The sequence below is a fragment of the Fundulus heteroclitus genome, chromosome 16 (genome assembly GCF_011125445.2).
Source record: "Fundulus heteroclitus isolate FHET01 chromosome 16, MU-UCD_Fhet_4.1, whole genome shotgun sequence".
Lineage (NCBI taxonomy): Eukaryota > Metazoa > Chordata > Actinopteri > Cyprinodontiformes > Fundulidae > Fundulus > Fundulus heteroclitus.
In genome coordinates this window covers 36,436,356-36,508,444 of record NC_046376.1, presented here as the reverse complement: position 1 = coordinate 36,508,444, position 72,089 = coordinate 36,436,356, and the positions used below count along the sequence as shown (strand labels likewise).

At 38.4% G+C, this 72,089-nt stretch overlaps 4 protein-coding genes across 7 annotated transcripts in view; all 4 read left to right on the top strand.

The window, feature by feature from the left end:
• The first annotated feature begins 7 nt into the window (after window positions 1–7).
• Window positions 8–7,120, top strand: pyya (peptide YYa). The gene is made up of 4 exons (XM_012881986.3): window positions 8–154; window positions 2,614–2,801; window positions 6,553–6,633; window positions 6,719–7,120. Exons 2-4 carry the CDS (start codon window positions 2,614–2,616, stop codon window positions 6,741–6,743), a joined length of 294 nt encoding a protein of 97 aa, XP_012737440.2. The 5' UTR covers window positions 8–154; the 3' UTR covers window positions 6,744–7,120.
• An 8,107-nt stretch (window positions 7,121–15,227) lies between these two features.
• On the top strand, window positions 15,228–45,637 carry mpp2a (membrane protein, palmitoylated 2a (MAGUK p55 subfamily member 2)). The gene is made up of 14 exons (XM_012881999.3): window positions 15,228–15,462; window positions 26,328–26,376; window positions 26,615–26,715; window positions 26,816–26,971; window positions 27,135–27,305; window positions 31,993–32,100; window positions 34,309–34,428; window positions 34,573–34,704; window positions 36,016–36,118; window positions 39,278–39,346; window positions 39,472–39,633; window positions 39,844–40,046; window positions 41,958–42,086; window positions 42,178–45,637. Exons 2-14 carry the CDS (start codon window positions 26,346–26,348, stop codon window positions 42,352–42,354), a joined length of 1,662 nt encoding a protein of 553 aa, XP_012737453.2. The 5' UTR covers window positions 15,228–15,462; window positions 26,328–26,345; the 3' UTR covers window positions 42,355–45,637.
• Window positions 45,638–46,278: 641 nt separating this feature from the next.
• Window positions 46,279–63,193, top strand: LOC105939645 (all-trans-retinol 13,14-reductase). The gene is made up of 13 exons (XM_036148597.1): window positions 46,279–46,694; window positions 49,132–49,314; window positions 51,107–51,245; window positions 51,526–51,628; window positions 52,471–52,666; window positions 52,755–52,952; window positions 55,686–55,805; window positions 55,961–56,099; window positions 59,811–59,920; window positions 60,087–60,253; window positions 60,952–61,111; window positions 62,761–62,908; window positions 63,011–63,193. Coding segments are annotated over exons 1-13 (1,830 nt in total). The 5' UTR covers window positions 46,279–46,528; the 3' UTR covers window positions 63,012–63,193.
• A 3,916-nt stretch (window positions 63,194–67,109) lies between these two features.
• Window positions 67,110–72,089, top strand: part of LOC105939732 (SWI/SNF-related matrix-associated actin-dependent regulator of chromatin subfamily E member 1) — a 12,373-nt gene continuing 7,393 nt past the window's right edge. For 2 of the 4 annotated variants that reach the window (XM_021308148.2, XM_021308141.2), the window contains exons 1-4: window positions 67,110–67,220; window positions 67,751–67,808; window positions 70,720–70,763; window positions 71,382–71,480. In XM_021308148.2, the coding sequence (XP_021163823.2) occupies window positions 67,802–67,808; window positions 70,720–70,763; window positions 71,382–71,480 (150 nt within the window). In that variant the 5' untranslated portion in view covers window positions 67,110–67,220; window positions 67,751–67,801. The remainder of the gene's footprint in view (window positions 67,221–67,750; window positions 67,809–70,719; window positions 70,764–71,381; window positions 71,481–72,089) is intronic. The other 2 variants (XM_021308157.2, XM_021308153.2) reach the window with 1 other exon arrangement.

The following is a 72,089-nucleotide window of genomic DNA, read 5'->3' as shown; positions in this document are numbered from 1 at the left end:
CACTTCAGCTGCGGGTTGGAACCAAGGTGCATCGACCTGCAGAGTAAAACCTCACCTCACCGGAGAGGAGAGCAAACGTGGACTGCAGAATCTCGAACCTCTGCTGCTGTTCGAACCCACCTGTGGCTCCATCTACGCCGTTCACCTCCTTAAAGTAAGTTTCCACAGAGCTCAACCTTCTCACATAAATTAAACCAGTCACAAATTTAGCTAAATGTGTAACTGCAGTAATGTAGACCAAAATTCACAATTGTTTATTTTATTTTATTTTATTTTATTTTATTTTATTTTATTTTATTTTATTTTATTTTATTTTATTTTATTTTATTTTATTTATCTTTGCGCACTGAATAAAAGGTGCTCTGAAACTGGGACACAGACTTGAAAGCGTTAAAACGGCAGAAATGTTCAGCGGACAATCAGATGAATCTGACTTTGCAGAAGCTCTCCGATAGATGTGTCAGACCAGGAGGTGCCAGGAGTCGCTTCAGCACCACAAAAAGTTCCGTGAATTTATTTCAGGTCCAAGCGTCATTTCTATAATATGTTTTTGCTCTTTTCCCGACGTAGAGAAAACGTGAATCCACAGAGAGACACAGAGACGCGCCGGGCCTCAGCCCAGTTTTAACTCTGAATTATCAGAAGTAACGTAGGTCCACAGTGTGCTACAGAATCATTCTGTTAAAACTATTTACTGCCCAGAGAAAAGATATTCTTACGCTTTGGAATTGAAATAAGAAAAGATCTTTATTATGGCCTATGTTTTAAAACGGAACCAGCACGTTTCACCTCTGTTTTAATAATATTTTTTATAATAATTTAATAATTTTAATAATAATAATAATAATAATAATAATAATAATAATAATAATAATAATAATAATAATAATAATAATAATAATAATAATGATGATGATGATGATGATGATGATGATGATGATGATGATGATGATGATAATAATAATAATAATAATAATAATAATAATAATAATAATGTTGTTTCCCCATTTCACATCCATTTAAACCATACTGTCAGTGTTTGTTTATTTGGAGTTAAGGAATTATGAATTGTAATTGTCAAATAAATGCGGAAATCTCATATAAAATTCAGATTTGCTGCATATTATTTTGTTTAGAACTTTATATTTCCCCTATTTTCAATTTGTTTTGGTTCTGATGTTATTGGGACGGGTTACTCTTGAATTGTGACAGATTACGATTGCTGAAGAAACCGAACACTTCCATGCAAAGTCTGGCAAGTGAGCAGTACTTATTCTGGTCATAACAGCAAATGTCCTTACTGTAAACTAGGAAAAGAATGTAGAACATGAACTTTGTGTGTTGGCTGCTAAAAGTGGGGACGGAACACAGACTAGTTGAAAAGCTCCATTTCGCACTGAAAAGTTGAGTACAAAATATTGTCATTCTTATTGTTCTGGTTAGTGGTTATTATTAAAACAGATGTTTTTATTATATAGTCATAAAGCAGATTTGAGGCAATATGGGGGTGCAGAGAAAATTGCTACTCTAACAGTATTTATTTTTGTAATGTGCCTTGAGACGATATGCATTGTGAATTGGCTCTATAAATGAAGTAAGCTTAACTTTCCAGTTGTGATCTGGAAACAGCAGAGCTTTCTATTAAACTTAATAGTCAGGAGGATGTATAGAATTTAATAACAGGTATGCAGTGGTAAGATGGCTCAAGGCTTTTAGTGATAGTATTTTCAAGTCGTAACAAAATCAAACAGGAAATATAAGTTGTGTGTGTGTGACTCCCTTTTCTATCCAGCATTCGACTGCAGATTCTGCATTATAAACAAAAGTATTAAAAAGAATAAACAATGAGTACAGAAACAGAACTTTTATCATTTCAAATAGTTTCTAATAAAAACAAAACAAAGCAACAATTGGTATAACCAGTTATTAACAGAAGTAAAGTATTTGGCATATGGGTTTATAGTTATCATGTACAAGTATAAATTATATGGACTATGAACAATTGTCTGACTATAAACTGTTTCTGAAGAATAAGTGCAGATGGAAGGAAGCATTCCTGTAGCATTTATACAAGTACAAGTCATTTACCATTAATACAGCCGAACTGAGAGAATCTCTTGCAGAGAGTTCCACTGTTGCTGCAAAGTGTCCAGAACAAGGCGGGATGAATCACCATCACACTATTCATAATGCTGTTCTAGTTCAGTTTGATGTTTACATAAACACCTTAGCACATGGATGTCTCAGCACCATCTAAAAAATAGTAATTATAATTATTGTGAAAAAAGTTGTTGACAGATGTTTTTTTTAAATTAGTAGCTGTTTCATAGCTCACAATCTCTGATAACGTCCACATAAAGTGAATCTATTAGGTCTCCAATTTTCTTTTTTTCCTTTTCTTTTGTATGTCCTGTCCTGACTGCTTGGGTCTGGTTGCTCTGCAGTGTCAACAAAAGTCACACACAAAAAGATTTATGTTCCCCTTTTTTTACTTAATTAATTTTAATTTCAGTTTATAAATCATGGACTACAGCAGTGACAAGAAGCTAGTTCAATGTGTTTCTTCTCTGTTTCTTCTCTTATTTGCATATCTTTACATCTTACCTGCCACAGATGGCTGTGATGCTGAAACCGTGGACAATGCTGGTGGCCACTGTGCTGTGTGTGCTGGTCTGTCTGGGAGCACTGGCAGACGCCTATCCTCCAAAGCCAGAGAACCCCGGTGAGGATGCACCACCTGAAGAACTGGCCAAGTACTACACCGCCCTGAGGCACTATATCAACCTGATCACCAGGCAGAGGTTTGTATCCATACTATATCAGTAGAGCCCAGCTGTTTAGGGTAGTTGTGTGAAATTCGTTTAAGTTTTATGAATGATTCAAGAAAAAAGATAAATATTTTCAAATAAAAAAAGATAAGTTTACAGAACTACTAAATTACGAGATCTACTTCTTGGGACAGTGTAATATTTTCTTTTCAACTGATTTTAATATGGCAGTGCAGAAATCCACCTTGACTGACATTACCATTTTTTTCAATCCTTAATTTTACCACTAAATGGTTTCCACAGTTTTGGATGCAGAAAAATTCCCTCACGAAGTTAAACAACTTTGAAAAAGCATTAAGATGGAAGCGTTGGCCTTCACTTTTCCACTTCAGATATATTTGCTTTTGATTTAGTCAGCAACCACATTCACACTCCTGCCCACAGCTTCGACACTGTGGGATTCTTCCCAGCCCCACAAATTAGATTACCACCCTTAACCTCTAGGTCTTCCAATCAACTGCAGCAGAACAATAAAAGTTATAAAGATGGACCCAGAGAGGATCCCAAATTTAGTTAGCAGGGTCCAAGTCCAGGCCTGATGTTCTCAGGTATAACCTCGGCTGCATGCGACTCCGGGTGTGGGGCTTTTTTATTTAAAGTAGTCTGGCTCATGGGCCATCTGTTCTCATTCATGAAAGTTAAATAGCTTATTGGTATTTGAAGGGGGGAAAGAATGCAGTAAAAAACACATTTGTTTTTTTTTTACGCCATCCCGGAGACTTGTTTATGAAAACGAATTGTGACCAATAAAATAAGTTACTGTTCCCATACTTCTGCTTCCTGTACAACCACTGAATTTAAAGAGTGTAGCTTTAAATATTGGAAACTGTGTAAGAGTGAAGTTACTGGTGAATTTGCTGGAAATTAGCTACAGCTCCCTTTGATGTTATGGACTTCTAGAAATTCTGTGTTTCAGGAGAAGTAATGAAAAACCCTGGTGACGGTGACCACTTACAATCTTAGGGTTGAACAAAACCAAATCATATAAAAGGGTTTCAAAAGTTTTATTGTGCTGTTGTTGTTATTCAGAGTAACTTTCAAAATTAGAGTGACAGATGGATCAATAATATCACAGCTGATTGAAATTTGCCCTCTGCCATGTTAGATTTTTAAGAAAAAGAAATATGTCCCTGACACTGACTTATTGTGGCATTTGCCCCTTTCTGGCTGGGGTTGTAATGGACACTATGGATTTATAGGGCCGGCGAGTGAATAACCCCACCTCAGACACCCACCTAGTCATTATCATTTCAACTGATTGAAGGCACTAAAATCTGAGCTCTACCAGTTTGCAACAGAGTTGTTACTGTGTTGTTACAGAGACAGGCTCACTCGATGTTAAGCATTAACACATTAAAGGAGGTGTTTTAAAATGAAATTAGAAGAAACACAGAACTGTACAACGCTATTGAAAAGTTCTTTAATTTATGTTCCAAACAGAATCGGCTAAAATCCACATCGGTATCTCAATATTTTAGAAACACTGGAGAATTAAATATCCTATATATAGAGTGGCTCTCTAAATAAAATTTATACTAAAAATAATGGACTGTGTGGGCAAGGTTTTTGGGATGTGAAATACGCTTCCTTAAAAGAGGTGCTCAAGATTTATGATCAAAAATCCCCATTCTACAACACCTTTAGGTAAGTGTGTTTGAACATGAAGTTTGAAGACCTCAGTTTTCAACCCAATTCTACTAAAGATGAAAGCAGAAATGAAACAGTCATGCAGACAGAAAATATTGGGTGGACCAACTTTGGAGATTTATGGGCGATGACTGGCCATTATGAGATGTGGGAAACATCTTAGTGTGAGATGGTACCAGCTGGGATTACACATGTGTATTGCTTGCTTGATTGCTTCCCTACAAGGGAACACCTACACACTCAAACACACATGCACCGACAGGCTGAGAGGAAGAAGTGGAGCGTAAGATTGGGTGCTGTGGTCATGGGGTGCGTTGATGGGAAAACAGGAATTGCAGCTCACTCTGCTGGGGTTGTGTTGTTTGACTCTATAGAAAAACACCCGCAGACCATTATGTGGAAAACCACATTTACATCTGCATCTCCTGATGCCTCATTTTTATCAAGCAAATTATTATACTAAGCCAGACTTGGGAATGATTTCTACACATTATATATACACAAATATGCTCTAAACCAGGCATGTCCAAAGTGCTGCCCGGGCAATTTGTGGCCTCTGTACTGATTTTGGGTGCCCCCCCCAACTGCATTTCAAGAAAGATTTGGTCCATCAGCAAAGGTGGCTAATGCAGATGGAAGGTTTTAGTTCTTAATTAGAGCAAATTAACACAAAGTTAATATTTTACAATTGAAAATGTTAAGTACGACACAAAGTATTCATCTTTTAATAAACACACTTTGGACATTCTGTTTAATTTCATAGTAACATCTATCCAATAACATTTGATTACTCAAATGCGGACTTGATGCATTGAAATTTTCATTCCGTTATTAAAACTGGCTAATTACAGCAAGTGTTTTCAAAGAACAACTGACCCAAATACTGTTGTTATATTGCGAGACCAAAAACCATTCAGCTTTTTATTGTAAAGAGTCAAATTATTCAAAAATAATTTGCAAACTGGATGACCATTTCTGTGATAGACTGGCGACCTGTCCAGGGTGTACTCCGCCTCTCGCCCATTGACAGCTAGAGATAGACACCAGAACCCCTCGCGACCCCACAAGGGATGGACGTGTTAGAAAATGCATGGATAGATGGATGACCATCTTTTAATACAACAAATGTGCAAAACCCTTGTTTTTACTAAAAAATCTAAGTAATTTATTTAAAATGATTATATTTTGTAGAACAGGTAACAAAAATAGTCACATTTTTTGGTTTAAAAAAATTTGTTATTTTTTTTTTCCCCTCGAGTTCCTTTGACTTGACAAGTTTGGCCCATGTGCCAAAAAGTTTGGACACCCCTGCTCAACACATGGTGTAGCCTACCTTTGCATGCTAAGTTTCAGCCAAAAGGTGTGGCCACTTCATGCACACCTTGTTACCTACACAAACACAGGTGTTGCGAAACCAAAACAGCGCCTTGTCTTTGGTTAAACTTGTAATTGATAGTCAATAAAGTGAGAAAGAAAAGCTTCTCCAGGTACCCAGTGTTCTTTACCTGTTTCTTTGCATATTTATAATCTTAAAACGAGTAAAACTATAATAGCATTGTTAAATCAGAGCATACATTTTGAATGTACAATAATTTTAGATATTAATTTCCTTCAAAAACTGTACTAATTTATTGTTTTTATTTATTATCTAAAATTGTCATATTTAGTAGAGCAGGTAAAAGATCAACATATTTTGTTGGTTAAAAAAAAATTGTGTTGACTTTTTGCCCCCCCCCCCCCCCCCCGAGTTGCTTTCACTTGACAATTTTGGCCTATGTCCTGAAAAGTTTGGACACCTCTTCTGTAAACTAAATGTGACATTAAAAACTTGCTGGAACAGTAACTGACGGATTAGCAGGAATGCTTGATGGTCACACAACAGATTGAAAACGCAGAGGCAGAGATGTATGTTTCATAAATGCATATTTAAATTAATGTGAGCATCCTACAGGCAGGTTGACTGCATCAATAATGATTATTTCATATAAGAGTTATCATAAAATTAAAAGCACTAAATTTGCAAGAAAACTGAGCTTTAAATGGATTTAAATTCAGATTTAATTCTTCCTCTCCACAGATACGGGAAGCGCTCAGCTCAGGAGGACGTTGTTGCAGAGCTGCTGTTTGGAGGCGACAGCAACAGAGATCAGCGGTCAAGGTGAAGCCCCTCCTATAAGCAGGGATCATGTTATAATGTGAAGAAACAGACCCTAACAGTCTACTCTCTGTCTGCCTCTCAACAGATATGATGACTCCTTTATGTGGTGACTCAACCACCCTACTACCTCCTCATTGTGCTTTCCTCCTGGGGACTTCCCAGAACGCACCTAGAGGAGCCATCAGGTGCCTCTCACCCCCTCTAAAGCCAACAGAATGACCATCACTGACTGGAGCACATACTCTCTCCGTCTCTTTTATCATGTCCATCGCCTCTTTTATCCCAACAGTGCTGTGTCATAAATCAACATTCAAATTAAAATATGTAAGATCCAGCGCAGCCAATGGAAAGGTGAAGTGTGTCTTTGTGTGTATGATCTCTGTTCTTCTCTTCATCGCTGTGTTGTAAACACATTCTGTTTTGCTGTTGCCACTGCCAAGAGTAAAAACCGAGGATGTGAATAAAATCATTTTCTGTCTGATTAACATTTGGTTATGACTTCCTTTTTGCGTGTTTAACGTTTGAAACAAGCAGTGTTTGTTTTATAGGAAGCTGTAGAGCTACATTTTGTAGTTGATCAAAATCAACATTATCTTTAAAAAGTTTGCATGACATCATGCCAGTTAGTAATTAATCACATAATGTCATACAAGCAGTGGTGCTCCCGCCATTGGCATAACTTTTATCAAAAGATAAAAAGAAGAGAAAAAAGGACAATAATTGTCAGTCTGGTTGGGCAGGCAAACATCTACTCAAATACAGACGGGGAGGGAATGATGGGAAAATCAGGAAGAAATAACCCCTGGCTTTGCTAGACAAAGCTGCACAGGGGCTCTAGATTTGAATGTAAATAAAGCCTGGATTCAAATTTCCATTTTTTTCCATTTTTTACAGTGGAAATGGTGAATTTACGTTTTTTTTATTTTATTTTTTAAATATTGACCAGTTTTGAGTCTGATGCTGCCAACACATTGAACTAAAACTTGGACAGGTGTATGTTTACCGCTGTGTTACATCACCTTTCCTTTTAACACTCAATAAGACTTTGGGAACTGTGGACACTAATTGTTGAAAATATGAATGCGGAATTCGTTCCTATTCTTTCCTGATGTAAAACTTCAAATCCTCAACAGTCTGGACTCTCCGTTGTCATATTTTCCACTACATAATGCGGCACACATTTTCATTGGAAGACAGGTCTGACCTGCAGGTAGGCCTGTCTAGTACCTGCCCCCTCGTAATACGAAGCCTCGACGTGAAATAAGCAGGGATGTCCCACAAAAAGACTTTTGGATGACAGCATATGTTGCTCCAAAACCTGTTTGTACCACTCAGCATTAATGGTGTCTTCACAGATATGCAATTTACCCACGCCATAGGCACTAACAACGCCCCCCCCCACCCCATCCCATCAGATGCTGACTGTTGACCTTTGCACTGATGACAATCTGTAAAGTTCTTTACCTCTTTGACCTCTTTGAGGACAAAACATATGTTATTTTCCGAAAACAAGTTGAAATTTGGACTTGGCAGAACACAGCACACTTTTCCATTTTGCATCGGTGACCCCTCAGATGAGCTCAAGCCTTGACCCTAACCATAAGCCAGCAATGTTTCTGGGTGTTGTTGATATTGCTTTGCATGGTAGAGTTTTAACTTGTTGATGTAGCAACAAACCGTGTTAACAGTGATCTGTGTGGACAATGGTTTTCTGAAGTGTTCCTCAGTTCCTGTGGTAATACCCTTTACAGAATGATGTCGGTTTTTAAAGCAGGACTTTCTGTGTGGTTTTCTGCCTTGCCACTTAAGTACAGAGATTTCTCCAGATTCCGAATCTTTGATGATATTATGGACTGTAGATGATGAAATCCCTAAATTCTTTGCAACTGTGCATTGATAAATGTTGTTCTTAATCTGTTTGACAACTTGCTCATCCAGTTGTTTACAAAGTGAAGAACCCCACCCCATATTTTCTTGTGAACGACTGAGCCTTTTGGGAATGCTCCTTTTATGCCCAGTCATCACACTTGCCTCTTTCCAATGAACTACTTCATCTCTGCGATGTTCCAAACAGGGTTTTTTGAGCATTCCTCAACGTTTTTTAGCTTACAATACACAACCTTTCTCTTGAGGCCTTAATGCAATTGTTTTTTGTTTTTTTTGTTCAATTATCTTGCCTTGGAGCTGCACATTGGGACATTTGGTAGCACTGTTCCTTTGTAGCAAGAAGGCTCTGGGTTCAAACCCCAGGTTTAACCTGGGCTTTTCTGTATGGAGTTTGCATGTTCTCCTTGTGCATGCAGGGGTTCTCTCCTCTTCTCACAGTCCAGAAACATGACTGTTAAGTTTATTGGTTAATTTAAGTTGCACTTATTTGTGAGTGTGTACATGCATGGTTGTTTGTCTCTGTGCTGCACTGTGATAGACTGGGTGTAGAAATTAAATGGATAGATGGATTTTGCCTTGGCTTAAGAAATTGTAGTCACCTGAGTTCAGATGTGATATCTTACTCTCTCCACTGTGTGGCGGTGTTGCACTGCTTGTAGCATTTTTATTTTTGCATTTTTTCTGTCTCTCTGCAGTCACTTATTTACATGGTAGATTTATCTATTTATTTATGTAATCCATTTTTTTAGCAATCAATTTACCAGGTATTCTGATTAGCATTGCTTTAAAATGAATGTTGGGAAAACTTGTGTGCCCTTTACAAATTGTATTAATTGTGGGAAAAATCTAGGAGGACCTAGGAAGATTATTTTGGTTTAAATTATTTAACCTCTCCTAATTATTAAAATTTTTACATTTTCAGAAATACAGGACGAGGAGAAGGAGTACCAACCTTCTTTTGGTTTGATTTATTAATTAGTCCTAGGCCCATTAATAACTACAATTCTTTTGAACATTTAACCCTCAGTTTCCCTCATCCAAACTGCAAAGCAATAAAACCTCTTCTGTTTGTTGTTTTGTATTGTCCACCAGGCCCTTACTCTCAGTTTTTAGATCAATTCTCAGACTTCTCATCTGATTTAGTGTTAAACACTGACAAGGTTATTGTAGTGTGTGATTTTAAGATTCATGTTGACACTGAATGTGATAACCTTAGTGTAGCCTTTAAAACTATCCTAGATTCAACTGGTTTTGCTCAAAATGTGCATAAACTGACACACTCTTGCCTTCATACTTTGGACCTTGTGCTGACATATGGTATTGATTGCAAAAAATTTACAGTATTTCCTCACAACCTTGTCCTATCTGACCACTTTTTTAATAATCTTTGAATTCAATTTAACTGAGTTATCCACCCCCAAAAGCAGGTTTCATTATAGTAGATCTTTATCGGATAATGCTGTATCAAGCTTTATAAAGTCTGTCCTCCTTTTACTATCTTCAGTGATACAGAAATACCCAGCAGAGGGCAGCAATGTTGTTTCTTCCCCTTCACAAATTGATGCTCCTGTTGATACTTCCTCTTGTTGATACTTACATGTTGTGTTTTGCATTAGACAAAATGGCCCTTTTGAAAGGAAAGAAATTATTAACAGGAAGCTGGGTCCCTGGTTTCATTTAGAGCTACGTTCTTTGAAGCACAATGTTAGGAAATTGGAGAGAAAATGGAGCTCTACACATCTAGAAGAATCCTACCTAATCTGGAAAACAGTTTAGTGTTGTATAAAGAGACCCTTCGCAGAGTTAGAGCAGCATATTTTCATCATTAATTGAGGAGAATAAAAATAATGCTAGGTTTATTTTTAGTACAGTTGCCAACCTTACACAGAGTCATAGCTCCGTTGATCCATCCATTCCCTTAGCTCTTAGTAGTAACGACTTTATGGGATTCTTCGGAAATAAAATTTATTCTATTAGAAATAAAATAATTGGCATCCTCCCAAACATTACTTCATCCTCAATAAGTGAGGCAGTGTTGGGGAAATCTTTAGAACCTGATCGGTGTTTGGACTTTTTAGACCCACTTGAGCTTTATGAGGTCTCCAAAATATTATGGTAAATGACATACTTGTATAGTGCTTTATTAAGTTCGACAACCCCAAAGCGCTTTACACTACAATCAGTCATTCACCCATTCACACATATTCACACCCTGACAGTGGTGACTGGTCCAAAGATGACAACCACTGTCTTGGCTGAATTTAAAAGCAGACGACTTAAGGTCATGCAGGTTTTTACATCTTGAAGACATGTCTGTAGTCTATGTAAAGGATTGTATTCATCAGGATTTATGGATAAAAATAGTTGAATATAGTCAGCATCACAATGGAAATGTATCCAATGCTGTCTCTTAATTTTGCTTACTGGAAACATTTGTATAGTAAAGAAAATTGGCCCCAGCATTGAACCTGTGCTGTGATAGACATGTGACCTACCCAATGACAGCTGGAGATATGCACCAGCCTCCCTGCGACCATGCACCGATGGGCAAGTATAAATATGGAGGGATCTGTTTTATGAAAATGTTACTCAGTAAGCACGCTGTGGACAGTGCACTTCTGATGCTACTTGAACTATTTTATATGTAACATAACACCAGCAGGTGTGATTGTTGTGGGCTCATGGACAAAGCAACTTTCGGTGGGTCCAGGATCTCCACATTTTTCGTCTTAAGAGAAAACTGTCATTATTTCAGAGGTACATAAAAAACACAACCTCACCTCAAAGTGTTCCTCCTCCACCCCGGTGTTCACAGGGCAAATTTGTTTAAAATAGTTTTAAGCCTGACATCCATTCCACATTTATGCTGGAAATATTTAGGGGCTTATCGGTTCATTTATTTATAAACCAGATAATTTTCACAATCCATAAAATGTCTAGCTCTCCCTCATCATACATCGTTGGAGTCAGTTCATAATGTGCTTATTTTAACTTTGCTCTAAATTCAACACCATTTTACTCCTGCTGAAACCACTGATAAAAGAGAAACACACAGTTTTACACTATTAATAGCCATTTAATAACACTGTAAACAATATGAACATCATGGAACATTCACAGCTTCTGCTGTGACTGTTTTTCTGCTGCTGGCTGCTGATGGCACTCTCTGCTCTCTGGGCTGCTCTAACAACATACTTAGATTGACTGCACCTGTTACTGCTCTGCATCACCTGTGTGTTGCTTTATTTAAACCTGTCTCTTCCTGAGCTCAGACACCAGACTCTCGAAAACTCTTGTGTGAGTAGACCATCCAGCGTTCCTAGGTTGCCTTCCTGTGAATGACCCTGATTGTGTTTTGGATTCCTGTAGTGATGGTGATATGTGCCCTTATGAGGCATTAAATCACTTGAGCCAATTGGTTCAGGAAAGGGTTCAGTTCACAAGGCATCATTTGCACATGAAACTAATATAATGGAGCTTCCCTCTACTTGTATCCTTTAGGACCCTCAGGCATTATCATTAATAAGTAATAACCAATCAATGTATTTTATGATTATAACATCTGTATATTAAAATATGTTTTTACATGTTCTGTGTATATTTTTTCTAAGTACAATATTCAATGGCTGGCTCTGTATGTCACTTTAATGAACTGGCGTGGGCCCTAAGCAGACAATTAAAGTGCTTGTGGAACTTGGACAATGATCTGCAAAACGGGAGAATTTTATTCAGAAAGAGTTTTACAGTAGTTTTTGGTTTTAATAGATTCTTTTTTACATCATTTTGTATTTTTTAAAGCATTTTTATTTAGAAATTTAAATTAAGTTAAGTGCAACTATATAGAGTAAACAAAACAAGAAAATCCAAAACAATCTTTTTTTGTAATAAAAACTCAAAATATCATAAAACATGCATTCAACCAAAACTCATGACTAGTCATGGAGGGTAGCTAGGGATAGGATGCTCATGGTCTGCAAAATCTGAAGCTTTTCTCGTAGTTACCTGATGAGTTGGTCTGCAACTTCTAATATGCTGGTGCTGGCTTTGTCATCTCCTCCTGAAGGAGGGGGACTTTGCTCCACCATTTGCTCCAACATTTTCATGGAGGGAACCACCGTCGAAGCAGAAACATTTCCTCTGCAGACAGCTCAGCAGCGCCGTCATAAAATAGAGACAGCATGGAAAGGCACCCCCCAAGGCACTTTGAACTCCTCTGACAAGAGATGTCAGTTAGTGGGCCAGCTGCACCCCACCTATAAAAAAAATATTATACATAAAAAATATTATATATTATAAAGAAAAAATGGGGAGTGGTGGCCTAGTGGTTAGAGCAACGCGTTTGCACTCTGAGAGGGTTGCAAGTACCCGGTTCAGTCCCCACAGCCTGCACTCTGGGTCCCTGAGCAAGACCCTTAACCCCCGATTACTCCCCAGACATAAACATCTTCCTTTCATAAACACATAAAATACAAATTGTTTACCTCAATAGCTGCATTAACTCGAAGGGGTTGATAAAAAAAAAACAGATCTTGCAGCACCATCTTCCTTATTCAGGAGCTAAAAGCCTTAACTGCAGCACCACGGACAGAGAAAAGAAAGAACAGAGTGGCATGTAACTGAAATATCAAGCCACCATCCAAACAACACGTAGAACATTGGTTCCACTCTGGGAAAATTTTACAGAACCTTTGAAAATTAGTATTTTAAATATTAATGTATATGTTTCAGTCTGATCTTATTAATTCTAAATTATTTTTAACTTATTTATAGAAACTTAAATCTATGTAATTAATTCAAACTGCACAACTGCCACTGATTGGGCCATTTACTCCTTGAAAAATAAATAAGGCACAATTTTTTGATAGCCATAGTCTTCCACCCTACTGACATGATTAATCTTTTTTGCCTTTTCTTCTGTGTATGAAATGGTTTTGTGAAAATTTGACTAAATTTTTTATTTAATTAGACAGTGGCTAGACAGTGGCTTTACAGTGGCTAGCCACAGGGCAGGAAATCTAGTGTTTTTGGAGCTCTGTTGTGTTGCCGTACATCTCAATTTGTACAGCCAACCTTTTGGGGTGCATGTATGAACCGGAAGTGGAAACATAAAGTCTCTGTAACAGAGCAAAGAATTCCTCTGCTTCAGTGATTGTTTTGATACTAAATTGAGACAGTAGGTACTGCAGGAGCAAATTGAACCTGTCCAGGAGTCTTTGTCCATTTTTCTTTGTCACACTTGAACAATGTGTTGCTAATTGTCCTGCTGCTGTTTTTAAGCACATGGAGGCCCATCCTCCTTCCAAGTCAGACCTGGAATGCAGCAGAAAGTTCTGGTTTCAATCACAGTCATTCAATACTTCCAGACTCTTAATCTGGGACCTTTCTAACCCAGCAGCCCCTAAAGATGTCTGAAAAATCCCTCAGCTCGACACTGTCTTTGGGTCCAATTTTAGGTCACAGCGCAAGCTTATCCTTGAAAACTTTAGCTATCACAAATGGGCTTCCAAAGCTTTCTTACAGGATATCCCATGCTGAGTCATAAACTGCATCAGTTCCTGATAGGCAATAACTTTCAATGGCCTTTTGTGCAGGTCTACCAATGTATTTAAAAAAGTAATAGAGCTTATAATTTAGTGGAATGTTTTTCTGCCTATTAGAGCTTGAAATTACATCCTTGTATCTTCAGTAAAATCAGAGGGTTCAGCTACTGGGGGACGGCTTACATTAATAACCTGAACTTGACCACAAGGCAGGGGCGGATTTACCATTAGGCGAAACTAGGCAGTTGCCCCAAGTTCCTGGGGGCCCAATTATCCAGCCAGGCTTTGATAATGATGTTGTTCCACCAGACTGAGAGAGTCCTGCATCATCCACTCTGCTAGTAGGCAGTCAGCACAGTGTACTTCCTGACGATGACCCAGCTCTGGCCAATCAGCTGTCTGATCGTCCATGCTGCTCAATAGTACTGAGAGGACCGCTCCAGGTGAAGAACAGGATCTTGCCAAGAAATGGAGACGGGCGCAGATTTACTTCCATCTATTATTTCCTTCAAATGAAAAATGGAGAACAGATAAAAAGATCATGGCTTGTCTTCTAGAAAAAGGGACAAAAGAAAACATAGAGGAAAACAACAAGAAAGGGGATAAGAGAGGGACAAAAGGTAGAAAAAAATAATGTATGTCTATTCTATTAAAATTTCTGTATCTGTATAATGGGTCTGTTTTTTTATGTGTTGTCTTCACAATTCAGAGGGCCCCATGCCTTTCGTTGCCTAGGGCCCCAGATTTCCTAAATCCACCCCTGCCACAAGGATTACATTTGAGTTTAAATTTATATAAATAGATGGGAATATTAGTCTCTTCGTGTGATTTGGCTCTGTTTTCTCATAAAATTATACTTTGTATCTATATCTATATCTATCTATATCTATATCTATATATCTATATCTATATCTATATCTATATCTATATCTATATCTATATATATATATATATATATATATATATATATATATATATATATATATATATATATATATATATATATATATATATGTATAGTATAGTATTGTATTGTATTATTATATTGACCAATGTTCTTTGTTGGGGAGTGGGTGTGTTTGGTTGTGTGGGGCAACAGAAGGAGGGACTCACTGGTGTATTCGGTGGTGCTTCGAAAACAATGATTAATGTCGTTGTGAGACAGGAACCGCAGACCTCGAGCAGCGCTGTTTGTAGTTTAGGCTACATCCGGGAGATTTTGGCAGATTGTGCTTTATCGCCAAATGGCAAAATATTTTATTGTGAAGTGTTCACGGAAGCTGCGGGTATCCTTTCAGTCACGTTGACGCCGTCGCCGTTTTTCACGTCGACAACAAGCAAGACGACAACAAGACACGCACTAGGCATCCATACAGCGGGAAGCTTGTCTCCTTGTTCAAAGGTAGGAGGATGGTCTCCACAGACCGGAACAAAGAGCAGCTGTTTGCCGGAGACAAACAGCTGCTGATTTATTCCCTTTAAATCATGTTCCCTCCTCGGTTGTTTAATTTCTGGGAGACGCTAGTGGATGTGTGTTGATAAAATGTATGTGTGAGTGATGTAATCACTGCATACGGTGATAGTGAGCCTGTGGTGGATGTGGTAAATAGTTTCTTTGTTCTCAGCCTGGTCGGAATTTGAAATTATGTGTTTTATTTTCTAATATACATGACCTCTGGGACTAATTAGAAGAGCTCTCTGCATCTCTCCCATTGTGTGCACGCATGTTAGGGGGTTACACACACAGTAGGTTCATATACAACAGGCACCATTTAAAATAGTATTTATGAAAGAAAAGGTTTAAAGACTTGAAGGACATCCGATGATCTGCCTTTTCATTTTCTATAAACGGATATTTCAGTCTACTGCACAGCCTAAGATTACCAATAGTTTAAATATATACTTAAACTGGTAAAACCTGGACTAAAATAGTTTGTGGTCAGTGAAAAAGCAAAAAAGGCTATTTTTGAAACTAGTTTTAGTGGACGGAGCAGACAATACTGTCTGGTCTGCTAATTTACTCCTTAAGGAGTTAAAATTTAGGGATTTATGAGGAGGTTTTTGGTCAGAATGACTAGAAGGATTTTAAAGTGAAAAACCATGTGATGGTTCAATCAGGGACTGTGGAGAACTTTTAGAACCAAACAGTTTTAGAAACAAAACCTAATAGGTATCAGTGTGGGTAAAATGAGAGAAACCTTTCCTGAGCCTTGGATCTGATTTAGCTTAAATACAGCGCACCTATCTTCATATAGAAATTTGAAATGTCCTTTTTTCCTTTAGACGTGGTTCATGGTTTGTATATAGTGAAAGTATATTTTCAGTTTGACCCACTCTGTTCATAGTGGTCTTTAATATTAATGTTGCCCGTCTTCAGTTCAACATTTCTCTATTTTCCCATGGCCTTGGCCAATTAGTGAACAGCAGTCTGTTCACGTCACATTTGAGCCCTACTCAGCTCCAGTCGTAACCTCTTGAGGAGGGACAAAACAGCCTGGTAGGAAAAAAACTGGAATCAAAATGCTCACCAGGCTGGCAGAGCAGAGTAAAGCACAGCCATAAAATGTGATCTGTTACCACTATTTTGGTGCACATGCGGGACTCATGCAAAAATAATTCACAAATCATAAACTCTATTTTAAAGAATCTGTAGAATAATTCAGTCCAAGATTGAGCAGTAGTTTAAACTTTTTTTTTTTTAATCTAAAGCTATTTAAACTAAAGCTCTTTTCTCAAAAGCAGGATGGGAAGCTATAAATTGAATGTAATCTACAGCTCTTTAAACCATGCCAACTTCAGTAAAATGTTGAGATGCACCAATAAGAGATTTGAGGCCAGTTTCTTTTCTATAATTTTTAGAATCAAGAGATTGTAAAATTCTAACTGCGTGTTACCGTGGTGAAACTTTTTTTGAGACAGACACCAGCTCAGGATGCACACAAACAATACATACAGGCAGACACAACCAGGGATGGGTACCCTGGGAATCGATACCAGTACCTTTGTGTTTTTATGTAGTAGTAAATGATAGTTTACTAATAAAATCTTTTTTTATTATAAACATATTTATTTCTCAATATAAAAACTTATTTAGATCTACAAATGAACCTTATTAAATTATTTATGAATTTTAACACATTGCCTGAATCCACAGCACACAAAACACATTTTTACCAAAACAGCAGTTATCAGAGGCACAGAGTGTTTAGGGGAATTGTTTTAGTGCAACAGTTTCAGAAAAGATAAAAAATATATCCAAAAACATATTTAATCCCGCTTTGTAAATCAGGGTAGGATACATTTGCAATGAGGGAACGGAGATTCCGTCCTCTCTGCGTTGACTAGAGCGAGTTTCAGGACGAGGCTATAGCAGCTGTCCCGTCTGTGAGACAGTGGTTGGAGAAGCAGGAATTCCCACAGCAGCCATCGCCACTCTCCCAAAACTCTGACTCCAGAACAAATGTTACTTTCACGGGAAGCCACATAGGACCAATAACGCTAGATTTTTCACTAGTTGCTTTTTTGAAAGAAAAAAAAAAGGTCGCTGGATGCACTCTGAAAAGTCAGTAAATGTAGTGAGAAGTTTGCTAAATTGGCAGTAGTGACCAGGTACTTCCTCAGAACAGAAGTATTCCCGCCGCTTCGACCACTTTCTATCAGCCATGCTTGCTTTGTTTACTGGACAAGCGGTTACTGACGTCATCACGCTTGTCACTACCCAATATGTACCGGTAGCACAATCCATACCATCAGCTCCTTTGCGCATGTGCAAACAGAATAACTTCCGCGTCGCCATTGAATGCACTATTAGTTTTTAAAAAGGACCGGAAAAAAGTATTTCCATCCTTTCTTACAAAATACTATGGTTCAGTTTATAACAACAGACATTATTTTGTATGAAAAATATATTGTATGCTGTCTATGCGTCCTCTAGTGGACCCATCACAGACAAGAGAAGACCTTGTTGTTATTGTAGCCACATCGTTTATTTCTTGCAAAAACATAACTGCAGGTGACGAAAGACTGCAAACGGATCCATTCTGTGTGTCGATTGCAATGCAATTTAAAAAAAAAAATTCTGTATTTTTTTATTCCCTTTAAATCATGCAATATTCATACAACTACAACGAAATACAACAATAAACATCCCACCCAAAATAAGACAAGAAGAAAAGGATGGTGCTTCCGGTAGAGATCGGGGAGTGACAACTCTCTTGTGCACGCAATGCTGTGTTCAAGTTTGGCATGGACAGTTAATATGCATGAATATGAAATAAAATATGTAGTAAAATGACTAGCATGACGAGTAAACATAAAAAGCTAATCAAAATGATGAGAAAATAAGGTACATTGAAACATTTTGATGCTGTGTGACAATTATTTAATTTTGCTAACTTACGTCATCATGTCACAGAATCCATTAATTACCAGTGGGCTCCACACTAAGATAAAACTTTGACGTCTCCTTTCTCAGAGTTGCTTTCAGCAACTATCTGAAACACTCTGAAGCTAAAACTCCTGGGCAGGAATTTTTAGGCTAAGACAGGAGCGCTCTAAGAGACTGAACATCTTTGTGAATACTGACACTGGTTTTTGGAATGCATTGACCAGAGGACACAGATTTGAGCTGATTCCTAATTCTATTTTAAGGAAATATAAAAACAGCGTTCTAAATGATCTCTTCTAGACTTCATTCCATGAGTGGTCAGTAATTATATTAGATAGGAGCAGAGGTGGCGTCATACTGTATGTGAGGACAGTCACTGCAATCAGGGTTTTGACACAAAGATTAGAGTTGACATTTATAACTGTCTTTACAGTCTTATACTAGAAATTATGTGATCTAGCATTTCTAAAACACTGTGCGTTCCCTAACAATTGTGGATTGTTGCTTTGACAGCTTTTTGAAGAGAGTTAGAAAAGAGTTAAATTTCCAAATTGAGCGTGTTCCATTACTGACAGTTGAAAGTTCAAAAGGATGAAATAGAGCAACTGTACTCTGCGCAGGCTTCCCATTATCTGCTCCCACTCTGTCACAATTAACCACAGCAATTACAACACATGTTTGAGATGGGGGAAAAAAGTTGATCCTGCTAAATAGGTTCTAACAGTTTTGGTTCTTTCTCTCTCTTAAAACACCAATACTTCAAATAGCTAAATTTCAGTTCTCTTCACTCATAAGAACTTCCACAGTGAAATTGTGTCAGCTAATGGTGATAGCACTTACTGCTGTGTTCACTGATCATAAACTGATCTGCTTTTTATTTTCAGTCAGCTGGTTAACAGTTGAGAAACAGAAATGTGTCTGATTCGAATCAGTAATAGCACCCCACACTTGGATGCAAGCACACCATGATCATAACATCTAAGCCGCAGATTGAGACATCTTGTTCTAAATGTGTAAAAGAAAAAAGTTATAGCCAATGAACTGATTCATAAGATCGTATTTCCAACTATTATGTTTAAAAATATAAAAACTGAATAAGTAGAACAAGATATGGCTGCCGTAAATGTCGTTATATTAACACTTCCTAAGTGGGCTGTGTAACTGTGCCTATGACAACATTTGTTTCATGGCTCAGCACAGCAGATGGTGGTGGGAGCTAAAAGGAGGAGGGGCAGTGATGAGTGGGCTGGGGCATAAATAGCTTGGTAATAAAAGAGAGGATGATAGGATAGAGAGGGAAGGAGGGGGTCACGGGGCGGGGTTAGCCCAGGGAAAGCATAAAGAACAAAAGCTAAGGGAGACAATAGTCCTTTGCATGATGATAAAAAAAACAGTAGAAAAGTATGGAGTCTGATTTGTTTTTCAGGCCTGGATAAGTCGGCAAAGGGAAAACAAGAGCATGAAAGCATATTTCTATTTCAGAGAATAATTCTGTGACCTATTGTCCAAATCCATCCATCATTCATACTACCTTCCGTTTGTATTTCTATTAAAAAAAAAATTCCAGTCTGTATTTTTGTTGATTACTATAATGGAAAATAACAAGAGGTTTGTTCTTTCATTGTTTTCCCCTATATTATCACCCATAGACTGGTCAACAATGTTTCTGCAGCTCTTCAATAGACAGGAGTTTCAGCATCACTCGTTATACTTTAGCCCCAGCTCACCGACTTGGTTGGGCCGTGTTTCAGGAGCAGTTTATTTCAGGGCCAACCCGGGTTTCTCTGGCTCTGCTCAAGGCCAGGGTCAGACTGAGCTAAATCGAGCTGTGTTTTGAGTGAACGCACTGCTTTTCAGTGATTGGCCAAGGGGCGATTAGTAATGAAAAGGTCTTTCTCCAAGGAAGTCCAGAAAGGGAGCAACGACATTAATATTAAGGACCACTATGGTTAACATGGTAGGATTTTAGCCCGAATTCTGCCCCCATCCTCCCCTTCCGAGAGGCGCAGACTATCACCGAGGCTTTTAAGATAATTTTAAGAGATATTCCTGTCATGTGTGGTGTGATGACAGTGATCTGGTCCCTTCAGTGTCGGGACCGCTCCAACCTCAAATCGGGGATATTAAACATGTTGGATTGTCTTGCCCCGGTATCCTGGTGTGAGTGGTGTCCCCCGAGGACAAATAAGCATGCGAGGCTCTGAATGTGACGTGTAGCCAATCAGAAATTGTGGTGAGGGAAACCCTAAAAGAAAAACCGCAAACGTAGAGTCCCCTGGTTGCGCTGTCGCCACTCCTTTAAACATTGCATTTTCTTTCTGTTATGTTTTTTCTCCATTAAAATCAGTCCACAAACTGTCACCATTCTTCTCCGTCGTCCATGTTTATTTACTCTGAAATCACATTTAATCTTTAGAGGATTCACAAGATTTCCCGTCTGATATCTGAATGATCCTGAGTGAAATCTGTTCATGTGTGGTGTGATGTGATCCATTTTCTTGGTATTAGTCAGGACTAGCTGCTGTCTTTTGGATAAGCTTCAGATGGCAGATTTTTTTTTTTACATGTATATACTCCATTACAATAATCTAACTACTGAAAATAAAACATGAACCAGTTTTTTTGTGTCATGTTTGGAATAGAAGCCTTTATTCTGTGTTAGTAGGCTTATTTTTGATAGACTGGTTGATAAATATCAGTGAGTTCATGATGACACAGATTCTTTGTTTGCTCTGTGGTCTTTAGCCCACACATTGACTCAGTGACAACTCTGTTGGGCTATAGTCAAATGGTGACATCAGCATTGATATTAGAGGAGATATTGTAGTACTCTATAATCTGAGCCAATGGGATCATATAGATGTTGAATAAAAGCGTTGTGCAAATGGAGCCTTAAAGTACCCCACATGTGAGCTTTATTTTGCACTGATTCATAATTACCAAATGACACAAAGTAGTCCATGTCTGTAAAATAAGATCTGAACCAATTTAGCATAGTACCAGACAATTCTGCACACCTTACCCATCTTTTAACCAGGATGTTATCATCCACTGTATGAAACAGCAACAGGAAAACAAGACAGAAATGTTGGATTAAGTGTAAACGTCATGTGTTTTTACAAGCGGTAGTTATCCATCACACATTATTATTTGAATTAAAATGGTCTACATTTTAAATATGGTTGGAATTATGTTAGTTAGAAAATGTTAATATCAATTAAATAATAGAAATGCTAACTAATGTTAAAGTTCTCATATCAGTGTTGAGTCTTTCATTAATACAGTAGGTGCAACAAAACATCCTGAATAACATCTTCTACTTTTTTATTAATCTAGAAATATTCGATTTGTTTGAAACTCATATTTTTTTATTTAGTTTCAACAATATTTTCTCAGTAATGTTTGCTACTTTAACTCTGGGAAATAACTCTGTGTTGTTTCAATAACAAATGGGATCTTGCATAGGAAAACTAAGTATTGTATGAAATAACTTGTTTTCAGAACCTCTGGGCTTGTCACTGTGCCAATATCAGTGTTTGTAGTTTGAGATAAGAACTGGGAAACACTTTTGCTGTTATTGTTGCAAATTCCCATTGACATTATTTGATTTGTTTTATCCTTTTGAAGAGTGACAGCTGGTGATGAAAGATTTGGGGGGGGCACACACTAGCGGTTGTGCATTACAGCACAACGATAAACACTACGTTAACATAAATTTGTCCGCAGTCGTTGGTTGCTGCTGGATTTTCAAGTCTGATTGGCCAGGTCCAAATTCTTTCTGACACTTTTTCCTCTTGTAAAAGCCTTGTGTAATTATTATTTTGTAAATAAATAACAGATTTTTTTATGCACCATTCTCTGTCTTTTCATTGTTGTCTCACTCTTCCGTTTGCAATCATGTGTGAGTGAAATTTTGTGACCACGCATTTATGGATTCATCCCAAAGAAAATTGGGTAAAAGTGCAATATTTTTTGCCAGCCATCTCAGAAAGCAAAACTCATATATTATATGGTATAATTACAAATAGAGTGATATATTCCAAGTCTTTGTCTTAATGATTGGTAAGAAGCATCTAACCAGTCCTGAGGAGAACAGGAACTGGACCGTTGTTCAATGGTCCAAAGTTCTGTTTTCAGATAAAAGTAAATTTTGCATCTCATTTGGAAATCAAGGTTCCGGAGTCTGAAAGGAGAGTGGAGAGGCCTGGAATCCATGTTGCTTGAGATCCAGAGAGACGTTGCCATAGTCAGTGATGGTTTTGGGTGCCATGTCATCGGCTGGTTATGGTCCACTGGGTTTTCTGAAGTCCACAGAAAATGCAGCCGTCTAGCAGGAATTTTTAGATCTTCGCTCTGCAGACAAGCTATATGGAGAAGCTGATTTTATTTTCCAGCAGGGCTTTGCACCTACCCACACTGCCAAGTTCAATGACCTGCTGTTTTTGATTGGCCAGCAAGCTGGCCTGATCTGAATCCCATAGAAAATATCTCAGCTGTTGTTAAGAAGAAGATGAGAGACACCAGACCCAACAAGGCAGATGACCTGAAGGCAGCTAAAAAAGCAATCTGGGCTACAGTGTCACAGGCTGATCGCTCCATGCCATGGCACAGTGATGCAGTAATTCATGCAAGAGGAGACCCAACCAAATATTGAGTACATAAAAATTGACATACTTTTCAGAAGTCTAATATTTGTCCTTAAAACATGTTTTTTAATTGGTCCAAAGGGATGTTTACATTTTCTAAGACACTGAATTTTGGGTTTTCTTTACCTGTAAGCGATGATCATCAAAATGATGAGAAATGAAAGCGTGACCCATTGTGCTGTGTGTAATAAATATCTATGAAATAACCGTTTCACTTTGAGATTACTGGCAAAAAAATATTGTACTTTTATGCAATAGTAAAAAATTGTATGTATCTGCCATGGGTGTGACTTTGGCAGTTATCAGTGGTTTGATAATTGTTGTTTTTATAGACTGGGGGTGACAGATGGGACATGTTTATTATCAGAGTCAAATCAGACATTGTGACAGGCAAAACTTTCTGAAAGAACGTTGTGGGTAGAACACCGAGACAGCAGGAGGCGGAACTTAGTTGGTGTACAATTTCTTCTAATGTTAATAGTTTTGCTTTTTCATGCTTTTTTTTAGACAGACATTTTGCCTGTCTAATGAGCTTTATAATAACAAATTCTGTGTTTGTGATATACGGTTTTACTTTAACCAAAAGTAATTGTCTTCATCACATTTTTGAGTGATTAGTTTAACATTTTGCTGTACTTAAAATCACAATTTGGATCTTCAGTGTTTCCTATAATTTTTGTTGACATTAAATAAATGTGCAATAGATGACTAAAACAGTGATTTTTATAGTAGTAATTATCATTGTCATCTCTTTCATACTTTTTTCAATCGATTTTTATTTTAATCACTTTTTCTCACAGTCTATTCTGCTTTTGCTTTAGGTGTTGTGTAATCCCTACTGTAGCGATAAGCAGCAATACATGAGCGAAAAACTGATGGAGGACACGTTGCCATGGCAGCCATGACATTTCACAGCAGCTTTTCATTCCAACATGGATAGTTACATGTAAAGACACTACTTGATCCAAATAACTCTGGCATTATGTGTTGTCATGGTGAGGTATAGAATGGTTACACCCACATGTCCCTCTTTATTCCCTCCCTCAACTCTCTATAAAGAGCCTTCCTTCTGGAACAATCGCAGAAGCGCCTCCTTCTCTTGGTGACATCATTGCTCTGTGTGTGTGTGTGTGTGTGTGTGTGTGTGTGTGTGTGTTTGTTGTGTCGTGTTGACAAAAAGAAATTCTGTGCTCAGGTGCACTTAAAATGTACTAAGAGACTATACTTGAAGGGTTGTTTTATTTATTTATTTATTTTACCAGTGTAACGTCTGATAATAGGCAATATGTAAAGAAACTGTGACTGTAAATTTACATTTAGTGAAGTTTAGGCTTAAAACTAGATTTAAAGACTTAAATCGGGTTTCATTTCTGCCAAAATGTGCTACTCTTAGTTATTTTTTCATAAGTCAGAGTAGAGAAAAGGAAAGAAATTGTCCTTGTGCCAAGCTGATGCAGTTTAATTGACCTTTTTTCCTAAATTCTCTGTAGACATAGCACTACTTCACATATCTGACTATTACCTAACTTTACAGATACTATACTTTACAAAAAGGGTCCTACTTCTTGAACCTTTTCACATTTTGCCACATTATGAACACAAATTGTAATGTATTTAATTTTCATTTTTTGTGATTAGACCCACACAAAGTAGTTCATCATTTTGAAATGATTGGTGGATGAAAAAGGATACATTGGTTCACATTTTCTTACATATAAAAATCAGCCTCCTTGAGTCAATGTTTCTGGAGCATCCATTTGCTGCAAATGTAACTGCTGAAATAAAACTGTTCACCCAGCATGATGATGCTCCTTCCACTATGTTTCACTGTGGGGAATTTCGTGTTCATGTTTACATGCAGTGTTAGTTTCTCACCACATATAGGGCCTGATTATTCAGAGATTCCAAATAAGGAGTGCCAAATTGCATGGACAAAGAAATATTACACATGCAATAAGTGGGTGTGTTGCGGGTGATTTACAAAGATTGTGTCCGCAATGGATAAGACTTCCAAAACCAATTTGGTCTTCTCCATTTAGATGAGTAAATTGCATGCTACTAGCAGTTTGGGAGCTGCTGTAAAAGAAAGATGAATAATACTAATGTAGATGGAGGTAATGATGTTGATGATGATGATGATAATTATTTAAAATATAATAATGATAATAATAATGTATATTTATATATCATAGTACATTTTACATCCCAAAGTGCTACAAACAAAAGTAAAAAGTTACATTTAAAGTATTAAATGTCAGTCACAACGAAGGAAGGGTTGCCAGCTCCTCCCCGACCCCCTCTGACAGAGTTTAGTCTAGGAAGGACCTGTACGGTCAGGCTTAACGCGAGATTAATCTCTAAACAGCTGGATTTACCTCCACCAACTCCGGACAACAGCCGCTTGACCCAAAATATCGCAAACTAAGGAAGCCCCATAATAATATATTACAACAAAACCATGTTTCGTACAGAGCATGTAAAGGAACATTGAGGGAGGGGGGAAAATCCCTCTTTCCACAAGTTAATGCGCACTTTAGGTGCACCCTCCCTCTAATGTTCCTATATAGTGATGGTTGTTCTCGGATGGCGGTTAATATTCAGTTTTGTTTGTTTATTAGCGTGCCACTGTTTGCTCACAATCAATTTTAGGTTTGATGAATTGCTTTTCCAGAGGTAACTATTACATTTGCATATCCTCCTCCCATATTTTTTTGCAGTTTGGTCATTAGCATATAATATGCATATTCATGTAGGCACCCTTACAAAAATGTTTGCACTCACTATTCTGTTCATTTTACACTCGCAAATTGCTTTGCACATTGTATGAAGATCAGCATTGCACACGCTAATTATTTTGCACGTGTTTTAATACATGCAAAACATTTGAAGATCAGGTCAATAGTATTCGTCAAGCAGGCAAAAGAAAACTGCTCTCATCTGACCAGAGCCCCTACCCTCACATGATTGCTGTGTTCGTGGAAAACTGCAAACAGAAGTTTTAACATTATATTTGAACTTTCTACTCTTTGACAAATGAGACAGAAAAAAAAATTGAGCCGCTGATTTGGCAACATTTGAACATATGAATACTGCTCTAATAACATAAATACAGATGATATACGTAAACTACTAAAGTGTTCTAAAATGTCTGCCAGCGTTTGCTTAAACTTCACTTCACACTGACTTTGTTAGCTTTTTCGCCACCCTTGTTTTCCCTTTCTCTGTCTCTCTCAGATTGACTGAAGTTCTGCCATGCCTGTGGCCTCCACCAGGACAGACCCTGGTGAGATCTGACACAATTCTTCATGTTGGCAGCTATCGCCCTAAGATTGTTCTCTTTTTTATTTACAAATCCCCTTTCTCTGTTCATCCAAAGGCTCTACTCTGTGCATCAACTGAATTCTGAAATCAAGAATTTTACATTTCTTTGAAAGTAATGTTAATGATGCGATATGAAGCTTGGTAGGATTCTTATCTTGTAAATGAATGTTTGTGCAACTGCTGCTGTATGTTTGTGTCAGCTCCCCAGGTGTTAGACGCAATGAGCGACAGCACCACCAGCTCCACTATTGCCAATGACCTGGACCTAATCTACCTCAAAGGCATTATGGAAAGCCCTTTGGTGTGGTATACACACAAATATTAATGTTTGAAATAGAAGTGGGATTTAATACAAATACATTTATAAAAACATACTACATCAACGTTGATCAATCTGTTAGGAGCAAGAGGAGAGCCCAAAGGAGCCCCGGTTGTCGCCAGTGGGGGAGAACAATGTGGAGCTCCTGCAGGAGATCCTCAGAGACCTCGATCCGTTCACACAGCGCTCTGACACTGCAGCTGAGCTCGCCCGCATTCTCACACAGCCACACTTCCAGGTGCGCTTTGGACATTAATACATCGTGCTGCATTTTAGGACTTTGAAACAGGAGCTGACAGAATTTATTGTAAATAAGCTCCTTGGTCTATTTGGCTAGTTAACAGTATATCTGAATGTTACAAAGAAACCAAACTGATGTTGCACATCTAAACTCTTCTTAGTCTCTACTGGAGACTCATGATTCAGTGGCCTCCCAGACATGTGATAGCCGACCTCCCAGCCCGTGTGATTTTGTTGATCATGAACAAGATGACAGCCAGTCAACCAATCCAATCCTGCCCTCTGATGCTATACGCATGGTTGGCATACGCAAAGTGGCCGGGGAGCATCTGGTAAGAAACGTCATTGCATAAAGCACAGCTGAGATCTACTTTCAGTTGTATTTCTATTACAGCTAAACATGTCCATTATGACCAAATCAGCAAACATTTTTTGTTAATATAAACAGTCATAATGATTTGTATTATGTAGAGCCCTACTGAATGTTTTCCTTTATTTAGTTTTTCTTTGCAAATGATTTTCTCACCTGTGTTTAAAATCCCACATTTTTCAATTTTTCTTCACCTAAAAAATGACTAATCTCATAACGGACATATTAAATTGCAACAGTTTAACAGGACATATTCCCAACAATAGCACAGTAAACTTTTTTATCTCAAAAACAGATTAATATTAGAACTTTTTATCACACTTAAATATTACAGATCATCAAACAGCTTTTAATGAGACTAAGGAATTTTTTTTTTTATTTTATTAAATGTAGTTTTCAAGATGATGTTTTTCATTTTTAAGGGAGTAAAAACCTATCCAAACCAACCTTGCCCTCTCTAATAGAAATATAATTGAATCATGAATTTATTAGAATTTATTAGACCTGTTGTTTGAAAGTAAATTTTAAGTTTACAAGCAATTCCCAGGGTGGATCCTGCCAGACTGTATACCAGCATGGATGCATCCAAACGTTGCAGGACAGTGACACTTGAGGGCTGATGTTGCAGACCCCTGTCCAACAGCAATGTGTCATTGTTTCATCTAATGAAAATCAAGAATTATAAAGCCCTTTCTTTATGTAACCCACCTCTTATTTCTTTTAAGAATTAAATGTAATTTTGGGTTTCAGGTTCACAGTTTTGGGCCAATTATCAGAATTTTAAGGTAACGCTCATGGAGCCCAGGACAAAACATCAACATTGACCACACTCACACACAAGTTACGTTGAAAAATGTATTGTTAATCATGAATGTAAACAATATTAACAATATGACAACAATATGAAGAAATAAAGTGCGCACAATATGAAATAAAGAAAATTAGAAAAAAATATGAGCTCAGTTTAGTTCTCGTTTGGTATCGTTGGGGCCCTTTAATGCGTTTCACTCTGTCCTACCACACCGCAGGTTTAGGAGAGTCGTTCAGTTCTTATTCCTCCTGGCTGGCTCGCCACTTTATGTAACCCACCTCTTATTTCTTTTAAGAATTAAATGTAATTTTGGGTTTCAGGTTCACAGTTTTGGGCCAATTATCAGAATTTTAAGGTAACGCTCATGGAGCCCAGGACAAAACATCAACATTGACCACACTCACACACAAGTTACGTTGAAAAATGTATTGTTAATCATGAATGTAAACAATATTAACAATATGACAACAATATGAAGAAATAAAGTGCGCACAATATGAAATAAAGAAAATTAGAAAAAAATATGAGCTCAGTTTAGTTCTCGTTTGGTATCGTTGGGGCCCTTTAATGCGTTTCACTCTGTCCTACCACACCGCAGGTTTAGGAGAGTCGTTCAGTTCTTATTCCTTCAGTTCTGGCTCGCCATCTAATTCTATGGATCCCGTCACTCCAACAGATGCTTGGAATCAGCCCGATGGCTATCCAATCCTGGTATCCTTTTTTTATCGTGGACCACTGGTGTCGCTGATGCCTCTTCCTCCGCGTCAAGAGTCACCAAGTCTTATCTCAGAACAAAAAACCTGACCTGTAGGACAGGCCACATTCATTCATTTATTCTGTAAATTAAAATACTACAGGCCATAACTCCTTAATTAAAATAAATAACACAAATATGACCTATATATCAATTTAAATGAATTAACATAAATAGGTAATTCTTATTTTAGTCTTACTTCAACAGTGTAAATGAAATAAAATACTCAAATTACCCTCTCCTTTCATACAATACAACACACCACTTTCGATAAATGACATTCACAAATAATTGCCTAGCAATTTATCTGAACTACCCTGACATGTTAAGACTTAGAAAATTCGTCAGCTCTGTTAGCTGAGTTCAATGATAGTTCATCCCGGCTGCTACACTAACGGCTAACGCATATGGTATCAACATTAGCAGTTAGCGGCTAATTAGCGCTGACGTTAGCACACGTTTATTCGGTGTTACATCGCTCAAAGAGCATATTAAACTCACCGCCGAGTAGGCAACATCAAATATAAATCCTGGAATTTGCTTGCGAGGTTTTTTTCAACCGCTAAGTTTATGTATTAACTTTTTTTTCTTTTTCCGAAGCAGAGAGCCTCTCGTGCAACCGGAACATGTGTCCTCCTTCCAACTGTCTCTCAGAGCGCTGTGCGCAGCCGCAGTACTGAGACGCGCCCGTCTCTCTCTGCGCTGTACGGCTGAGTTAACCCCATAAATGCCAGCTCCCTCTCTCACACATTCAGACAACTAAACAACAGGCTTTTACATCTAACAGCTTATGAAGCCTGGGCTACATAAAGCTTTGGGACTCCAATGAACTACAGTGAGAGCCATTCTCTAAAAATGGAGATAACATGCGACAGTGGTGAAGCTTTCCATGAGGTCAGCCTTCCAAATATAACTCTAGGAATGAATCATCAAGGCACTCACTAATTAACTCAGAACATCTAAAGCAAAGCAGATCTTACATACCTCATTTGAGGTCAGAGTACATGATTTAACAATGAGAAAGAGACTGAGCCAAAATGTCATTTATGGGAGAGCTCCAAGGCCACACCCACTGCTGACCCAAAAGAACACAGAGACCCATATGACATTTGTCTTGATGCCTCAAAAAGCACCAAGATGCTTTTTGGGGCATTAAGACATTTTCTGCAGGCTGACTGACAAAGGTGAAAAATGTGTATCCCAATCTGTTGAGTCTGCATCTGGTGTGAAGGGAAACATCCATCCATTGGCAATGCACACTTATCCATTTACTAACAGAGTCACTGGGACGCTGGTGCCTATCTTGGGTGAGAGGTGAAGTATACTTTTGTCAGGTCACCAGTCCGTCACAGTAAAACGAATCCAGCATTTCAGAAAAACAATGTTGTACTGACAGTCAAACATGGTGGTCTGGAGTTGCTTTGCAGCTTCAGGGACTGGGCCAAATTTCTCCAGACGGATTTTAAAATATGTTTTCGTCTTTTGGCTTTTCCCTTTCAGGGGTTACAACAGCGAGTCATCTGTCTCTATCCAACCCTATGTTCTCTATTGTCTTCTCTCACACCATCTACCTTCATATCCTCTTTAACTCAGCTTTAAATCTCCTCTTTGGTCTTCCTACCTGGCAATCCCTCCTCTGTACATATCAGTCTGGCCTCTGGCTTTATCTTCAAAACTTCTAATATGAGCCATCCCTCTGATGTACTCAGTCCTGATCCTCTCCATCCTTGTCACCCCCAACGAGAACCTCAATATCTTCATCTTTGCTTCCTCCAGCTCTGCCTCCTGTCTCTTCCTCAGTGCCACTGTCTCTAAACCAGACGTCACTGGTCTTACCACCGTCTTGTACACCTTTCCTCATACATGTACAACCCTAACATACTTCTCTGCTACTCCAGACTTTGCAGCACAATGCAGCTCCCTCTGACTCTCTCTGCACTGCTCCCGCAGCATCCTCAAAGCAAATCCTGCATCTGTGGTATTTTTCTTGGCATGAAACCACACTGTTGCTCACAGATGCTCACTCCTGACCTCAGTCAAACTCTTTCCCAAAACTTCATTGTGTAGGTCATCAACTTTATTTCTCTGTAGTTGCCACAACTCTGCACATCTTCCATGTTCTTGAAAATTGGTTCCAGCACACTTATCTGTTCCTGAGGCATCTACACATTCATCAAAGGTCTCATTTAACAGCCCAACTTGTAGAAATCTTTCTCTCCCTCCTTACTGATCTTAGCTGATCTCTTTCTCCAAACACACTCCTGTACTTCCCCATTCCACCACAAAATCTCCTTGTCATCTTTCCGGCGTTAGTTGTAGTTGTCCAGTCGTCTGAAGCACCTCTTGGCCACACAGAGTCTTAACTCCTCCTTGAAAGCCACACAACTTTTGTTCTTTTTCGTCTTTCACCACATTGCCCTCTGCTCTGCTTTTGTCCTCTTCATCTTCCTCACCATCACAATCATTGTAAAAGACTCATTGCCAGTTATCCCAAATGCTTGATGGTAGTTGTTACTAAGAATGACAACTAATTATTGATGGGGGGTAATTGATTTTTCACATAGAGCTAGGGTGGGTTGAATAGCTTTGTTCCCCTAATAAATTATATCATGATTTGAAATATACATTTTTGGTACTTAACTTAGATTATCTTTGATATTAAAATTAGTTTGATGATCTGAAATACGATTGTGGGAAAAGGCAAAAGCAGGTGTTATATCTGAGGCAAACACTTCTCCACAGCACTGTGCCTGTCAGTCTTTGTAAATGTGCTTCAGATGAGTATTTTATTTGAGAGAAAATAAGTAGTCCTACCTATAGTAAAATAAAAGTACTCTGCATATGAATTTAGAATTCATATGATAAGTTTTAACCCTTGCATAATCCATGTTATTATTGTGGTTGTTACCTAATCAGTCACGTTCTAGAAACATTGTTGAGGCTGCACTCTCCCGTTTCTTTAGTTTTGTGGGCAACAACAACAGCTCTGCCAACACCTCACCTAAAAGGATCATAGCTTTATAATTTGTTGGATGTTCTTTGAGCCATTTCTGAATTCACACAGACAGTTTATGTTTGTTTCAGGGTGTGACGTTCAAAGTGGAAGGTGGAGAGCTGGTGATAGCTCGCATCCTCCACGGTGGGATTATAGACCAGCAAGGCCTGCTGCATGTTGGAGATGTCATCAAAGAGGCAATTATCCAGTTTCTACCTTTCTCCACTTTTTGAAATTGGGATTTTAGATTTATTTTTTCCAAAACCTAGATAATGTTGTAGTAAATGTGAAACCACATTAAGTATTCTTTATAAATGTATCTAATTCGTTCCCTCTGTCTAAAGGTAAGAACATAATTAGAAAAAAGTTTAATTTATTGTATCGCCACAAGATCTTTTCACTGTCAGTGACCACAGACTCCCAAACATGTTAAATAACCTGAACCACAAAACACAGAGATTCACTGTGAAAATGGCTGATGAGTGGAATTGGTCTATTTTTCCAACTTCTTTGTCCCTCATTGATGTACTGACAGTGGAAATGGCAACATCTAGGTCAACAAAAACAAAGACGCACAGAAGGCCAAAAGCTAGCTGTTTTTCCCATGAGTTTAAATCAGAATGAGCTTTATCGGCCAACTTTCTGCTCACAAGCAAAGAAATTCACCTCAGCTCCACTTTGGTTTCAATGTACAAACATTTTGAATATATAAAAACCTTTTGAGGGAAATAAAATGAGACATTTTTAAGTAAATATTTTTAGATACAGCTCTGTTTTCTCAATCTGAGTTTACACCCTTAGTCTGGGTTTAGAATTGTATGCAACCTTTTGGAAATCTCAGAGTTAAGGATCTCCATTCTTTAGGGCAGTGGCTTTTAAATCAAGGGGCAGGACCCCTCAGTGAGTCGCAAATAAACCAGTCTGGTATGTTGTGATTGTCCTCAGAAACAAATAATGAAGTTGATCATATTAAAAAAATAACTTTTTAAAAATTATTTTTATTTGAAACATTACATTTCAAGGATAAAATAAATTGTTACTAATAGATGAAAAAAGGGTGGCTGATTCTATTGGTTTTGTCATTAGTATAGAAATCGTTATTGCCCCACTGTGGAGAAATTCAGGTGGACCAGCAGCAAATAGTACATTTACAATGTAAGAAAAATACTCTACAGTTATACAGAAATTACCGTATTTTTCGGACCATAAGGCGCACTGGATTATAAGGTGCACTAAATATTCTTCCAAAGTGTGTAATATCACTCTGCCCCTTCACGTACACAGCTCTCTCCTGAGCGGATGAACTATCCATCTCTGTAGGGAGGACAGAGTAGTTGGACTACACTGCCCTGTTTCTAACATAAGGCCAAAATAAACGTAACTTTTATACTGAATTATCTTACTAGGTTTATTGTTGCTAGTGCGTACTCGGGGCATGGGCTTCCTAAAGGCTCCCACATACTTGGGCGTACTGTGCACATACTGTGAGCTTGGCGGACTCCACGCTGACTCTCTGTAGACGTTTTACCCTTTATAGTCGAGCATACTATTGCCTACATTTCTTATAGCAAATTCCTACAATTCCCACACCTTCTGCCAGTGGGACGAAGTGGTGGAATGGATGGTAAAATGTGTGATTAGCTAGCTGAGCACCTAGAGCTTCATTTCTTTTCCAGCAGGCTCCCACCTGTCAGTGAGAAAAGAGAGGGACTGTGATGCCGTGCGTCCTTACAACCGCCTTCTTGGAGCAGCTCAGTGTATAAAGCTCGGTGTCACATATAAAACTGTTTGCTGTAAAGACTTCTTGCCTCTGACAAGTTTATAGTGTGAAACCACGGTCATAAAGATTGAGCTCTGCACATACCTGTATGCGCAAAGTCCACTTTGAGTACGCGCAGACTTCCACAGAGTGAAGTACGCTGAGTATGTGGGGGTCTTTATATGAATGCACTTCTAGTTTCGACATTACAGTCAGGCAGTCGTATAGACAGTTCAGGGGTCTGATCAGGTAGTGACACAGTGTACCGTAATGCTCCAAATATCCATTGACCGGAACGGCTTTGTTGCTTACCAAAGTCCTACTTACACATTTTAACAGATTTTTTTAGCACATTGTACCACATAAAATCAGTCAGTAAGCACAGCTTTAATCATAAATAAGGCGCACTGGATTATAAAGCACACCATACATTTTTGGGAAGATTTAAGGATTTTTAAGTGCGCCTTATAGTCCAAAAAATACATAACAAAGTGTGCAACTGAGTAGGGTGATTTTAAAACATGTGCAAATCCTTCATTTAAATGTATGCATAAAGTACACCAAAACACTGTTTACAAGACTGAAAAAACTGTGCTGTATGAATAAATAATTTTACCAGATTTCATTCTTGTCTTTTTTCTGACAGGTGAATGGACGGGACCTGAGCCAGGACCCCAGAGTATTGCTGGAGGAGCTACAGGCTGCCAGTGGAATTGTAGTTCTGAAGATCCTGCCCAGTTACCACCAGACCATTACACCAAGACAGGTGACTCAGGGAACACCAATTATTAAGTTATGTTGTGGTTTATTTGTGATTTAAAAGTATTCTCATTCAGAATGAATGCAGTGACTGTTAAATTAAAGAAGTGGGGAAACCCTTACATAATACCTTCTGTTTGAATTTATCCAGGTGTTTTTCAAGTGTCACTATAACTATGACCCAGCCAACGACACCCTGATTCCTTGTATGGAAGCAGGCTTAAGGTTTGAAACAGGAGACATCCTTCAGATAGTCAACCAAGATGATGTCAACTGGTGGCAGGTAGGCGACATATACACAAAGCAAATGTACAATGCAGAGTTTGTCTTTGTTCTGGGTATACAGGAGTTAGTAAATCATTTGAATTATACTAATTTTCACTTTCTTTGTGTGCTTTGCCTTAACTGTAAACAGTATTTCTATGTACAGTTATGTTCAAAATAACAGCAGTCCAGCATCACTAAACATATTATTCATCAAAACACCCAACAGTCATAACATGTGTGATCCTGTGGGGGAAAAACCATGAATCAAATGGGTAACGTTTAAAATAATAGCAGTAAGGGTTTCAATCAGCGAGGCTGCTCATTCTGTGAACAAACACGTCAGTCAGGTGGCTATAGTTCACTCCTCTCTGAAAAGTAAAATGGGTCGGTCCATACATTGTCCTGAAAAATAACTTACCTTGATTAAAACAATAATTATTGAGGGGAAGTTGGAAAGAAAGGCCGAAAATGATGCTGTACAGTAAATGTTTTCTCAACTGATTTAAAATATGAACCAAAACTAGAAAGAGTTGGAAGACAATGAAAAAAAACTATAATAGTCAATGGATAGCCAAATGGCAAACACTCAGCTAGTGATCAGTTCCAGGGTTCTGGAACAATTACAAGAGGCCTAGCAAAGCGTTTAGCAAATAGCCCCCAGAAGTCACTCTGTTAAAAGATATGCTGAAGGAGTCACAGTTTGCCAAGAACTCACTGACGCGTCTAAAAGCAACAGAGCAACATTTTGGGACTGATGAATATAAAGTTGTTCTTTTTGGGTCTTGAAATTGATGTGATAACAAGACAACCTGAAAGCCCATCAGTAAAACTCACTAAATTAGTTTCAGACCACTGTAAAGCTGCCAGTCTATACCCTGAATCTTAATCCAATAAAACCAAGAAAATGCAGAGCAACTGTGGGATGCTGTTCAATTGTTCTTGGTGAGAATAAATGTTCAGATGCCACAAGTCTTTGAATTTATTCTGTGCAACACAGATATCAAGCACTTCTCAGAAGCAGGAGGTATATAGCTAAATCTTAGTTCAGCGATTATCTGGAAAACAAACTGGACAGATTTCAGTTTGAAAAGAAAAATCAGGACACCTCTCTTTTATTTGACATCCTAATATTCCCATTTACCCACATCCTATCAAATTAGATATGCTACGTTTTTTTTTCATAATTTAATCTGGAATATTATATGCAGAGTTCCTAATGCCTCTGTGTGTGAAAAAAAAGCTAGTTAAGGAGCTTGAAATTTTACTCTGTTTATTTCAAACGCACCAATACTTTGAACACTGCTGTATGTCTCCATGTTTTGGTCAGGCCCGTCACGTGGAAGGTGGGAGTGCAGGGCTGATTCCCAGCCAGATGTTGGAGGAGAAGAGAAAAGCTTTTGTCAAGAAGGACGTAGAGCTGGCGCCTGCAGGTACATGGACTTAAACAACACAAGTCAGTCATTAAAACCCCAATCATTAGGATTTGCTGCAATCTACTGGAAAGTTTACAAGCCTGTGCTGTACATATGCAGCACAAGTGCGGCTACAAAAATTACAATATCAAGAGAAATTTCAATATTTTTGTCAAAGTGAAATTCATACGTTATATATTCATTACACATAGACTTGAAAATTTCAAACCTTTATTTTATTGGAATGTTGATGATTATGGCTTACAGATAATTAAAACCAAAGAGTCTCAGAAAATTAGAATATTAAATAAAATAAGTGAATTGTTTTTTACCTATAAATTCCATTTCGTGCCACACACAATAGTTTGGAAGGCCGCTGACTCCTCGGTTAGGGCTGAACGATATCGAAAAAAAGCATATTGATAAAATAGAAATCATGTTGATCGGTATCAATAATTATCGACAAATTCAAAACATATATTTTAAGTGCCATTTTAGGATGTTGCTTAGCAACCATGCGTAGTGGTTCTTAATGCACTGACTTCAGCTTCAGTCCACTTCCTGTGAAGTTCCCTCAGATTTTTTAATTAATTTTGCTGGACAATCCTCTCAATGCTGAGGTTAATCATCATTGATTACATCACACAAAAAAGATGCAGAACACACAAACACTGAATTCAAATTCAACTCTTTATTCAACCAACTTTTTACCAAAACTGAGAGTTTTTAAAAAATAAAAAAGTATGCTTGATCTCTGAACTCTTTGAAAGGGACGGAGCATTCCTGGGTCGGCGTTTGTGATTGGTTCGGAGGATGTAATAACGTCGATATACGTCTATCGATCAATATATATCGTTGTTGAATTATCATCCAGCCCTATCCTCAGTTCTCCAACAGTCAGTCATTAACACCCTCAACAGGAAGGTTAAACCACACAAGGTCCGCGTTAAAGAGGTTGGGTATTCACAGCCTACTGTATTTAAGCATATCAATGGAAAGTTGAGTGGAAGGAAAATTTGTGATTGAAAAAAACCTGCACAAGCAACAAGAATAATTGAATTGAATTGAAAGCCTTTATTGTCATTGTACACAGTACAATGAGATTTGAAATCTCATGAGATACAATGAGATTTGTTTTTTATGTGTGCATAAAAGTGCACACATAAAAAACACATAAATACACATACAATACAGTAGTGCAAATCTGGATGAAGGTTGAGTATGGTGACGGCTTTGGGGAAGAAGCTATCCCTGAATCTGTTTGTTCTAGTATGTATTGACCTGAAGCGCCTGCCTGAGGGCAGCATGTTAAAGAGATGGAAGCCGGGGTGAGTGGTATCCCTCAGGATGTTTCTGGCCCTACTGAGACAACGGGAGTTGTAGATGTCAATCAAAGAGGGCAGAGGGCAGCCGATGATTTTTTGTGTGATGTAATCAATGATGATTAACCTCAGCATTGAGAGGATTGTCCAGAAAAATTAATTCAAAAATATGAGGGAACTTCACAGGAAGTGGACTGAAGCTGAAGTCAGTGCATCAAGAACCACTACGCACATACGAATCCTAGACATTGGATATAAATGTCACATTCCTTGTGTCAAGCCACTGCTGAATCACAGACAATATTCAAAAGCATCTTACCTGGGCTAAGGAGCAAAAGAACTAGGGCCTCATTTATAAAACTTTGCGCAGAATCCATACTAAAAGTGTAGGTTCACCAAGAAAAAGAAAATGGCGTATGCAAAAAAGGAAAAAAATTTGATTTATCAAACCATGCACATTTCCATTTATAGTACACACCTGTACTTGAACATTTGCGTAGCAGGTTCCGCAAACTACACGGCCAGATTCAACCATAAATGGTCAATGTAAAGCTCCTCATGAATATTAATGTATATTGAAAATGGGTCAGCTGATCGATTTTTTTCATCATGGGGATGTGGCAACCATGGAGAAAAGGCAAAGAAACTGTGAGAAAATTTCAGAGAGAAGCTGATTAAATTTGAAAATCAGAGGTAAAAGCACATATGATGCCCACATTAAAAAATGTTAATAAGTAAACAAGGCCGTGCTTGGTGTTGAAATTCCCCTGTGATAGTGCATTCAGATCGACAGTCAGAGGAGGGAGGAATGGGAGGTTTCCCCCGCAATGGTTGACAAAATTCACCCTGGTAATCACTAGGGAGAGGAATGTGATGATAGAAAACCCAGATATAATGTTTTGTGGACTTTTATTTAAGATTCAAGATGGCTTATGGGCATTTTTATTTATTTATTTGTAATGTCCCATATGTATACTCAAGTGTCACCAGTGCAAGAATGACTGACACTGAGGTTTTGAACACTTATTATAAAGATGATCTATGATTAAACTGATAGGGAGTGAAATTAAATGAATGAGAGGAATCATGATGCAGTTTGGCTGCAATTCACCACTTTACCATCTGTGTCGCTAATTTCGCCCATCTCCAATGAGCATATGCATGTGTCAGAGCTGCTGGGGGGAGTTTTTTATTTATTTATTTATTTATTTCCATGATTCCTTCTGGTAACAAGGTTTATGGCGATGCCGATTTCATTTTCCAGAAGAATTTGGCACCAGCCCACACTGCCAAAGGTACCAAAAGCTGGTCTAATGACCATGGTGTCACTGTGCTTGATTGACCAGCAAACTGGGCTGACCAGAATCCCACAGAGAATCTATGGAGTATCGTCAAGAGGAAGATGAGACAACAGAACCAACAATGCAGATGACCTGAAGGCAGCTATCAGAGCGATCTGTGCTTCTAGAACACGCCAGCAGAACCACAGGCTGACCAAAAGTCTGGCATTTCTGTTTTAAAATATGATTTTCTTTTGATCTTATCTAATATTCTAATTTTACAAGGCACGAAAACATTATCTGAATCAGAATGAGCTTTATTTGCCAAGTTTGTGCACACAAACAAGTATTTGAATTTAATTTCCCAATCTTTGTGGTTTATGTACTTTAACTGAACATTACCCATAGCTAAATACACAAGAAGCAAGTTGGAATAGAAAAGGTACTGTGTCATGTTCTGCATGGAAACTACATGGACCCGCTACTTCACACAGAGTTGGTGGTGACAAACCGTAAAAGGTTTCATTAAGCTAATGCAGGTCTTTCTACATAAGAGCTGCTTTGTTATGTTACAGGAAATCTTTGCACTGGCCTTGGAGTGAAGAAGAAGAAGAAGATGATGTATGTGACCACGAGAAATGCAGGTAAAAGTGTGATTTCTCGATGTGTGCAGTTCTAACCATTTGCATTTCTTGCTGAGTGATTTTGAAATGTTCTTCTTCATTAACCTGCGTATGTCCTATCCTTTAACCATCCATCTCATTCTTAGAGTTTGACAGACATGAAATCCTGCTGTATGAGGAGGTGGCAAAGGTCCCACCATTCAAAAGAAAAACTCTGGTTTTGATTGGTGCTCAGGGCGTTGGGAGGCGAAGACTGAAGGCCAAGCTTCTGCTCAGAGATCCACAACTCTTTGGCACCACTATCCCATGTATGAAATCTGACAGCTTTATGGCATTTTATTTATTGACTTGAAGCTTAGTGGACACATTAAGAATAAGTTCTGTCACATTTGTACTCTAAGTTTTTGTTGCAGTCTTCATCATGAAATATTGTGAACAAAACCATTGTCAGAATAACAGTCTTTAACTTATTTTTCTGCTAGAACCCTTGTAACATCTGTGTTTGCGTCTCTATCCAGACACCTCCAGAAAGCCCAAAAAAGGTGAACGTGAGACTCGAATGTACGCTTTCACAAGCCGCAGTAAGATGGAGGCTGACATCAAGAATGGCCGTTACCTTGAATATGGAGAGTACGAAGGCAACTTGTACGGTTTAAAGGTTGACTCGATACATGAGGTGGTGGAGGCAGGACGAGTCTGCATACTGGATGCCAACCCACAGGTATGCAGACATCTTCACCTGCTCCTGAGGATTATAAAGCCCGTCACAGTTATTACAGGCCTAAATGCATCGTACTTTTATATTTAACCTGGAAGTAAAAGTGGTGTCAGATTTCTTTTCCAATTTTCAGATATGAATGAAAGCTGAGTAATAAAAATCAGCCTTAATCATCCATTTATTGTTCACCTGAGATCCCTAGAAGCACCCATAACTAGCACTGTATATTGAAAATATTAGTTTTCCAGTCAATCAAACTTTAATAACAAACAAAGATAACCTGAGTAAATACACAAAGTTGAGAATCTCATTGAGAGCCACAAATGGAGAAAATGTGGAATAGTGATTAACGTTCTCAGGAGTTGTCAGTCCACCAAAATCACTCTTAGAACGCATCAGCAAGTGATCAATGAGGTCACAAAGAACCCAGAACCAAAAGCAGAGCAGCCCTCACTTGTCTCAGTGAAGGTAAAAGTGGATGATCCACAGTTGAATTGAATTTCTTTATTAATTTGTCCCCCACGGGGGAAATTTTGTTTCAGTACAGCCCATAAAGAGAAAACATGGGGTAGATGGGAGACTGCGGCCAACTGTGGCCAGGCACCACCTCTTTCTGTGCAACAAAGCTAATTTAATGGGCACACATGGAGAAGCAACAACAGAGTTAGACCTTTATAGAGCTTGTGATGTGAAAAATGATTTTCTGCTATGAGTAGCTGAGTAGACAGTCCAGTCTTTTTCAGTCTCCTGAGAAAGAAGGGTCGTTGGTTTGGCCTTCTTTACCAGATGGGAGGGGTTCACAGTCCAGGAGAGGTCAATTCAACTCAATTTTATTTATATAGCACCAATTCACAACACATGTCATTTCAAGGCACTTTACAACGTCAAATGCAATCAAATCAAAGGAAATGTGAATGCCCATAAACTTTATCCGGTCCACACACCACCAGGCTACTGCTTTCTTTCTGAAATCCTATGGATCCAACAAGGATGCACTTCATTTTTGTTCTCCATGACTATTATGGCAATCAGAAAATGTTCTTTTTTTTCATGACTATAAGGCTACGTTCACACTGCAGGGAAATGTGCCCCAAATCCAATCTTTTTGCCCTTATGCGACCCATCTTCCATCTTTTTCACAGCAGTGTGAACGGTCCAATTCCGATCTTTTCACCCCCAAAAGAATCCGATTTGGGCCACTTCCATATGTGCTACTAATTTGGACACATACCTGATTTTTTTTTCTAAGTGTCCGCAGTCTGAACAGGACATGTCGCATTTATCCGTCTTTCACGTCACTCTCCTGTCTCTCTCTACACATCCATACACAGCAGTAGCAGTTAGCCCTCCATAAAAGACCATCAATAGCTGTGCTGCTTTCCTCTTACCTTACTTCATCTTGCTATATGGTCTTAATGTTGTCGGCTCCCACTGCTCAGCAGCTTTCTAATAATAGCAATGAGAGACGCCAGCTGCTATCTGTTTTGGTTTTCTTTCAAAGTTTTTTTTTTAGCAAAACTTTATTGAACGCCTCTAGAAACAATTATATTCACCATTGCTTCCATAAATAGTCCGCTGCTGTGTGACATCTCCTTCTGTGGTTCGCACATGCGGGTCGCTTTGCAGTCTTGAACTGTTCAGACAGAAGTCTGACGGCGGTCGCATTTAATAGTAGTATGTATTTCAGCAAAAAATTTGAGTTGAGTATCAAGACATGCATTGTGAACATAGCCCAAGTTCTGTGAAGACCCCCTCATTCAGCTCTTATTTTAGGGACATTTTAGTTTATGACTTCCGCCTCTAAGATATCCTATAAGGCAAAAAAATAAATAAATACAAACTTTTATAAAACATGCAGGTTGAATCTTAACATGTCCATGTATTTTGCATGTCGTATGTGTGTGCTCCTTCTAGTCTCTCAAAGTGCTGCGGACCTCAGAGTTCTTGCCCTATGTGGTATTCCTTCAATCTCCTGACTTTGAGGTGCTCAAGGCGATGAATCACTCAGCTGTAGAGGCTGGGGTTGTCACAAAGGCCCTGACGGTATGAGGAAAACAAGCACGTCATAGGAAGCATTATAAGGTTTGTGTCACAGAATTGTAACTAAAGCCAATCTGTGTGTTTTCTGCCGCAGGATGAAGAGCTGCAGAGGACGTGCGATGAGAGTGCCAAAATTCAGGCAGCATTTGGTCACTTCTTTGACCTCACCATCATCAATGAGAATCTTGATGAGACCTATCGCACTGTCAAAGCTGCCCTGGAAACAGTTTCCAAAAACCCACAGTGGGTCCCGGTCACGTGGGTGTTCTAAGAACAGAGAAAACTGCCTACATTTTCTACACTCAAAACTCGCATTTAGATTTTCATCAGTTTCAACAGACATCTGCTGTTACCATTCCCTTAGCATGGATTAGACATTCTGGACAAACTGCCCCTGGACACAGCAAGGACTGCTTGTGTGAATTTCTAAATGTATAGTAACAGTCACACTGCCGAGGCTCCGCTTCCTTTGGGCACCAAAAGTTGATTCTTCCTGAAGAACATAGTGTTATATTGCACAGGTCCATTTGGTTTCAGGTGCAGTACAAAGAGCTGTTGGACAACATGAAATCTCCAAAATACTCTGTATGTGCATGCATGTGCATGTCTCTGTTAAACTGAGGACATCTAAAATGTGTATATTTACATATCACCGATGAACATCATCATATTTTGTCATCGGTTACATTTCAGTAGGGAGATCAGACCTCTAAAAAGAAGGGGTCAGAATGTGCCAAGTGATTCATTTCAGACAGAAACTGAATCGTGCCAACTAATTTTAAATATTTTTCTACTTTCTATTAACGTAATTATTGGTTTGACATTTGACACAATAATATAGCAACGCATATCCAGTTTATTTATACTGTGTTGCTTCATTAACTCTCACCTTAAACCTCTCATATCGCTCACAGTGATTTATAAACTGATAGGCTTTCATTTAATGTTCATTGGGTTTTTGGCACATTAAATCACATACATAACCTCTGTTAGTGAACATCTTGGTTTAATGTTTGAATGTACAAAATGCAGAGAAACACACCGTTATGCTAGCAGAGCATGACAGATAGCATATCCCTCTGGCTTTCCATGTTGCATGCCTTCAGGGGTCTGATGGAGTCCATGACGCAACGGGTCACACTATTGGGCTGGTGGTAGTCAGGCTTTCTATGCCTGTAATATATTTGCTGTTACTAAGTTATTTAATGAAGCATAAATGTTGTTCATATGGTGGAGGTGGTAAAGTGGTCAACAGCAACTTTTACCACTAAAACTCTGTTGTTGAGATAGAAATAATGGAGTCAAATGTTTTTTCCAGTAGCTATATTATCTGGGAATATGTTTGATATTTAGTTTAAATAACTGTACTTGTATTGTGCTTCACCAAGTCCCGAGGACCCCAAAGCGCTCAACACTACATTTAGTCATTCATCGACTCACTCACACATTCACATGCTGATGGTGGTGGTGAGATTCAATGTAGCCACAGCTGCAGAAGCGAGGCTGCCAGACAATCGGCGTCGCCTCTGAACACTGACAGCAGGTGAAGATGGTCGGAGTGGGGACTCGAGCCGGCAACCAACCAATTCCAAGATAAGGAGTTACAGGATAAACTCCTAGCTCCTGCGCCACCATCAACTCCTCTGTCTGCTCAAAGGGTATTGATCTATGTGAATGCTGTCACATAGGTTGAGTGAAACAAAACTAGTGAACATAAGACTGTATTAACAGAGCTTTAGCATTCGCCAGACAAAACATTAGGCCAGCTGAAACAGTGAACGCATTTAGCTCCTATTACCGCCTTACTGTCAGATTATATGATGGTTTACAAAGTGCAACACAACTGTCTGGAAGTCGGAAATTAGTGGATTAGCGTGATCCTGCTCTGATCACGGATCATCAGAGCAGGAGGTATTCTGAGAAGGAATGTATTACATAGTTATTACTCCCCCAGTGTAAACCCACATCATTATGCACATTATTGTTTCTTTATAAAGGATGTCTGTTTAATACAATCTCTCATTCCCCGCTGGCACTTCATCTTGCTGTGATCCTGATCTAATTTACTAAGTTCCATATTCACAGTTTGTGGATAGCTTGTACACACATGGTATAACAGGTACTTATATTGGGTTGAATGGCACTTTAGTGCCCATGTCCAGAAGGCCATTTTTAATATACTGTATTCTTACATGAGTATATAACACAGGGACTTGTCCTTATTTCATGTTCCTCCTCAGATTTGTTGTGTTCTCTTGGGTTCCCCGACATGCTACACTGTTCATGGTACGAACTGCACAGATGTTTATGAGTTCATTTTTACAGATCAGACCCTTTTTTACTGGCAGCTACTGAGTCATTTTTATGCACAATGTTGAGACATAGACAAGGAAAACCGGTGCCTGTCAAATAGTGTACAAGTACTGATCGTTAGCTGGCAGCAGTTGTTTTAGTTCTAGTAGGGGAGAGATTTTTAGTTACATATTTAATATTTATGCTTAAGTTTTCTAAAAGTTCCTGAAGAGGAGCAGATATTTGTCCAGCAGTTTTGTATGTCCCAAATACCTGGAAAGATATCATTATCACTCCCCTGAGGACATTCCAAACCCACACTGTGTCCTTTTTCTATACAATAGATGCAATACAAGCATTTTTTACTGTATATTTATGGATTTAGGTACATCTTTTACAGAAGTGTCCTCAAATATAAGTTTACAGTACATGGTTCTTACAGTATACATAGTAAATGGTGTATACATTGAAGGTGGTAAAAATTATCTATGTGCTATACTTGATATGAGCAACTGAAACATTCCATGATGTCAAAATTATGTGAATTATTTGTAGAAAATTTGTAACCAGCAGACAGTATCCATGTGTTTGGTATTAGGGATGCATTGAACAACATTTTATGGTCTCGGATCTCTGCCCTGTTTTAATTATTTTTCTGGTTAAAAACTGTAATTTCCCAATATATTTATACAACGTTCAAAATATTTTCTAGTCGGTCAGTATTTTTGAGGGGAAGAGGTATGAGAGCATAAAGGTTTTACTATTTTACAAGAAAGATAGAAAATAATGAAGTTGACATTTGAATATTTACATTACAGTTTGGGGGCTTAGTGCAGCAAGCATTATGGTAACATCAGCTTCTGTGTGTATTATGTTGATCCTTACTTAAATTGGAATTTTTCAGAATGTTCTAATCCCAAATTCAAAGCTCAAAAGGATAAAGCACCTTTATAAGTGCACCTTTAGTTTTTACAATTCAAGCCCTACAGACTACTAGAAATAAACTGGCCTAATGTCTAAACCATGGTGCTGCATTAAAATCCCAGTTCTGCAAAGTCAAACCTTTCCAACATGTTTGAAGCTACTGATATGAAGATGCTATGGACCAACTATGATGCAGCTATCAAGATATATGATTGCCTGTTTTCACGAGAAAATAAGTATTGGATTAAGCCTGATTTTGATTTTTTTTTTTTCGTAATGTGAGCTTGCCATAAAGTATGCTTCTATCTTTTGAAAATAAATTATTGATTTAATTGAAATTGTGACTTTCTTTCATCTTAGACCATGCTTATCAGAAAAGGTTTTATTGTGATCAAAACAATGTGCAGAGCTTTCTTATTTATACTTTATGCTTTATTACTCTGAGAAATATTCTTAGCCTTCGTGCCGCAGTTGGAGCTTCCTTGACTAACAGAGAAAATGTCCAGGGCTCAAACCGTGTCTGTGTGGAGTTTGTATGTTCTCCTCTTTCATGCCCACATATTTTCTCTGGTCTCTGTGGGTTTGGCCCAATTACTTTTTTCATGAATTCTAATTCTGTTTATCATACTGATATATTTTGTCAAAGAAATGAAAAAAAAATGAAAATTGTGAGAAAATCAATGTTTGCTTGTTTTCAGTCTTTAATTTGGTTAGATTTTGCAGTAAGCATGACTATCTTGAGGAGCCGTGATAATATCAGCTTTACAGAAATATGTTTGTGAAGGGGAAAACACGTACCTCTAGGCATTTCAGTAATGAGTGAAAAGATTTTTTGTGATGACACCACACTGGAGGTCAGATAAAACGATGAACAACCAGCTCTCTCTTTCCTGTTGGTCTCATGTCTTGCCGTGAAGAATCTATTCTCCAGTTTTTGTAATTTCTGGGTTTAAATCCTGATCGTCACATGTTATACCACATTTTACTGACTTCTTGATGTTAATATCCGTTAATCCTCTTCCTTTGACAACTTCCGAATGTAGACCTCTTGCAGTATTTCGCTTTCCTGGAAGATCTTTTGTCCAAGACAGTTTTGCTCTTCCTTCTACCCACCTCTCAGATTCTCCTTCACTCTTCCCCAGCGTATATTTTTCACCTTCTGTATTTTTCATCTTCTCTATATTTCCTCTTTTGCTCGTAGTCTTGCCTGTTTAACGTTCTCTTCTGCAATGTGGTGGTGGCTGTTTGGTGTTCTGAGCTGTCTGTTGGTGGCACTGCTCATCATCTTGTTCCGAGCTACCGGTCAGCGGTACAAGGTGTTCAGTGAGAAGTGCCTGAGATCACCAGGACCCCTGGTCACCAACAGCAAAGAGAGGGATGCCAGACTAAAGAGAGGTAAAGTCAAAACAAAATCATCAGAAATGACTAATTTGCTCTTATTTTACCACATTTATTGAAAGTTATGGTTTGTAAAGAAATGTATTTTATGAATATTTGACAGTAGTCAAAGTATCTATCTATTGGCATGAAACTATTTGTGCATAACGAGCAATAATTTAGTACAGCATAATAAATTCTTTACATTCCCAGAATTTAGAGACTACTTTGTTGAACTTACCAGTTACTTTCTAAAAACATGATCATTAAGCTCCATGAAAACTAAAGGAAAGTGTGTTTTTACCAAAGTTACCAAAACTACCTACCATAAGTTTCAGGAATGTTTGGAAGAAAGTAAATGTGAAGTTCCACAAGGTTTTCAAAAGTGTGTTGTAAGGTATAGAGATCATTTCTGGGAAGTCCTGTAAACAGCCTCTAAATTTCACAAAAGTGCAGGATGTATTATGTACTGGTACCAGGGGTGGACTGGGACAATAATTCTGTCCAGGAATCTCATACCATCTCAGGCCATGTCACCACCAGCATAACCTTAGAAGCTGCAGGTGTGTTTTGTGCTCTACAAGGTACCTGAAGGTTCCTGCTCTGACTCCTTATTGCTGCTTTTCACCACCTCCATGCCAGCAGGAGCTATTGCAGCACTACTGCTGCACTCAACTGACACTAATTTCTTCTAAAAAATCTATTCAAATCCACTTAATTTTTTAATGTACTATTTAATACATTGGCTATATTAAGAAAACAACAAATATTTTCTTAAACCCATTGGGATTTTGCCAGATTAAACAAAGTAATATAACAACAATTTCAATATTTTTCAATTGAAAAATTTCAATTTTTATTGTAAGTGCATATTTGGCTTTTCTTGTGTGTGTCTTTGTACGTATGTAATGATGTGATTTAATTTTGATGCCTATCTTGGCCAGGTCTCCCTTGCAAAAGAGATTTTTAATCTCAATGGGTATAACCTGGTTAAATAAAGGATAAAAAATATATATATATTTTTAGAATTTGAGTTTATCCAGGGTAAACTAAATCTGAATTCAAAGACATTTTAGAATTTCACTTATTTTCCACTGGCTCTTTTTTAACCTTTTTTTTTTTTTTTTTTTTTTTTTTTTATCAGTACCTTAAAACCTTTGTTTAATTGCATCAGTTTTGACCCTTGGTTCCTCACAGAGAGACTGATATATGTATTAAACTATCGTGCAGGATTGGCTGCTGGCCTTTTTACTGTTCACCTCTAGTGTTTATTTCTTAGCCTATCTGCTCCTTTATGGAGAGAGAAAAATATCAGTTTAGTGCACATTTTCGCATCAGTGGCCAGTGCTTGTTTTTTCGACCTCTCCCTCTTTGCTCCCCTTTCTTTCTTTTTTTACTTTCTCATTCCATTTTACATGGTCTATAAGGGTTCCGGTACGCAACTAGCTGTGTATCTCTCTGCACTGCGTTTGATACATTTTTGCAAAGTGCAAATGGAGTGGAGATTGTGATTTCTTTGCTCCGTCTGCAGGGGGGTAAGAATCTCCATAGCAGGGTTTGCAGTCATGAGGAGACAGCAGCAGCTGTCTATGAGACTGACTACAGAGGTGGAAAGGGAATCACGGCTCCCTCAATAACAGAAAAAGGATGATAAGTTGTTGTTGGGTTTTTTTTAACTAATAAATCGGTGGAGCAATGGTCTGAAAAGTCGTTGACAACAGCGCTGCTGTACAGTATGGCCGGGGTTTGTGAGCGCCGCGCCTTCGCGGCTGTGCCACCCAGCGCGTGCCAGCAAAGCGTCCCAGGACCGGCGCTCGTCCGTGTCACCGGGAAAACTCCCGATTCTCCCAAATGGCCAGTCCGCCCTTTACTTGCACCATATTGTTTCTAAGAAATTTCAATACGTCCATGAAATGTTTAATCAAGCCACTATTCTGTAATAGTTTGCTCTTAAAAGTAACACACCAGTTTCTATATGAATATAAATGTTATTGTCAAAAAATTAATAGGAAGAGATTTTATTCCATGGGAAACTGTTTTAAAACTATTTTGATCTTTCAGACAAAGATCCATTCTCCCTGCATTTTTCACAGGAAGGTCACTGGTGCAATCTCTATTTCCTGTGTAAATGATCAGTTTCTAAAGGTTTATTAAACAGTTTTTACATAAACCTCTGACGTTTTTAAGACTGGAGTTGTTTTAAGACCATTAGTGTCAGCCTCCTGGACCAACTACACTAGATTCATCCTTGATAAGTTAAAAAGATATTTACAACAGTTAAACTTAATCATTTGTTAATGTCTTTGTTTTAATATGAATCTAACATATATTTAATTGTTTATTTAATTAATCAGATTGTCGTCAAGGCTGTTTCCTTTTCATGAGCACCATACTTTGATATGTTCATACACTTAGCCACTTCTCTTACATAAGCATGCTAATCCTTTTCCATTAGGGTTCCGTGTGGACCGGGTTCCACCCGCTCTGGATGCAGTGGTGATTGGCAGCGGCATTGGAGGATTGACAGCAGCAGCCCTTTTATCTAAAGCTGGGAAGAAAGTTGTAGTCCTGGAGCAACATGATCAAGCTGGGGGCTGTACACACACCTTCCAAAATAAGGGGTTCGAGTTTGACGTGGGTGAGTTCCCAGAGCAAACAGGAGCACCCAAAAACATTGTTGTAGTGAATAGTATGTATGTATGTATGTATGTATGTATGTATGTATGTATTTATGTATGTATATATATATATATATATATATATATATATATATATATATATATATATATATATATATATATATATATATATTAGACTATTAACGGCGATATTTATTTTATCGCGCATTAACGCATGTTGCTCACATCATGCTTTCAGTCAGTGTCAGTCAGCACGCGCGCTGACTGCAGCGCGCTGTCACGGAAGCACTCTCCCGCTCCCCCTCCCCTCTCGTACATGGCTCAGCGGCGCCAGCCAATCAGCACGCAGGCTCAGCCTGGCCCGCGCACTCAGCTCTCACACAAACTTAATACACAAACAGCTGAGAGAGAACGCAGCAGCGAAAAAACATGAACAGAGGAAGTAGCACCGTTCGGCTTTATTTTAATACCGTAAATGAAATCAAGCTGTATGTTTTGTAAAAAGCCGGTTCATTTAAGTGGAAACACAACAAATTTATCTAAGCACGTGAAAAAACATGAAAACGTCGAGCCCCAGAAACGGAGAGAGGAGACGAAACTTCTCTCATTGCCCCGACAGACCCACAGACGTCACTGACTGAGGCGTTTCAGTCCTCCAGGGAACATCCAGGTAGATCAGTGGATGGATGGATGGATGGATGGATGGATGGATGGATGGATGGATGGATGGATGTTACTGGAGCCCACACATAACATGTAATTAAGACCTTGAAAGAACCTAGTACATATATTAAAAAGTGTTATTTAAGATAAGATAACATTAGCTAATCCTTTTTTTATCCCACGACGGGGAAATTTATAGGATTAAAGCAACAGGCAGGTGCACACAACACAGACAAAATTACATAAGGATTGAAATATATAAGAGGTGGATTAGCGAAAAAACACTGAACATAACATTATTATTATTATTATTATTATTATTATTATTATTATTAAATTGTAATAATAAAATAAAAACCACAAAACCCAAAAGGTCAACAGTTTCATGATACATCAAGCTTAGGGACTGGCTAATATACAGCAGGTCAAAAAAGGCCATATTTTGGCTGCAGTGCTTGTTCTCTTATGAAGAAAAGATCAACTAGTGCACTAAATTCAATAGATGGGTTATGCATACATGCATGTTGGGTAGGGTTCAAAAGCTTTTTGTTAGTTTCAGAAAAGTGGATTTCAAAATTAAAAATCCAATTTCAAAAGCTATGAAAAGGCATGCAGACTGGAATTTATTTATGTTTCATTCCATTAAGATTTTATGTATTCTGTTTCTAAAACATAATATCATATCCTATTTAATAAAGTGCCAATATTTTCTCCTATAATATTTCATAACATTATTTTTTTCTCAGCCAATCTGCTAGAGATCCTGATGGCATTCAAATACTGGAAAATCCAAAATTTTATCCTGTTTATTGAATGCATCAAAACTAAGAACTCCTGCCATTTTTGTCCTATTAATCATCAACCAATACACTGATGGATGTTTTTGACTCTGATTAAAATCAGATGAGTAAATGGACTTTGATGCTTGACTTAAGATGATCGTCTTTCTGTTGGATCAAAAATCCCATCTTTTAGTAAACCTGCACCACATTTTTTTCAGAAGCAGAATCAGAAATACTTTAATAATCCCAGAGGGAAATTTGTGTGTTATGATTAAAATTAAATAAAAATGACTTGTCTACGGAAAGCCCCATCAGGTGCAATTTCACCTTATCTTGCTGCCTTCAGGTATCCATTATCTGGGCCAGCTTCATGAGAACAGCTTGTTGAAAGTTGCTTTGGATCAGATCACAGAAGGACAGCTGCAGTTTGTAAAGCTGGAACAACATTACGATACCATACTTCTTGGACAGCCTGACCATTGCAGGTATACATGCTATACAGTCATCAAAGTGCTTTTTTGTCCTTTGAGTTGTTCTCTTGGCAGCTTTTCTAATATGACGGAAAGCTCTTCTTTATAAAGACTACACACTCTTGTAACATCATGTGAAACCATCTACAAGTCATTAATAAATCCTTAGGTTTCATATGTAGTGAAGGGTTGAATCAAATTTTGTCATCAGCACGGAAAACTTTTATTTTAAGTAAAAAATAGCCACCATTTGTCTTGCCACCCTTGCTTCCCTCATACATTTTGTCATTCTCAGGGAGTATCATATCCATGCAGGAAAGACTGAGATGGCAGTTTGCTTGAAGAAGCAATTCCCAGAAGAAGAGGAGGCTATTGACAAATTCATGAAACTGATGAAGGTGTGTTGGTGATAAGTATCATGACCCTGGCATAAAAGGCTTTTATTTGGTAAGCAGATACCGGAACAATATTTTGAGTTAGAAAATTGTTATTTCAGGCAAGTTCAGACGCTGTTAAGAACAACATTATAAACACACAGAATGGGTCTTAAATAATGTTAATGTTTCTGTTTAGTGTTTAGAACTGGTTTAAATATCTATCCAGATTATGCCCATTTGTAAATTGGGCATGTCTTATGGGTGTCTATCCCAAAAACATCTGTAACAGAAGCAAAATTGAAGTAACAGGTTTACACATATCATTATGTGATGACAACAAAAAGCACAGGTGAAAATTATTATAGAAAAATGTTTCAAAAAGTTTTATGCATGGAAAAATGTCCACATGTTTTCCAATGGTTCACATATATTTCCCAAATTTATTTCACGTGGGGATCCAAATGTGGATCGTCTTTAAGCATGTTTCACATGTTACTTTGCAATATTTCCACATATGAAATCCGGGGGGAAAACCTTCCACATAGACTTGTTTTGGGTGTGCAAACTTTCTCTCATAGTGGTTACTGTTTGAAACCATCACTTTTGTATGCAATCATTAAAGAGGACATATGCAAAATCCACATATTTAGCCCTTGAATACATTTTGCTGTGAACTTTTAAGTCTAAGAATGCACTGTTCTGAAATAGTGTTTATACTGAAAACAATGGAGGTGATCAAACAAGCTCACTTGATCGAAGCAACTCCATTAAAAAATGGTCACTCTGTCTCAACAATAAAAATTTTTTGAAAAGATTGCACGTACGTAACTCCAATAAATACATTCGACTTTCTCCTACTGCAGCATGCCTCACGGAGAACTCCACTTATTGCCATGTTGAAGATCCTGCCTTACCCAGTGGTAAACTTTCTGATTTGGACTGGCCTATTGGATAAAATATCTTCTGTGTTTCGCCTAGCATCAACCAGCCATTCAGAAATGATGTCTCAACTCACTCAAAACAAGGACCTGCAGGCACTCTCTGCCTACTTTTTCTATGGTGCTCATCATTTACAGACATACGTTTTCAGCCTATCAACAATGTCCCATACATACTGATCACTGTTCTTGTGTGCTCTTCTTTGTAGGTGTCCCTCCTAAAGAGTCGAGCTTTCTCATTAATGCTCTTCTTCTCCACCACTACAAACGTGGGGCATACTACCCATATGGGGGTGCCAGTGAAATTGCTTTTCACATCATTCCAGTCATTAAGCAGGCAGGCGGTGAAGTACTGGTCAGGGCGCCTGTACAGCGCATCCTCATCAACAGTCAGGGAAAAGCCTATGGTAAGCAAAAATGGGAAAACTTGCATCTTACAAGTTTTAGTAAACTTGTTTAAGACTAACAGTTGAGTGTCATCTGCATACAGGCAAAAGCAAAAGGTGCAAGATGCCACATTGTAGAAATTTTGCAGACAGGAGTGGCCAGTCCCACAGATGGAGTACAGATAGAGTTAACTACTTTTTTTTTCTCCTGTGGCGCTCAGAATTGTCGTTCAAGTGCCAATGAGGAGTCCAGCAGGTTTACTTACACAAGTGGAGTGTCATGGCTATACAGTGTGTATATATATATATATATATATATATATATATATATATATATATATATATATATATATATATATATATATATATATACATTCCACACATTCCAAACATAAATGCGTGGAAGTGATGAACCTGTTTTTTAAAGGAGCAATAATTAATAACGACACCTAGTGTTTCAAATTGGAACAACACACAAACAATAGCACAAACATAATATAAAAAACAAATGCTGTGCTTTTTTTGACAACCCTAGGAACTCTCATATGATTGGCCCAAGAACCAGGAAGTAAACACTGGCTACATTCTGCACACACACAGACACTTCCTCCCACACACATCCAACGTAAAGACACAAGAATGGACAGCTTACACACATGCACACTACCCATGCACACGCTATACTCCCAGGACCAAGCACTGATACCCCAGTGGGGCAACCAGCCCAGGAACAAGGAGGTGGTCGCCTTCTTTCCAGGGTGGAGTCAGATAGATCGCCTAAGCCAACCAGCCCAGACAAGGGCCAGACACCACCCAAACCCAAACAACCCAATCCTGACCCCCCGCCCGCCAAGCAGTCTGCGGCAGATGGATCGCATCCAGGGCTGACAGGCCTCACCTTGCCTCGGTATACACATAACATATCTGCCACACCAATGTCAGCCAAGGAAGAACTACCAACCTGCTCAACTCCACCATCAACACACAACAAGTTTAAAGGCTGGCAAAGCCACACCCAAAAAGGGATGCAAACCCCATCACAACATATGCAACCCCACAACCTCCCACACTGACACCCCAACACCACAACTTTGAGCGGAGCAGTGCACCATGTTGCCACCCAACAAAGATCATGCCATTGGTCTTTCTTGTCAGACCTTTCAGTGAACTGCAGCCATGGACTGATTTGATGCCTTTTCCTTGATTAAAACATATATGTGGCTAGAAATGTTGGCTCATCTAGATTACTTGAAGTTACTACTTTTTATTTTATGCATTGAAATGTTTGTAAGGTTTCATGCAAACATTTCAAAGCTCTTAGAACAAATTATACTACAAGTGAGCAACATTGGACTTTAGTCCTAAAATACCAACATACGCTCAACAAAAATATAAATGCAACACTTTTGGTTTTGCTCCCATTTTTTGAGATGAACTCAAAGATCTAAAACTTTTTCCATATACATAATATCATTTCCCTCAAATATTGTTAACAAACCACTCTAAATCTGTGATAGTGAGCACTTCTCCATTGCTGAGACAATCAGGTGTGCCATATCAAGATGCTGATTAGACACCATGATTAGTGCACAGGTGTGCCTTAGACTGCCCACAATAAAAGGCCACTCTGAAAGGTGCAGTTTTGTTTTATTGGGGGGTTGGGGGGTCTGGGGACTCAGATAACCAGTCAGGATCTGGTGTGAACACCATTTACCTCACGCAGTACAACACATCTCATTCGCATAGAGTTGATCATGTTGTCAATTGTGGCCTCTTCAATGGCTGTGCGAAGTTGCTTGATATTGGCAGGAACTGGTACACACTGTCGTATACGCCGATCCAGAGCATGCCAAACATGCTCAATGGGTGACATGTTCGGTGAGTATCCCAGCCATGCAAGAACTGAGACGTTTTCAGCTTCCAAGAATTGTGTACAGATCCTTGCAACATGGGGCCGTGCATTATCCTCCTGCAACATGAGGTGATGTTCTTGGATGTATGGCACAACAATGGGCTGCAGGATCTCGTCACGGTATCTCTGTGCATTCAAAATTCCATCAATAAAATGCACCTGTGTTCTTCGTCCATAACAGACATCTGCCCATACCATAACCCCACCGCCACCATGGGCCACTCGATCCACAACATTCACATCAGAAAACCGCTTACCCACACGACGCCACACACGCTGTCTGCCATCTGCCCTGAACAGTGTAAACCGGGATTCATCCGTGAAGAGAACACCTCTCTAACGTGCCAGACGCTAGCGAATGTGAGCATTTGCCTACTCAAGTCAGTTACGACAAAGAACTGGAGTGAGGTGGAGACCCAGATGAGGACAACGAGCATACAGATGAGCTTCCCTGAGACAATTTCTGACAGTTTGTGAAGAAATTCTTTGATTATGTAAACCGATTGTTTCAGCAGCTGTCCGAGTGGCAAATTCTGCCAAATTCTCTGAAACGCCTTTGGAGACGGCTTAGGGTAGAAAAATAAACATTCAATACACGAGTAACAGCTCTGGTTGACATTCCTGCTTTCAGCATGCCAATTGCACGCTCCCTCAAATCTTGCAACATCTGTGGCATTGTACTGTGTGATAAAACTGCACCTTTCAGAGTGGCCTTTAATTGTGGGCAGTCTAAGGCACACCTGTGCACTAATCATGGTGTCTAATCAGCATCTTGATATGGCACACTGTGCACCTGTTGGTTTATATTTTTGTTGAGTGTATGTATTTTGTCTGTGTGCAAGGTGTGACAGTTCTTAAAGGAGAACAAGAGATTGAGATCCATGCCCCTGTTGTAATTTCGAATGCTGGAATCTTCAACACCTTCCAGAAATTTCTACCTCAGCACATTCAGGAAAACCCAGGTAAAATGTTTCCACCCTTTTACCTTTACATGTTTCTGATTTTCCATACTGTTTAAACCGCCTAGAATTTCTTGTCCTTGTGTGTGTGTGTGTGTGTGTGTGTGTGTGTGTGTGTGTGTGTGTGTGTGTGTGTGTGTGTGTGTGTGTGTGTGTAGAAATCCAGTCACTGCTAGGTATGCTTCGTCATGGTATGGGTTCATTCCTGGTCTTTGTCGGGCTGGATGGGACCAAGGAAGAGCTGGACATTGTTTCCAAAAACTTCTGGATGTATAAAGGCAATGACCTGGACTCACTGTATGTTTCCCTTTGCATTTCTTATTCTTTATGACAAAACATTAAAAATTGGTATAATTAGTTTAAGATAAAAGTTATTTTAATTCACTTAAACAATATGCATAGTAACACTAAACAACCTGATCATATTTCTTAATAAATTTGGTATGGATTTACAGAGCCTTAGTATTTATTGTCCATAACTTTATTTAATTTTGTCATGTTAAAATCTTATACTCTGATGTATTTTATTGGAATTGTATGTGACAGACCAACACAAATGAATGCATAACTGTGAAATGGATTAAGAATAGCCAATTGTTTCCAACATTTTTTACTAAAAATAATCTGCAAAGGATGTCTTGGATTTGTAATAATCCATTTGCCTATGGAAATCACCCATTTAGTATAGCAAGGCAAGTTTATTTGTTTACCAGATTTCGGTAACAAGACAATTCCACGTGCTGAACATGGACAGAAAATAAGAAAAGAAAACATGCAGAGATTTAAAGGAGCTCAAGGCTTCAGCGTTTTTATAGTCTTCTGGGAGTTTGTTGCAGCTAAGTGGAGCATATGAACTAAATGCTGCTTCTCCATGTTTAGTTCTGACCCTGGGTATGCAGAGAGTAGACTTGAGTCAGAAGACCTTAGTGGTCTGGATTGACTCTGACAGGAAGTCTGTGATGTATTTTGCTGCTAAGCCATTCTGTGATTTATAGACTAACAGAAGTATTTTAAAGTATATTCTGTGAGACACAGGGAGCCAGGACTTTAGAACTTGGGTGATGTTCTCTACTTTCTTAGTGAGGACGCAGGCAGCAGTGTTCTGAATCAACTGCAGCTGTCTGATTGACTTTTCAGACAGACCTGTGAAAACACGATGCAGTAATCAATTCGACTAAAGATAAACGCATTGATTACTTTTTCAAAAGCCTGCTGAGACATCATGTTCTTCTTGTGAAAGAAGGCCGGCTTTGTAATTGTTTTTAGGTGCCTTTGAAAGTTTAGGTCAGAGTCCATCACTGTACCCAGAATTTAGGCCTGATCAGTGCTTACTAGCTGAAGCAGCTGAAGTTGTGTGCTAACTCTTGATCACTCGTCTATTAGTCCAAAAATTATTACTTCAGTTTTAATTTTATTCAACTGAATAAATTTTGGCACATCCATGCATTGATTTTTTTCTAGGCATTTACTCAGGACTTGAATGTTTTCATAGTCATCTGGTGACATGCTGATGTAGAGCTGTGTGTCGTCTGTATAGTTATGGTAACATATGTTATTGTTTTTATTATCTGAGCTAGAGGGAGCATGTAGATATTGAATAGTAGGGGACCCAAGATGGACCCTTGGGGAACCCCACATGTGATTTTTTTTTTTTTTGGCCTCTGATGTAAAGTTACCTACTGACACAAAAATTTCTGCCCTTTAAGTAGGATTTAAACTAGTCAAGTGCTGTACTTGAAAGGCTGACCCAGTTTTACAGATGTTCTGATAGAATGGAGTGATCAACTGTGTCAAATGCTGAACTCTGGTCCAATAAAACCAGCACTGTGGTTCTTCCACATTTATATGAATGCCATTTAACACCTTGACAAGGGCAGTCTCTGTACTGTGGTGAGCACGGAAACCTGCCTAGTAAGCGTCAAAGCAGCTGGTTATTGTCAAGAATGTTTTTAACTGTTGAAACACAGGGTTTTTTTTATCTTAATGATTAAAGGGGAAGTCATTTGATAATTGCTGTTTTTAGAGACCAGGGGAATGAACCTGACTAAAGGGAAGTGTTTATTAGTTCAGTCAAATCAATCATCATAACAGGCAAAACCTTCTTAAAGAAAGCTATGGTTGAACATCAAGACAGCAGGAGGTGAAACTTTTTTTTGCCAACATCAGTTCTAATTGGAGACAACTTTGATACTGAACTTGATATAGATGTAGAGACTGCCCCTCTAATATTTTGGATTTTCTCAGTAAAGAAGTTAACAAATTCATCTAGGCCGTGGAGGAGTGGAGTTCAGATGCCATAGGCCCAGGAGGGTTTGTTAACCTGTCGACCGTTACAAATAAGGCACAAACATTTTTAAAGGTTTTGCTGATTGTCTCAAAGAAGAAATATTCACTTGCATTTTTCAGTTGGAAGTTATATCTGTAAAGTCTCTCATTTCAGACATCAGAGTGAACCTATAGTCTAGTCTTTGACTCCACTCAATGATGTTTGAAACGTTGTACTGAAAATTATCCACTAGTTCATCCTGGATTACAGACAAAGTGGAAGTAGAAGAGTAAGCTTGGTTGTAAACATACCAGGCTCTTTACCTGGAGAGCCAAATAGTCAAAAGAGCCAAATTTACCTAGAAACACCTTTTTACATTTTAGTGAATCATTAAACAAAGTTGCTACTCCTCCACCTTTCCTTTGCTGTCCGCTCTCACAAAGAAAATTGTAGGATGGAGGCACCAACTCTATCAGCATTTGTGCCTCGTTAAATTCATGTAACGACGTTTCTGGTAAAACATAACATCAAGATTATGGTCAGTAATGAAGTCATTGATAAAAAAATTATTTTCCTTACAAAGATCTAATGTTTAATATTGTAAACAGGGTCCTACTATGTGTGTGTTTTTAATTTCTGTATAAATACAGCTGCTCTGTGAGGTTTGTTAGAGAACATTAGTAAACAAACATCATCTTCACCAGGCGGTGCAAGGAGGGTGGTAGAGGAGCAGTCAAGAAAGTTGTGGTAAATCTGCAACGTTTGGCTCAGGTGGGAGAATCTGTCAAAAGCTCAACTTTTAGTGGTGTACTAAATTAATCTGGCTTTTATGAAAATCTGGGAAGAAGAAAATCATTGTAGAAGGAATCCCATAAGAAGTTCTGCCTGCAGTTTGCCGCTAGCCATGCAAGAGACAAACCAAAAATGTGAAAGAAGGTGTTCTGCTCAGATGAGACTAAACTGAAACTGTCTACTGTATAATCTGATTGAATTTGACTTTGCAAAGTGCCTTGAGATTACATGTTTCATGAATTGCCGCTATATAAATAAAATTGAATTGAACTGAATTATATACAACATGCTGTGTTGAGGAAAACTCACATTGAACATCATCCTGAACGCACCATTCCCAAAAAGAAACTGGTGGCAGCATCATGGTATATCCCTTTCTTCAGCAGGAAGCCGCTCATTTTTGATGGGAAGGAAAGGAGGTAAATCAGAACAATCCTGCAAGAAAACTTGCAGCAGAAGACTATAGTGAAGGTTCACCTTCCAGCAGGACAGCAACCATAAACATCCAACCAGCGCTACAATGGATGAATTAGATTAAAACGCATACCCATGTGTTTCAATGCCCCAGTCAAATCTGACTAAGCTTTAGCTGAGAAGAATGCAGTCTCTTTGTACTTTGAGAGAGAGAACATTTTCCCCAGACTCGCAACTGGAAAATCCAACGTATAGTTCTACAAAGCTTTCTCTCAGGTTGCCTAAATATAGTTTGCCATAATTATGAGAATTTTATTTATAAAAAAAAAAAACTTTGAGAACCATGCATAATTTTTCTTCACTTCACAATTTTGTGCTGTTTTGTGTTTGTCTATCAAATAAAATCTCAATAAAAATAGTGAAAGTTTGAAGCAAACATCCCAAAAATTTAAGGGGGTGAATACTTTTGCGAGGAACAATAACTATGATGTATTGTTCATTTCTCTCTGTTTGTGGGTACATTACCATGGCTGCAGTATGGAGAAATACTCTTCTCTGAAGAGAGAGCAAGTATTAGGAAACATCCCAATGATGTTTATCACCTTCCCATCTGCTAAAGACCCAACAGCCACCATTCGACAGCCAGGTAACACATTCACTTTGCCACAGAACTGCTGCGTTCCTTGAATGTTGACTATGACATCTTCCACTTCAATGTTTTTGCTAAATCTAACCCATGATTTCTTTATCTCCTTAAACCAAAAGCCTTTTCTTTCATGTGCTTATTTTCTTTTGTACTTGTTTATTTACAGGTAAGTCCTGTATGACATTACTTACCATGGCCCGCTATGAATGGTTTGAGGATTGGGAAGAGACCAAAGTTGGCAAGAGGGGTCAGGAGTATTTGGATCTGAAAAACAACATGGCCCAGGAATTGCTGGAATGGGCTTTAACCATCTTCCCTCAACTTCGAGATAAGGTGTGTGACTATTTGATTCTGCATGCATTTCTGATGTATATGTCCTGAATTTTTAACAATATTGCTGACATTTTTCCTCTGCTATGATACAAACTATATTACTGGACATAATCAGTAAGCTGCATGATTTTAAAAGAACTCTGTAAATCAAAGCATTTTTCAGTCAAATATAAGGTTATCTATCAAGAACTAAAGCCTGGATGAAAATTGATGATCCTACATATAGTAGGTAGTCTTCAACAAACTGACTGAGTAGAAGAGAAGTATGGGGTAGTGGCCTAGTCAAAGGCCTTTGGACCATTGCAATGCTGTGATACCACAATAATAACATCAGTGAAGAAATTATTGCAAACCTCCACAACTAACGCAATGTTGTATAAGAAAGGGGGGTGGAAATTCTTCCAAAACCCTCTTTGAAACTGGTGATTTGGAACTGTTGAAAATTCCACCCACTTTAAGAAATAATTAATGAATAAACTTCACCATTTCCTTTTCCAAAAGTATATCAGTGTTTTACCATACCCCTGACCTTTGTACACTGAGATACTTTGGTGGTCTCTTGGTCTGCATAAGTTAAAGATTTGTTCCAGGAAAATGAGGAGTTATACTGAGTTAAATAAAGTACTAAAAACTGTTTGGTACATGTTTTTTTCTGCTGTTATATGACATTGTGTGTGACATTGTGTGATTGCATTCAGGTGGTAATGGTAGAAGCTGCCACCCCTTTAACTAATGTCCACTATTTGGGCGCTCCAAGAGGTGAGATGTATGGTGCAGAGCACAACCTGGAGCGATTTGGGCCAGAAACGGCTGCCAAGACACGACCACAGACACCAGTCAGCGGGCTTTTCTTAACAGGTAACATGACCAACACTTCCACAGCAGATTGTCCAAAGTGTAGTTTGAAGTACATTATGACGTAGCACAGATAAAACCTTCAAGAGTCCATAAAGGTTTTCATAAAGTAAGTCCTTCAGCTTATGTTCTCCAGTTTAGATGTATGACATAACATAAAATTAAAACAAATGTCAAAACAAACAGGTCCAATTAATTTCAAATTCTAATCATATAGTCACAGATGCTCAGTTTCAATAACATACAGTCCAGTTCAGTTGACAAATACAATACAGTACCATCAAACTCAGTTAATTTTATAAGTTCTTTTGGTAAATACAGTTTAAACAAGTCATTGAAATACACATCTAAAATGACACAGAAATTTTATTTTATTTGTAAATTAATTGTTTATTTATGTTGTCTTCAAATTCAGAATTTCATACATTTCCTGAGTAGAATTGGTTTTACTTGGGACAAATGTTCTGTACCCTTCCACAAGTTTCTCACAATAGTTGCTGCAATTTCAGCCCATTTCTCACAGAACTAGTGTAACTGGGTCAGATTTGGAGGCCTCCTTCCTCACACATACATTTTCAGCTCTTCTCCCAAATTTTCAATTGGACTGAGATCAATGCGTTGTCATGGCCAATCTGAAATACTGACTTTGTTTAACTTAGTCCACTTTGGAAACAATTTAGCAGTTTGTTTGGAGTCACTGTCTATTTGAGTGACCCATTTGTAACCAAGCTTTAACTTCCAGGCTGACGTCTTCAGATTTTGCTTCAGTATTGCCCTATGATGTTCTGTCCTCATGATGCCATCTATTTAACATCATTTCCCAGTCCCTAAGACAGCAAAACACCCCAATAACAGCGTACTGTCACCACCATATTTCACAGCTGGGAGGTAGTCTGAGGCTATCAAGTTTTTCCCTATTTTCCTACAAATGTAACAATTGTCATTATGGCTAACCAGTTAATTTTTAGTTCCTTCTGAGCACCAAACAGGTCCCTAAAAATTAAAGTCTCTATCTCTGATTGCACTTGGTAACTGTAAACTGGCTTATTTCTTTCTGAGTAACCTTTCAGACCATGTCAGTACAGAACAGTTCTTGCTTCCACTGTGGACAATGATACTCTCTTACCAGCTTCAGCAGCATTTTCAGAAAATCTTTTGGTTTTGCTCTGGGATCGATTCACATATTTGGGACCAAAGATCTCACAGAAAACAGAACCCTTCTCCATCCTGGACTGTGTGATGGCTGGACATTCCCATGCTGTTTATACCTGTGTGTAATTCTTTGCATAGATGAACATGGGTCCCTGAGGTATCTGAAATTTGAACCAAAAGTTAAACCACTTTTGGAGCACCAACAGTTCTCTTTCTGATATCTTGGCTGATTCTGTCTTTTTATACAATGTATGTAAATATCTAGTTTTATCTGTAGTTTACATCTAGGGCCAAGTGACAAAATTATTGAATTCCCTCAAACTAATGTAAAACTTTTTGCATCTTTTACAATAGCATTATAATCTCCATTCTCAAATTTACTTCGGACATTGCTTCACTAATGTCATGCACAAATCCAGTGTTACAAGATGAGAGGTTGTCTACTTGTTTGTCTATTAGAGAAACTCTGTCTGACAGTTCATGTGATTGTGTGTGTTCAGGTCAGGATGTATTCTGCAATGGCATGGCTGGGGCACTGCACGGCGGACTGCTCTGTGCCTCGGCTGTCCTCAATCAAATTCTCTACATCGACCTTCTTGCTCTGAAAACCCGCCTTAAGCACCAAACGATCAAGAAGAAGAAGACCTGGTAGCAACATCTAAGCATTCAAACAAACTGTTTTCATTATGCCAGGAACGCTGTTGGAAATTCATTTATCAGAAGTACTAAGTGGTCTTTTGTGCATTTCAGATATGCAGAGTGACTGAAGGCCTGAGGGAAGAGGAGGTGAATTGTGGCAGACATCTTCAGTCCAAGCTTCAAAGGCTCCCTTGTTTATTTCTGCTAACTCTGCCCTCCTCCAGACGTCTTGGGATCAACCTCCTAATGTTCTCAGGATCAGAAACAAGTTTATCAATAAACGTTTTAAACCATTGTCTGACTCACCTTGTACACGCACTTATACACCACAGGTTTGTGTTCTTTCAGACTTTGATCGTGTTCTGGATGCCCTATTTTTCAGACCAATAGAAACCTTAGAAAACATCCCTAAAACATTGTAGTTATTTATACATTCAGGTTTCATGTTTGTTTACAGAACTTTGTCCAATATTAATCTACCTATCTGCTCTGATCAGTCCCACTAAAAATTTTATGTGTTGGTTTCTAAGACACTTTCCAATATTTCCATCTTTTTAAATTTTCTTACTTTTTTCCTCATACACTGCATTGTATTTATGCAGTGTACTGACTCCTGCAACCTTAGCACTTTATCAGTTTTATCCATAGTTAATTCCTGCAGTGTGGCTGACAGGATGGTGAAACATTAAAAATATTAATTTTATTTTGCTTGTACCTTGTCTTTGATTCTTGTGGGGAAAATAATGTACATTTTGTTCTAATTCTAAGGTTTTATATATCAGAACATAGTACAAAGTAATCTGACCTTTTTCAAGTTCCACATTTGTTTAAATCTACCCATAACTATACAAAAAACAGGCCTCAAATTGTCATTTCACTGAAGAATGACAAAGCCAAAATAAGAAAGCTGTGTGTGGATAATCAACAGTAGGAACCTAACGCTTCAGATCAAATGCACTTACTTAACTGATCATTAACAAGCGTCATCTCTTTTCAGTTATCACAGCCAAAAACAACACCAATGACTTTAGAGAGGCAGTTTTCATTCCTGCCAATCATTTGGAAAGTCACACTGTCACATTTTAGGAATGTCACAAACTCATTCAGACAGGATGGGAACACTGTCATTTGCTGTGTTTCTTTCAAGAAGTCTCATTGCATGGGGCATCTCAGTTTCAAGTCTTGTCAAGTCAAAGCAGTCACTAGAAGCAATAATTCCTCCTTTCAGAAATTATGGGTTTAACCCTCATACTGTATGTCCTTAATTATCTAACAACTACAGTTTGTAAAGCATCTATCCATCTCAACCATCACTAAGTCTACAATGGGAAGTACTAAAGCAATTCTAAAGGCACCTTTGCTGGTGAACGTTGTTTACTGTCTGTTTTGTTTGGAAGCAAGCACGAAGCAGAAGGACAACATTTCTTCAGCTTTATTAGCAACCTTAACTCAGGTAGAGCAGTAGCATTCAACTTTCCCTCCTAATACACTTGTTCTCCCCTTCTAAACCGAGAGCTCAGCCTGATTCTCCTATGCCACCTAGTGGTGAACACAACACTGTCTAAGTATAGATGTTACACAGCCATTATCCGGTCTGCTAAAAAATTTTTGGTCTTTTTTATTTGTCCATGGTAGAAACAATACAACTGTTGCATGTTCCATTCACTGTACTCCACAGGTCAAAGCTCTTTGCACTAGTCTTCCAAAGTCTGAGAGCTTCAGCAAGGTCGGCTGCTATGGTATGGTCAAGTTATGGTTTAGTTGACAGGAGCATTTCAGACAAAATGTGTTTCACCTAAGGACCTTTCTGGAGACCATAAGGCAATCTATAACACTTACATAAGTCTGAGAGCACAATCCTCTTGCTGCAGCATCTTTTTGTGGATTAGTCTCATCTAAATCTCCCTCCAGTATTCTCATTATTGCAGTCAGCCTGTCCAGAAGGTTTTTACATACAGCATGGTGACAGGTCCACTTAGTGTCACTCAGGTTTGATAATTCTCATGATGGACCACTGAACATTTTTTCTGAACATCTGCCCGTTTGCCCTGCGATAGACTGGCAACCTGTCCAGGGTGTACCCCACCTCTCGCCTAATGACAGCTGGAGATAGGCACCAGCACCCCTCACGACCCCAATAGGGATGAGCGACGCGTGTTAGAAAATGGATGGATGGATCTGCCCATTTAGTGTGAACATGTTAGCCTGACATGAAAGTCTTCCATTATGCACTGTTTTAAGTTAGTTAATGTTTAATAAATAACTTTCGATTTTTTAGCTATTGTCCGGTGAATATCAGCCCAAACAGCTGAAAATAGGACAGTAGTTGAAAGGGATTATTTGAGCACTGGCATTCTTTTAACTGCAAATTCTGCACACATATAGAATAAAGGAGTGACATCTTCTCTTCAAGTTCAAGAATTTATTAACAGAAATAAAATGTCCAGAGAATGCTGCTTTAGAATGCTGTTTATCTGAATTAACACTATATTTCAATCGACAAAACCTATCTACAAGGCTAGTGAGACTTAACTAAAACTATTAAGCAAAATTAAGATAAAAAAAAGCCAAGGGACTGTGTACACACAAAAGAAACAAAAGGACAAATAAAGTAGTTGAAAACCATCATCAGAATGATTCAGTGAAATCCTGGTTCACTGCAGATCAAAGTTAGAGAGCTAAAGTTCATCTTAAAGAACGTGGAATGAGATCAGATTAGCTTAACTAATTTAGAACAACATTTGGTATGTGTTACAACCCATTCACAATGCAAATCCTGAGTAAAACAAAACATTATTTACGAAAATAAAATGTAAAGAATGAAATGCTCAGTGAAAATCAGTACCTTTAGGACACTTGATTTTATTAATGCAGTTAGTTTTCTGGGACGCTAGGGGGCGCTGTAGCAATGGTCGCTTGATGGGTTAATGAGGCAGGATACAACCTGGACAGGTCGCCAGTCTATCACAGGGCATATTCCAGATTATGTTTTTTGTCATTTTGGTGGCCTTTGTTTTCCTTTAAATTGTAATTATAATGTTGATAAACTCCCTGTAAAACCTCTGTCCTCCCATAAGCAGGTCCTTTTAGCACGGTCATTCATTTATGAGTATACATTCTCAACACATAAATATATCCTTTGGGAACAATATTTTACTAATTTACTTTTTATTGACAGCTGGGTTGAAAATAGTGTTCTGATAGTCGGTCAGTTTGTGAACAGAGATGGACAAAAATTTTCTTCCAAAGACTTACTTTCAGTCTATAATTTTCCAGTCAGTCCCAAAGACTTATCTTCTGCCCTTGATGACATTATTTCAGGTATTTTAAAACTGCTTTAGGGAATAGTAGGGAAATTCCATTTTTCACAGCAAAAGCAACATGGTGGCAGAATGTTTTTTTTTTTCCAAAAGGAAGTTGTTTCCTTTCCGTGTGTGATATCCTTTTGAAACAAGGGCAGTTCTAGACAGGTGCCAACTGGGACCAGTGCCCCTGTAGAACTGGTCCTGGCTTCTGTTATGGCCCCTGTACTGAAGACAATACTAAATCCATTTCTTATGATCTGTTACAGAAACCGTTACTGATGGTCTCTTGGACCAATGTTATTATTTACCTTTACAGTTTTACTTTAACAATCATTTAAAAATTAAGGTTATGCCCTTTAGCTTCAGTCAAATTGAGATAGGATCATAGTTTTTCATCTGCTGGTTCAACCTGCAGTTCCAGAACCACAAGTGGCTCTGGCTCATTCCATATATTTAGTGATAAAATATTGCCTTTTTTTATTATTAGTATTTTCTTCTTTGACCCCATGAAAAGACACTGGCCCCACCCTGCATGGCCCCCCTGGTAAATCTGGTCTAGAAGCGCCTCTATTTTGAAAGCACAGAATACCGACATTAATCTATTAATAAAACCCCATATTTTACCCATTGCCTTGATGTGGAACAATTTCTTCATCTGACTCAACCAACCAAAAGGCTCTCAAACCCGGTCTGCCATATATGAATGTTTGCATTTTGTTTTTAATTACTGTGAACCCCACTTGAAAACCCCAATTCTATGTTGTCTATGTAGCCTGGGCAACTTCGCCTGTTCGAGTGTTCTACACTTGCTATTGTTCAATAAAGATTGCTAAAAAAAACCCGAATTAAATAAATAAATAATAAAACTCCTGGAGGAAAACTGGCAGCGCCCGCCTAGGGAAGCTCTTATTCTGAAAGGCTCTTTCTAGTTTGGAAAATCAACACTACCGGTTTGTGTGAAAGGGAGGAAGGCGGAATAGGAGGCCTCCTGGTCTTTGGGAACAAAGGGTGACAGAGTGAGTGGTTTGTTATTTATTTTTCTATACGAAAGAAGAATTTAGCATCACGTTTAATATTATGGCAAACATGCCTTAAACTGTACTAGCTGTGCTGGTTTAGCGCAGTCTAGCTGCAGGGTTCGTAAATGAGCGCTTTCTGTTGGGTAGCTACTGACTGAGAACTGTTAGCTTAGCATCTCTAACGTGATTGACTCCATTCTTCCTACCACAGCTAGACTTTTTAGTTCTTCCGTGAACTTATTGTGCTCCTATATGTCTTTATTTCATAAAGGGGCAATGAAAATAAAATTAGGTTAAATGTTTACGCCCACGAATGTGGAATTTCCTCCGTTTTAGTGTTAGCTAGCTCATCGGCTAGTGGGCCTGGTCGGTTAGCTCTAGCCTGATTTGCAAGAAGTCGGCTGTTAACTGTCGCTGTCCTGTAGTCCCGAGGCCATCTAGCTGCCTGTACACAGTTTCACTTGTATGCAAAGGTTTCAGTTGTGTTCGTTAATTTTTTCTAATGACTCAAAATAATTTTTGTACAGTTTAACCAGCATGGGAGCAGCCTGATCTCGGTAATCCAGTGTCCAGCAAAGATGTCGAGTAAGTATAAATGTCTTCAGTGAAAAGCCCCCGATTAATGGTTTAATTTGTAGCATTAAGCTGGTCTCCTCATTACGCTGCTGGAGTGAAAGTTGTGTAAATAATAATGAAGTTAGGCGCTTATTGGGAAAATCTGACCCTCTTCCCTTCAGCAGTGAGAATATTACTAACAGCCACTTTGTGATGCGAAAATATAGACCAGTTCTACTGCACTTCATACTTCTTTATAACATTTAGTTACAAAAGTACCGTAAGGTTCCCAGGAACCAGTGACGTGTTGGTGGTTTGTGGAGACCTTCAGAGACACTAGGAACGAGAGGGGTGGCTTGTACAAAATCAAGATCTGTTAACAGCACTCAGCTTTTTCTAATAGTCCTTTATTGACATTCCCTATGCAAGGATGAAGATTGAGATGGACCTTTGCTACATGGCACTTTACAGTACAAAATAAATATTTCTGTAAATAAAACATGTCTAATTTGTAACTTTTAACCCCTAATGAAGGGACTGACTGTCAGGCAATCACCTTTTTTTTTTTTTTTTTTTTTTTTTAAATGGACAGATTAATTTAGTGTGACTGGGTACACACCCAGCATGATGCTGGAGAGCTTTATTGTAATTTGTGTCGGTAAAATGTTTTACATTATGGGAGGCAAACTGAAAGTGGCCAGTATCAACAACCATCAGATATGAAGGATTTAGCAAGTTGAACAGTTCTCAACTATCCAGCTGTAAGAACGCACCTAACAAATTAGTGACTTCTGAGAAAATCTGTTCAGAGTTTGCTTGTGAAAATGTTCATTTCCATATCTGACCCCTCAGATATTCACCCCGACTTGTTGGCAAACTTAAAAACTCTTGACTTAAATTAATGCAATCCACGGGATAAAAATAGTAGCAATGTTGTTTTTTATATAATTTATACTTTACATCCCAATTCCTATCAGTAACATAGACTGGTGATTACTTACTGATTTTAATTGGCTGTAAATCTGGCACCAAAGGGTTCTTTTAATGCTCCAAAGCCTCTATCTATAGCTTGTCAGCCCAGTCATCTTGACCCTGATCCCATTTTTTATCTAGAGTCTGCCAGTTTCTGCCAGCTGTCCTTAGGGATGCACCGGTCCACATTTTTCACTTCATCCATTTCCGACACTGGAATTTGGGTATCTGCAAATATGCTCATACTTTTCCAATTCTCCAGCTCTTTTTGCTTTAATGTTATTCTTATCATATTGTTGTTGTTGTTGTTGTTGTTTTTAACAGACTAATAAACTCCTTTCTATCGATATACATTCTTAAGTTCTATTTATGAACTTAAGAATGTATATCCTAAAATACAACTTGGGATAAGTGTAAGCTCACAAAAGAAGTCGGAGTATAAATCCTATCCTGAAAACAAATGTAAGAGAGATTCATAAAGGGTAAACTACTCTGCTGTTCAAGATTTTAACCTAATTTTATTTTAAATCACTTCTGATTTTATTAGTTTTTTTTATTCTACTTTAGTTTTGTCTGTTTTACTCTCTTAATGGTAGTAATTCAAGATATGTAAACCACATATAAAGTGGGGGAAAAAAACGTATTATGAGGGCTGGACGATAATTCAACAACAACATATATTGATCGATAGATGTATATCGATGATAGAAAAAAAGGTTCAATAGAATATCAGTTGTCCTTCCTTTTGCATTCTAGCCAAGTAGGTTAATAATACAGCCATTACATCCTCCCAACCAATCACAAACACAGACACAGTAACGCGCCTTCACCAAGCTCCGCCCCCTTCAGAGTTCAGAGAGCATGTGGTCTTTTTTAAAACCTAAAAAAAAACCTTGCTGTTTTGGTGGAAAGTGGGTTTAATAAAGGGTTGAGTTTGAATTCAGTGTTTGTGTGTTCTGTAGCTAAAAATAGGTCGCTAAGCAACAGCATAATATGGCCAGGGCTGCACTTAAAATATGTTTTGAATTCGTTGATAATTATCGATATTGATCAATATTTCTATTTTATCAATATGCTTTTTTTCTATATTGTCCAGCCATTATTAATGTTTGTATTATTACTAATACTATTATTGTGGTGCATATTTAATATATTTTACACCAGAATGTATAAACCCTTATGAAGGTTAACAGAACTCTCTATTGCTGACTTCCACATTATTATATATTATTACATATTTCCACACAGCAGGCATGTCGTGATTAATAGTTGGTGACAGCAGCTTCTTTCTTTGTTGCCAATTCCTGTTTGAAGCTCCAATGCTTCCCACTGTCGCTTCATGCTTGCTCAGTATGAGGGATTGCAGCAAAGCCATGGACAATGCAGACGACTCTCCCTGTGGCTCTACGGTTCCCCAGGAGTGAATGCTGCTTGTCGGGACTTTGATGTAATCTGCTGGGTTTCCTTTTATATAGGAAACCATTGACCAATCTGTATAATATGATTGAATTTAACTTTGTAAAGTGCCTTGAGATGACATGTTTCATGAATTGGCGCTATATAAATAAAATTGAATTGAAAAATTTTAATTATGCTCAGTCCAGACTTTTGCTGCCCTCTACTGTTTGATGGCTTTTTCCCTCCAACTTGAAATATGGAAGAGCATCACATCATAAGCAATTTTATTTCCTAACAAGAATTGTTGCTAAATAAATAAGTTGAGTCCAACTTTTTTGGAGGAAAAAACTGATTCACTACCAAACATTTCAAATAGTTTATTTAGTAGAGCTATACATGGACCGTCAGAGTTGTTATTTCTGGTTGGACAAGAGCTGATGTCAGACTGCGCACCAATCATTTTTACTCTTCAATTGGCTGACAATGGTCTCCAGCTGATTTCTGTGTGCAGCATTAACTTGGACATTTCTGGCCAAGAGCAGGTTGTCATGCTTCTGTTTTTCCACCACAGAACGCCCGTCCTACGCTCCTCCTCCTCCCCCTGCCCCAACAACAGTAAGTATGTGACTGTCCGTTTCAGCCTCTGTTCTTCCACCTTGGTGGCCAACAGCTGTGCTGCTTTATACTCATCCTGGCCACTTTTTGCTTTTCCATATTCCTTCTTTCTGAAATTGCTAAGGTTGCCACAAATCTTAAGCTCTCCATCTTCACTTCTGCTCCTGCTTCTTCCCACCATAAAACCATTTAAGTCCTTTTAACAATGTAGCTGTTTGAATCAGGTGCTTTTTCCTGCTGGGGGGTAGAAATCTCTTGTGAAAGTTCACTTTATCGCTGGTAATGTTAGCAGACCTGAGTTAGCAGTGTCTGCTTGTTTTTTAAGCCTTTCATTTCCTTGCATTCAGCAATGGGATGCAGCATTGTGAACTGCACTGATGCAGATATGAGAGAAATGGAGCTTTTGCTCAGCAGCCAATGCATCGTTCACATGTTGTGCTCATTCTGAATGCCCGCCTGCTGGCCAGTTGTCTTTTTTGCCTTGCATGAGGAGGTCATCAAAAACAACTGTTCATGTTTTCCACTCCTTTTTTTTTCCTTTTTTCTGTTTGTCCCTCTTCCTCCTGTTGTTTGTGAGCCATTTCTCATTCGTGTTTTGTCTCATTTGTCTTCCATCAGCAAATGCCTTCCACCCCAGGGTTTGTGGGCTACAACCCTTACAGCCATCTGGCCTACAACAACCTCCGGCTGGGAGGGAGCTCCGGAGGCTCCAGCAGGGTAATGAATGGATGAAGGATTTCAGTTCGGGACTTGGAGTTTCTGGGTGGGCTGGTGGGGGTAGGGTATTACATTTTAAGGATTATACTATTCAGGGAGGTGTAAAGAAAAATGAACACGGTGCGAGTTTTTGTTGCTTGTCTCTTGGAGAATCTTTGTTAAAATTTGGCAGCAAACAGTTTAGAAATCAGCTTTTCTAAATGTGCAGATGGGCCAGTGGGGTTCTCACAGTATAATCATCTGTAGTGTATCACAAAGATTTAAAACAAATGTGGAACATCTAATTGTTTATTTAAAGGGGACATATCATTCAAAATCCACTTCTTTAACCCTTAAATCCATTTAGTTTCCCTGAAGTGTAGGAGTGCAGAAAGGTTGAATCTGGTCTCCAGGAGCTGTGTAGATATCGTTCTATTCTGTTTGGGTCATATTTTTCAAGCCGTTCAGTTTTCTCTTTTCTCTATCACGTTTTCTGAACAATTACATCAGAGTATTTGATGCCAAGCTGCTAAATGAAAATCTCTTAAAAATCAATTTCTACCATAGATATAACATCATTCAATTTAAAATGTTATTACATTGGGATCTGCTTCTCATCCATTTATGAGG

Excerpts from the sequence above, each read along its gene's own strand:
- pyya (XM_012881986.3), top strand. The coding sequence starts at position 2,614 with ATGGCTGTGATGCTGAAACCGTGGACAATGCTGGTGGCCACTGTGCTG. Across the intron at positions 2,802-6,552 it reads AACCTGATCACCAGGCAGAG|ATACGGGAAGCGCTCAGCTC; the intron begins GTTTGTATCCAT and ends TCCTCTCCACAG. Across the intron at positions 6,634-6,718 it reads AACAGAGATCAGCGGTCAAG|ATATGATGACTCCTTTATGT; the intron begins GTGAAGCCCCTC and ends GCCTCTCAACAG.
- mpp2a (XM_012881999.3), top strand. The coding sequence starts at position 26,346 with ATGCCTGTGGCCTCCACCAGGACAGACCCTG. Across the intron at positions 26,377-26,614 it reads CTCCACCAGGACAGACCCTG|CTCCCCAGGTGTTAGACGCA; the intron begins GTGAGATCTGAC and ends TGTTTGTGTCAG. Across the intron at positions 36,119-39,277 it reads CGTAGAGCTGGCGCCTGCAG|GAAATCTTTGCACTGGCCTT; the intron begins GTACATGGACTT and ends GTTATGTTACAG.
- LOC105939645 (XM_036148597.1), top strand. The coding sequence starts at position 46,529 with ATGTGGTGGTGGCTGTTTGGTGTTCTGAGCTGTCTGTTGGTGGCACTG. Across the intron at positions 60,254-60,951 it reads TCCCTCAACTTCGAGATAAG|GTGGTAATGGTAGAAGCTGC; the intron begins GTGTGTGACTAT and ends GATTGCATTCAG. Across the intron at positions 61,112-62,760 it reads CAGCGGGCTTTTCTTAACAG|GTCAGGATGTATTCTGCAAT; the intron begins GTAACATGACCA and ends GTGTGTGTTCAG.